Here is a 72089-nt window from a genome sequence, read left to right as displayed (position 1 = left end):
CATTGGTACTATGAACATTGGGATACAGATGGCCCTTCTTCTCACTACATCTGTATCTCTGGGGTAAATACCCAGTAGTGCAATTGCAGGGTCATAGGGAAGATCTATTTTTAACTTCTTAAGGAATCTCCACACTGTTTTCCAAAGTGGCTGCACCAACTTGCATTCCCACCAACAGTGTAAGAGGGTTCCCCTTTCTCCACATCCTCTCCAACACTTGTTGTTTACTGTCTTGTTGATTTTGGCTATTCTAACTGGTATAAGGTGGTATCTCAATGTGGTTTTGATTTGAATCTCCCTGATGGCTAATGATGATGAACACTTTTTCATGTGTCTGTTAGCCATTTGTATGTCTTCCTTGGAGAAGCAACTGTTCATGTCTTCTGCCCATTCTTTGACATGATATTTATTTTATAATTAAGAGGAACTTTATACCTCTTAATCCTCTTCTGCCCAAAAGTAGTAAAACACACATTCTTTCTAAGCACACATGGAACTTTATCCAGGATGGATCACATGTTAGGCCACAAAATGAGTCTCAATAAATTTAAGAAGACTGAAATCATATCTATCATCTTTTCTGTGTACAAAGATATGAAACCATAAATCAATCACAAAAAAAAATATGGAAAGAAGACAAATACATGAAGGCTAAGCAATGTGCTACTAGACAATGAATGGGTCAACCAAAGAGGAAATAAACCAATACACAGAGACAAATAAAAATGAAAACACAAGGTTCCAAAATCTTTGGGACACAGCAAAAACAGATCCAAAAGGAATGTTTATAACAATATAAGCCTACCTCAAGAAACAAGAAAAAACCCAGATGAACAACCTAATGTCACACCTAAACAAACCATATTTCCTTACCAAGAGCCCAGCTCTGCACTCCTACTTCCCTGGCTATCCCCAAGGTGCAGGTCAGCTACGTCATTGCCACCTCAGACTGAGAGCTTTACAGGCAGCCCTGGGCTTGCTGAAATTACCAGTAACATACTTTTGGACTCCAAGCCAAGAGATGGAATACATATATCCGACCGAAAGAAGAGTAGGACAGAGCATGCCACGGTGTGTCCAAGCTGCCTTTCCCCAGCAGGCTTCAACCTCATGTCCTGAGGTTTTAGAGGAGCTGACAAGTGTCATCTACACCATGTCAGGCACCATGTAAGACACTACATACACAATGTCTCTTTCCAAAATCCTCACCACAACTCCACCTGAGCCCATTGACTTTTCTGTGAAATGAAAATATTAGATCACATTCTACTCACAGTCACTCAGACAAAAGAGGGGATTCTAATATAGGCTAATCTGCTTTTATAATCCATGGGCTATACTCCACCATACCACCTATCTGTATTAGGAACCAAGAGACTAGGGTCTCTCTTCTAGTTTAGCACACCACTCATCTTGGGAATCTTCAGTGTCTCTAACAGACACATATGCAAAGCCATCTCCAGTTCCTTCCCGCCTCACATTACTTTTAGGCTGTGTGTGCCTTAATGTGCAAATGCATCAAACATTTCATGGGAACAAGACATGAGAGAAATTATTGCTAATTTTCTGCTCATATGTCTGGACATTTACATCTTATTTCCTCAACTACCCTAAGATTCTTGAGGTAGAGACCCTAATGTATACAAGTAATCATGGTGTTCTTTCTATCACCTACAAGTAAGTCCTTTGCAGCTTGAGGAATACAGGAGGTGCTCAATAAACACAGAAGATGTAGCATACTCAGAATCAGGTGGGATGGTAGAGATCTTTCAGAGCAACTTCCTCTTTTTGGAAATCAATGTTCAGTGGAGCCCAGAGCAGGCAGACATGGGTCAGGGTCCTTGTCTACTGTTTCTCAGTAAAGGGCTCTGGTTACAGTCATATTTGTCTGTAGAGTTTTCCAGATAGAGGAAGCCAAGATATGTAGGGATACAGCTAATTTCAGTTGTGGGCTGGTTTCTTGCTCTGAGCTAATAGAGCTTTCATGTTATAAATTTTTATAATACTTACTAATATTTTTGTAATATTTTATAAAGTAGTTCCAGTAAAGATATTCAAGGAATATTGGTAAGGAAGCCAAATAAAACCAGATACCTTGATCTTTTTTTATTAAAATTCCAATGTATCTTGGCCTGAGAAGTTAAAGTTAACTAGAATCTGATATGATGATGATCATACTTTGAACATTGGAATATTTTATAACATTATGAGAGGATTTGTAGAGTATTCATTTGCTTTTTCCCAAAACTCTGTGAGCTGCATAGGGCATGGATTATCTTCATTTTGCGGATAAATATCCCAAGGCTCAGACAGTGATATAGCCGCCTATACATGGCAGGCATCTATTCTTATTTCCAGCTCAGGTCATCAGGTAGGTGCTGGAGTAGGCCAGGTCAGGCTTGTCGTGGGGCAGGTCAGATAATGTGCGTAGGATGCACTGGAGAAAATATGGGGGTGCTCCAGTGTGAGTGCTACAGGCCAGGCTGGACTTGTGCTCTGTGTGCACCACATCACAGGATCTCTCTGTCCCAGCCTGCCCACTCACTTTGGGCCCAGCACAGAAGGATTCTGCTTGCTTCCAAGCTGGCCCTTTCTACTGGTGGGGATTAGGTGCCACAGTTTTCTGCTGCTGACTGCTCTTTCCCAATACTCTCCTGTAGTATCATATTTTCTCAGCTTGTTCTTAAATTCATCTTCTTGACCCTCCCAGTCGTCACTGACCCTTTCTCAGGTCACAGAAAGGGAGTTCACAGCAGGACTTCAATACCGCCTTGCTTATGCATCTCACTGAAAGAGAAGTTCTTGCCTGGTTCATGCCCACCCCCACCTCTGGAAAACAGACTCAATTCTGTCCATCCAGCACCTTTCACACACCCCTCACATGCACCTTCTGGATCTAATCTGAATGGCCTGGACTGTCTATTACCATACCTGGTGGTCCCAGTTCTGTAAACATATCAACTTTGTAGGTTCATTTTATCCATACCCCTGCATCTTACAACTGAAATATCAGAGACTTGGGGGATTTCTGCCCAACTTCTAAGTCAGTCAGTGGTTGAGCAAGTAGAGAACCACTCAGCTCTCACATTAGTTCTGTCACTGTGTCCCCCCCACCCCACCGCAATCACTATTCTCTCCACTGTCTTGGTTCAGTTCCTCATCATTTCTCAGTAGGATCTCAGTGAAATCCTCCTAATGTTGCCCTACTTCCGGGTTCATTGCTTTCAATTGATTCTGCTGGGAAGTGTGACCAGATCACATTTGAGATCAAGATAGATCATCCCATATCAAACTTCTTAAACATGTCCTGTGGACCACAGGATAGAGTTTATATCCCTTAGCCTAACTTACAAGACACCCCTTCCCCATGCCCTCTTGTCCCTGTGCACATACAGCTCCATCTCATGCCATTTCCCACCATGTGTCTTATGTCCCAACCATGCCAGCCTCTTTGTGAGAATGCCTGGTGTATCCTGGGTGTGATATTCCCAATGTCTTTGAACATTTCCTTTTTGGCCTGGAATGTCCTTTTCCATATCTTCTTCATAGAAAATTCCTGGTTAAAAATTAGTCTGGCACCACAGCTTCTCTGAAGTTTTCACCTACAGAGAGAATCATACAATGTCTCTAGCTTTTTAGTATGTATTTTTTGTTGCACATATAACATTTTATCATACTGCATTTTGTAGAGTGTTGGCTTATTTGTTTCATTACATTATAAGCACCTTATAAGGCAGAATTTGCATTTTCTTTTTTCTTCTTTATGTCCCCCACTGTTCCTAGGTCAAGGTTATACTAATATTAGGAGCTCCAGATATGCCGCTAATACAGGGCAAGGCACAGAGGATGCACAGTAGAGACTTCCAGACTTCCCATTAAAGGAAGTAAAGTCACTCATGACCAAAGCTTTTGTCCTTATCCTATTAAGAATATTCTATTTACTACTAACCTTAGTAGGTAACACACAACAACTGCAAAAAAAATATATAGGAAAATCATTCCAGTGTTGTTTCTTTTTTTTTTTTTTTAATTTCTTTTCAGTGTACCAGAATTCATTGTTTATGTACTACACCCAGTGTTCCATGCAATATGTGCCCTCCATAATACCCACCACCAGGCTCACCCAACCTCCCATCCCCCCTTCAAAATCCTCAGATTATTTTTGAGTCCAGTGTGGTTTCTATCAATTAACAAATTTAATTCAATAATCATTGTTTGGTATAGTGTAAGTAATTTTGTATAATAACAACTGTATTTATTATATTATGTAAAAATTTTATTTACTGGACTCTTTCTAAGAAATACATAGGTGTGATTTCATTGAATTATGGCAACTACCTTGCAAGATAAAAGCTATTATCCTTATTTTATAGATGAAGGAACTGGGGCTCGAGAAATACAAGCAACTTATCAAAGTGACACAGCTGAACTGCAAGGAAGGCCAACAATTTTACCTAAGACTCTGGGGCTCTGAGCGAACAGACCAGGTTGTTAGCTCCCTTACCATGTATTGCCCAAATAAGGCCCACTTCTTTTTTCTATGTAATGTTCTATGAGCAGCATATTTACAACATTTTATTTATGTATTATTCCCAAATGGAGATAAATCTTGTTGATTATAAAAGTAGCACATGTTCACTGTAAAATATCCCAACAATATGGGAAAGTATAAAGAAGATTGCTATATAATGATTTCAACACTTTGAGGAAACCACTGTTAATCTTAGGAGTGTCCATTCAGACTTTTTCCCGTTCATGTGTACTTATGCATATGACACACATTTTCCTCAAGTAGAGTGGTACTATACATGTTTTATGCCCTTTTCTTTTTTTTCTTAATATATGGTAGCTATATTTTCATTGTTAAGGCATATAGATCCATATAATCATATTGAATGAATGGTAGTATTCTAATACATGGGTATACCACAATAAGGCATATGTGTTTTTTTCGATGTTCCATGTTCTGCCATTATGACAATGTTATGATGAAAATACTATGAAAATTTATCTTTTCACTATTGGCCAAGCTTAGCAGTCACCATGAGAGCCTATGTTTTCATTTGTATTTCTTTAATCATTAACAAGGTTGAGTATCTGTTCATAAGTTCATTGACCTGATATAGTATTTCATTTACAAATTACTTCTTTTTATTCCCTTGTCTGTTTCCTCATTTGGGTGTTTCCCATTTTCTTCTTGGTTTCTGGGAGCAATTTAAATGAAATAGTCATCTCTTCTGTCACATATGTTACAAAACATGGATAGAAGTAACCCTAGACATATTTTAGTGTAACCCTCCCATTGTACAGATGAAATTGTCTAGAAAAAGAGGTGATTCATCACAGTCTCATGGTTCTATCCCCAATTTTTCCAGTGACTCAGTAAGATTTATTGACTCAGATTAGTTATATTTCTATTAAACCTCCCAGCTTTTCTTTATAAAGCAAAATATACTTCCAAATTGACCCTTATTTGATATCATAGAAAGCTTCCTGTGAAAAAAATAATAATAAAACCCAGCATTTTAGCCCATTTTTTAGTCTACTCTGCCTTTTGTCCTTTTCTACTCAAGGATTCTTTTTACTAGAGAACAGAAGGAGGCACTGGGCAGGAGATACCAGTGTCACAAATATTGCTGTTTGGGTAAAGAGAAATAGATGTGGTAACCTCCATTAGTCTTTGCAAGCCTGATGAGAATTTCTTAAATTTCACAACTTCTTTTTATTTAATAAAAAAAATTACTTTATTTGTGCATTTATGGAGATGGTTTCTTGGCTACCTTTTTTCAACAGTGGATGAGGGCACCTCCAAGAATCTGCTAATTGCATGGCGCCACTGGCTGGGAGGATATTTGAGGGCTGCTATCTTGATGTGATGCATACTTATGCTTGTTTTTTATGCCTTTCCAAATGGGATCCCATTTGTTCCCCCCATCATTATGGGGAGGGAAATGGAAGAACCCCAAATTAAGAATCATGATGAATAAAATGAACACTTGCCTATCAGATTTTTCAGATTGACTTCTTGTGCAACATGTATCCTGGGAAAAGAATATTATTAGTATAGAGCAAAAAAGCTGGGTTGAGGAAGTAGTTATAACAATCAGTTGGAAGAGGAGATAAAAAAAAAAAAAAAGAATAGAGCAAGGGGTAAGGAAGCCACTGAAGTACATCATTTGCTAATGATGGTTCCAGACTTCTTCTCTTAAGGAAGATTGAGACATGTGGAAAGTCTAGTTGTCCATTTGTGTACAGCAGAATGGGGGTAAGAGGGAACCCAGACTCCCTAAAGGGGAAAAATCAGGGAAGTGAAGCTGATGTTTCCTCCTATTTGTACTTCAGAGGAAAGCCCACAGTGCTTGGAGAGAGGTTTCCACAAAGGCCCAAATCACAGGAAGCCATACTTCTCCATCAGCCTTAATTCAGGGGTCAGACACATCAGTCAGCACCTCTCAGACTTCCTCTCCTTGTCTCTGTCAATCTCTGACAGAGTATCCCTAGTCTCAAACTAGTGAAAAGTTAATACAGGTGTATCATGTAAGTTATTGTATAGATGATTCTTTCTACCCTCCTTTCACAGCTTGTCTGCTCTTCTGATTATTCCTATCCATCTTTATTTTCTCTCTCTATTTGTCATTAATGGGAGTATTGGTATTAGTGCCTAACATGCCTCATTTTTTCTCCTAAATTAAAATTTAAAAAAATATTAAAATATACAAGTGAAATATTACCTTGAACTTGCACATTATGACACTAAAAGGTACTTTGTCATTTAGCTCTAAAAAGGGGTCATTTACTTCTCTACAAAGTTAGTTTGAAAACCAAGACATATGTGGGAAGCAAATAAAATATGCTAATATATCAGCCGTATCTTTTTAGATGGTTCTCTTTCTGTTCTCTCTCTCTTTTTGTTTTTGTAGCTCTCGCTCTTTCTCTTTGGCAGTGAAGTATCTGGGAGAAGAAGAATAAAGCTGATGTGTGTGTGTGTGTGTGTGTGCATGCATGTGGGTGTTTGTATGTGTGTACATGCCATGCACCCAAATACTGGAAAGCAATTAAAAGATTTAAAAACATATATTTGTGTAGTTTAGATTAAGGGAGAGTAAAATGGAAAGGAGAAGGAAAGGGAAGGAGAAGGATAAAAGGAGCGAAGAAGGGAGAAAACCAGAGAGGGAGAGAGGCAGGAGGGAGAAAGGAAGAACAAGATGGATGAGTTGCAACACTCACTACAAAGAGAAAATGCCATATATCATCCAGATGTTTTGTCTACGGAAGACCAAACATCAGGCTTTTGGGAAACATTTGGAAGATACAATGCTCCTTTCACTGGGCAGACAACTGTTGACAGTCCTATCGCCTCTTTCTCTGTGTGTATGTGTCTATCCCTTTCAAGCCTTTTTGTGGTCAAGTTATAAAGGCCTGTTTAGTGGGCGGGTGACGTCACACTGACCACAAAAGCTTATATTTCCTGCTACTAAATACACAGCCCCTGCTGATGAAGTAATCATTACAGAGCGAGCTTGTTCTGCCGAGGTCACCCCGAGTGGGATAAAGGCATTGGGGGTGGGGGCCTGGTTGAGAGAGCTGAGCCATTATTCCCAAGTGTGTCTGTCTGCCTACTGATGATCCTCATCTTATTAGAACCAAATGATGAAAATAGAAGTCCCTTTGTGCTTCCTCCAGACCTTTGTCCCTAGGGATGCTGGGGCATACTGGGACTCAACATGGTGGAGAGAAAGGAACAGAGGACATCCAAGTCTGATTCTAATCTTCTCGTTTATATGCTGAGTGATTTTTACCTCTCCTGGCCTAATCATTATAATCGCCATTTTACTAAAGAGGAAAGAGCTCCATGGGAAAATGAGATCATGCATTTTAAAATTATTTGTTTTATTTTTAGGGTGCTACTCAAATCTTAATATCATTTCTTTGGTGCTCCTATCCCTTTCCCTTGTGCTGAGTAAGAATTGCAATTCTCAATTTTGAGAGGAGATAGTACAGGGTAGGTTTTATTTTTGCAAATTCTTTTTATTTTATTTATTTATTTTTGCAGAGGTCACTAGGAAAGAATTTTTTTAAATGAGAAATAAATGAACTTAAATGATAAGAAGAAGGCTTGTCTAGCTAAGTAAAGGAAGCCACATCAACTAAGAGAGAACCACAGGTAATAGGAGAGGATCCAGGTGAGATCTCATGGAAGAAATACCATTTGGGTTGGATATAGTGCATGATGGGTCATGCTCATGAACTCCTAGGTACCACCCAACATTAAACGGGACTGATCTAAGGGCTTATGCCATAACTCTTTGACATCGTAAACCTCAGGTGACATGAAACCATATGAATGTGCTTTTGAGTATTTCATGCAGTCAGGTTAATTTCAACATTGAGAGAAGTAGAAAACCACTGTTTAGCCAAGATCATACAGAATTTTCCTACCCTCAGTTCTGAGTTTTTGACAAAGCAGGATTCAAATTCCCCACATTTTTCTTTCTTTATTTCCCCCCCTTCTGGTGAAAGACTATTACACATAGTGCTTCAAACCCAAAATGCACTTTGGAATGAGTCCACGTGACATTCAGCAAAAGGAAATGTTTGCTATTATCCATATAATTTAGGTGGTCTGGACAACCAATCTGAATATTTCAGCTGCTAACAAATTCCTGTGGACCAGGGCTGACTAGGTTGGTTCTCTATATAAAGCAAAAAATCGGAAAACTGCCATGTTCCTTTGGGCCATGTGTGCCCACCAGGCCCTTACTCGGGCATCCTTTCTGCCAGAGCTACTGGCTAAGTTTAAGGCCTCCGGTAGGCCCAAAGCCAGTCTGTTCACCTGATCTGAGGCTATGGTTGAGTTGGCTCATCTCAGTTATTCCCCACAAGCTGCCGCCCCCTGGCTCAGGCATAAAGTCTTAGCTCCATTAATCATCCTTTTCCTGGAGCACATTAGACGAACTCCTGGCTAGAAGTAGAACTATCATTTTCATTTCCTAATTTTAAAAAGTGTGTGTTTGTTAACAGAGAGAAGATAGGCCAGAAAGGCAGTTTCAAAGTCCCGCCATATGGGAAAAAATGCAGAGAGAAGATTCTGGGCCTCTTTCCTCTGAACTCACCTCTCCCATAGTGCGGGGAAGTATGCCAGAAGATAAGGTCTGTGCTGGGAGGGGAGCCTGAGGTTGCAAAGAGGATGGCCACCAACAGTTTGGGATGGGGTTAGCTGTTAAAAGTAGAGAGCTCTGAAAACAGAACTGAAGGAGTCAAGATAGAAGTTCAAGTGCAGTGTTAAGCTAATGAAAGAGTCAACACACACACACACACACACACACACACACACACACACACACACACACACAGAATATGCAGAAATTGGTGGCCAGAATTTAGCAAAATATAAAATCATGAGAAAAAATTCACTTAAAAGATAACAGCCAGGGGCGCCTGGGTGGCTCAGTGGGTTAAAGCCTCTACCTTCAGCTCAGGTCATGATCCCAGAGTCCTGGGATCGAGCCCCCGCATCGGACTCTCTGCTCAGCGGGGAGCCTGCTTGCCTTCCTCTCTCTCTGCCTGCCTCTCTGCCTACTTGTGATCTCTGTCTGACAAATAAATAAATAAAATCTTTAAAAAAAAAAAAAAAGATAACAGCCAAGCAAGCAAGTTGATCAAAGCTAGCTCACGTAGTCAAGATATCTTTAACAGGCTCACTATTATCTGACACTAAAAAGGACCTAAAAATGGAGGCAATGTCATGTTTAGATCAATTCTAGGAAAAGCAATATTTCTGAGGAGAAAGTTTAGGAGTCAGAAAGCAGAAGGTGAGAGCTCTGTTTTGTCCATGATGGGGGAAAGGAGCCACAGAGCAATGCTTGACCAAATGTTAGAAGCACAATGGAAGCAAGAAGATCAAAATCAGGAAAGTTCTGGTACAGTAGAAAAATGAAAGTCATGAATCCAGAACTAAGAATATAGGTAAATTAACAAGAGAGTAGGAGGAAGAGAACTTCCTCAGTGATTTTAGCTGGCTTTGCAAGTCTACTTCCATGACTAGACACTTCTTTCACAGGGACTAATTGCTATGGGGGTGTTCATTGCCAATAAGGAGCTGAATCCTGCCTCAGAAAAATGACCCTCTCCTCCAACAGAAAGAAATTCTGTTGTAGCAAGAACTTCTGTCTTAACCAAGCAAGTAACTCATTTCTATGAGACTCAACCAGAGTTATTCTATTTATCTATCTACCAACCTATCAATTATCTATTTATCTGCCTAGTTATGTTTACAGATAAATATATCCCATACATAGTTATGATACCAAAACAGTCCTTTCCTATACAATATTCAACACAATTGTTACAAATGAAAAACTCAGGCCTTTGGTCTACGGTTTAATTTCCATGATTCCAAGCAACCTGTTTGATTGATTATTTTTTCCTTTTTTTGATTCACATTTGGGTGGATTAACTCAATTGACTGTTTTGGCATTATATGTAGACACTTCTTCACTGACACAAACAATCTGTTGGTTGATGTTACTTAGACTAACCTACAACTTGATTGGCTGAATTTTTTTTTATCTCCTTCACATGGTGTGATGACATTATGTAGGCTCATTTTATATTTGTGAGAGGTTCTTCAGTGTATTTTATTTAGCCTGAGAGTAGTTTTCCTGGAACCTTAAGAACAGAGAACTTCAGGAGCAAAGACAATACCTTGGGTGGTGCCCAATGTAAATATCATGGTCTAGAGACAATCCTGGGGTCAAACATGAGCCTCATCAGATGTCAGTCTTTCCAAAAGTAGATGCAGAAGGCTCCCATCTGTCTATATTCCTGCTGTTTGTCCCTGACAATCATCATGTTGCCTGTGTTGTTTTCAGAACTCACAGCCTAAAGATACACCTTACTTTTTCTTAGAACTTGGGAAGCAGACCTTATTCCTTTTCATTTTTCAAATTGCATGAGAATTCTACTGTATTTAGCATAACCCAAGCTTAGCAACTGAATACATGTTTCATAGCCAATAGCTTTGTATATCATCCGTGATTACATACTGTATTTCAGACACAGGCTTAAGACATACAACCCATTTGGCATCTACTATTGTCAGTCAATGTAACCTCAATACTGACCCTTGCTTTGTGCTTTGGGTGAGGAGTAAAACTAGGTCCATGTAGTAGTCTAGTGCCCTCTTGTGGCTACCAAACCAAGAGTCTTAAGCTCCTTCATAGAATTGAGTTGTTTGTAGAATCACAGGTTTGAGAAAGTCACCTTGAAGTTAGCTGTTATCACCTGCCTACTTTATCTCAGTAATATGACCCTCCTCCTGCAAAGTATAGTTAAGTAATGGTAGACCCATTCTACTCTGATCTTAGAAGAGCCCTTTGGAATGTGGAGATTGTTCAGGGTGTTGGACTTTCAAAGGGACCTTTAGAACTCAGTACACTATGGACACACACTACATGACCAGTAAACATTAATTGAGATTTCTTCACCAACCTGCCAGTTTTTCCACCTACCCTTACACTTACTCACTTCAAATAATGTGGTATGCTTAATCTGAAATCCAAAGAAGAATTATGAAGGATATAACAAGTGACCAGAAAGTCTGAGGATTTGTCATGTGAACAAATCAAATATTCCTCATAGCTCCAGAGGGGCAAAAGTGAAAATTACAGATATTGATTTGATGTAAGGAAGAATCTCTTAATTATTGCAATTGTATAACACCAGAACATGTCTCAGGGTATGTTTATATCCCTTGAAATGGTCTTACAAGTATGGGTTAATTTGGTATGGAAATTTCACAGTGGAATTTCTCCACTGGACTAGTTGAGCTTAGATAAAAATCTTAGATATTTAGAATTTGAAAAGTCCACAAATATATCTAAGAAAGAATATAGCTTCCTTCAGCTACTCAATTGAATCATTCTCATTGGTTAAAGTCCTTTAATGTTCAATGTGGAACCTTCCAATACAGTGCACATTCATATCTACCATCACCATTTCTAGGAAATCAAAATATGTATGTATGTTTATATGCACACATGTGTGGGTTTATCCAATCTGATTTTCATAACCTACCTGGTTCTGATTATCTAGAATGTAGTAAGACCTTTGGTATTTTCTTTCAAACCTAGCAAGCTGTCACTTACCTGCTTTCTGTTTTAAGCAAACTTTTTATATTTGTGCCTGACTGCATATGATGATGGCAACTTACATATTAGAAAAAAACGGGCACATATGCTTGATTCTAGTTATGTGCCATATGACAGGCATATTAATACATAATAATTATGTACTAATTAATTAATACATATTGAAGCAGTTATTCATAGCACAATAAAAAGAGGAGTCAAAAATTTAATTTGAGAAAATTATTTATGAAATACCAGAGTTTAATTTTGTCATCACAAATTACAGGGATAATGAAGGTTACCAGCCCTCTCTAGTTCATACTGGCTTAAACTAGAGGACAGAAAAGATGAGTTATGTTTCTTTCCACCATAATTTCTTGCTGTTTTAAAGAAGTTAGCATTTTTTTAAGATTTTTATTTATTTGACAGACAGATCACAAGTAGTCAGAGAGGCAGGCAGAGAGAGAGGAGGAAGCAGGCTCCCTGCTGAGCAGAGAGCCCGATGCGGGGCTCAATCCCAGGACCCTAAGACCATGACCTGAGCCGAAGGCAGAGGCTTTAACCCACTGAGCCACCCGGGCGCCCCAAGAAGTTAGAATTATTTTAGAGGAATTGATTGATTTGGACTTCTGTTGCTGCTATTGTTTTGATTATATTTCATATTTAGTCAATGCAATTTTCTCTATACTTTTTTCTTCTGTACCCTAAACATCAGAGAGGGGAAACAGCTAATCCACCCCATCTTGCCAAAATGAGGTTAACACTAGGAGCCACTGAGTGGTAATCCCTTGGACCCACAGTTTAAAGCTAAAACACAGATCTGCCTCCTCCTTTTTCCTTCTCTCCCCCAAAGACCTCATCAAACTTACTAGATTGAAATTAGATGGGAAGAGGTTTGAGGGTTTTCTAGGGTAAGAAGCTGATCCACCCTTGTTAAGACAAAACTTCTAAAAATCTTGAGATTCAAGGGAAGTTCAGGTCCAGGACTCAAGTTGGTTTGAGATTTTTCTTCCCTTCTTCCTCACAGTAGTTTATCTACCCTTTGTTTTGATAGGAGATCCAATGGTCCATGTCACAGACTTTGCTGACAGTCCTGGGATATAGGGAAGAGTTCTTTCCTCTCTTCATCTCCATGGGAGAGACACACTGGATTGTCACTAGCCTGTGAAATAAACCACCCACCTGGCTCATGGAACCATTTCAGGGCCAGAAAAGCCCGTGTTACTCAGCTGTACCATATGGGAGAGAAGAAACAGTGTTTTTCTCCATATGGATTTGTCACACATTAATAAGAGGCATTTGCTCTTTGTCTCAGCCAAATGCCTTGATTCCTAAAACATATGAGAAGACGTGCTTGGCTTAACTTGCCAGGGAATTGGATACGTACTTCACAAAGTGAATCAAAACTAAAACCGTGTTGGGCCATTCTGTCCCTACCTCATTGGAGAGACATCCCTGCAAATGGACAGCTAATCCTTTTAATGAGCAAAATACCCGACGGCTTTTCTAGGGAGAAGCCAGTGTTTAACCGCTTCTTGCTGCACAGCTACAGAACACAGAATTTTTGAGCAGAGAAGAATTTTAGAGATCACCAAACCCCTCTCCCCAGCCTTATTTCCATATGAGAACTGAGGCCCAGAGAGGGGAGGTGACTGCTTAACAATGTTTTGGCATACTGGACTCATGTACAGGTCTCTAACTCTTAATTCTCTTCTCAAATGTCACAGTTCCTTTCATCCTTTTTTCTGACAACCACCTACACTGCACTTACCACTGTTTCCTTTCTAGACTCTGACCCATTATTAACAAATTCAGTGGATAAAGGATTATGATTTCCTTACTACTTTTCCCCCAGTGATAAAATTTGTATTATTGTCTCTGTTCTTTTCTTAGCTACCACCATTTTTATTCACCACCATGGAGCTAGAGTACAAGACAATAGGACAAATCTAAGCATTAGTATTAATGCTGTGTCCTGGCCCCAGATTCTTCACCAAATGATGTAAGAAGGCCACATCCTTTGACCAACAGAAAGAACAAATTTCCAGGTTGGTCGCTGCACCCTACACTCTTTTCTTTGTATCCTATATGCAGGGGAAAGTATTATATCCATCCAAAAGTCATTCTAAAAGTACAAAATGACTCAAGGACCTTCATAGTTATGATCCTTTCAAGGAAACAAGAGTTTTCCAAAGATCCCTATCAGGTGTGGCCCCTAAAAACCAGTCTGAGCATTCTCCTTTGGAATCAGAGGCTACCATATTTGGCCATGCTCCTGAGGCAGTGTCCATACAGAGGAGACAGCTCATGGATCCACCATATAAACCCTTGACTTGAATCTATAGTGCTGTATGAGCCCTTCTCTATTTGTAAAATAGGAATAGTAAAATCTACTTCTTAAGGTAATTGTGTTTAAAGCAATTGTATCATATTAAATGATCAGCACAGAATAACTGTTCAAATTATGTTCTCTATCATCTTTATCTTCTTTCTAGAGTAATTTAAGCTTAGTGACTATTCCATTTGGGCAGTTTTCTTTGCTAAGGAACCCCAAAGAAAATATCTCATAAGACTAGTGGAAAAGAGGGGCACCTGAATGGCTCAGTGGGTTAAGTGTCTGCCTTTGGCTCAGGTCATGATCTCCAAGTCCTGGGACTGAGCCGAACATCAGGCTTCCTGCTCAGCAGGGAGCTTACTTCTCTCTCTTTCTTCCCCTCTGCCCCTCCCACCATTCATTATCTCTCTCTCCCTCTCATAAATAAATAAATAAATAAGATCTTTAAAAAAATACTAATGGAAAAGAGTGTTGAATGTCAAGGAATTGCCCCAGAAAGTTCATTATCTCTAGAATTATTCTTACTAATCAGGAATTCCTACAGTAACTCCTATAAGCAGGTTAATGGAAGAGAGAAGTTGGTTTTGAAGTCAGAGAGAGAACAATAGCAGTAAGGTAACTATTCCCCACAAAAGTTAGAGCTGTCCACTGACAGGTTTGTGTGTGTGTGTGTGTGTGTTGCAAATACATGAGTTTAGGTAGCAGTGTATATGTGAGTGTTTCTCATCTGCTCCTCTTAAACTTACTCTCAGAGAGAATTTTTATTTTTATTTTTTTTATTTTTATTATTATTATTATTTTTTATAAACATATAATGTATTTTTATCCCCAGGGGTACAGGTCTGTGAATCGCCAGGTTTACACACTTCACAGCACTCACCATAGCAATACCCTCCCCAATGTCCATAACCCCACCCCCCGTCCCTCCCCCCCTCCCCCCAGCAACCCTCAGTTTGTTTTGTGATATTAAGAGTCACTTATGGTTTGTCTCCCTCCCAATCCCATCTTGTTTCATTTATTCTTCTCCTACCCCCCTAACCCTCCATGTTGCATCTCCACTTCCTCATATCAGGGAGATCATATGATAGTTGTCTTTCTCCCAATGACTTATTTCACTAAGCATGATACCCTCTAGTTCCATCCACGTCGTTGCAAATGGCAAGATTTCATGTCTTTTGATGGCTGCATAGTATTCCATTGTGTATATATACCACATCTTCTTTATCCATTCATCTGTTGATGGACATCTAGGTTCTTTCCATAGTTTGGCTATCATAGACAATGCTGCTATAAACATTCGGGTGCACGTGCCCCTTCGGATCACTACGTTTGTATCTTTAGGATAAATACCCAGTAGTGCAAGTGCTGGGTCATAGAGTAGTTCCATTTTCAACTTTTTGAGGAACCCCATGCTGTTTTCCAGAGTGGTTGCACCAGCTTGCATTCCCACCAATAGTGTAGGAGGGTTCCCCTTTCTCCGCATCCTCGCCAGCATCTGTCATTTCCTGACTTGTTAATTTTAGCCATTCTGACCGATGTGAGGTGGTATCTCATTGTGGTTTTGATTTGTATTTCCCTGATGCCGAGTGATGTGGAGCACTTTTTCATGTGTCTGTTGGCCATCTGGATGTTGTCTTTGCAGAAATGTCTGTTCATGTCCTCTGCCCATTTCTTGATTGGATTGTTTGTTCTTTGGGTGTTGAGTTTTCTAAGTCCTTTATAGATTTTGGATACTAGCCCTTTATCTGATATGTCGTTTGCAAATATCTTCTCCCATTCTGTCAGCTGTCTTTTGGTTTTGTTAACTGTTTCCTTTGCTGTGCAAAAGCTTTTGATCTTGATGAAATCCCAATAGTTCATTTTTACCCTTGCTTCCCTTGCCTTTGGCGATGTTCCTAGGAAGATGTTGCTGTGGCTGAGTTGAAGAGGTTGCTGTCTGTGTTCTCCTCAAGGATTTTGATGGATTCCTTTCTCACATTGAGGTCCTTCACCCATTTTGAGTCTATTTTCGTGTGTGGTGTAAGGAAATGGTCCAATTTCATTTTTATGCATGTGGCTGTCCAATTTTCCCAACACCATTTATTGAAGAGGCTGTCTTTTTTCCACCGGACATTCTTTCCTGCTTTGTCGAAGATTAGTTGACCATAGAGTTGAGGGTCTATTTCTGGACTCTCTATTCTGTTCCATTGATCTATGTGTCTGTTTTTGTGCCAGTACCATGCTGTCTTGATGATGACAGCTTTGTAATAGAGCTTGAAGTCCGGGAAAGAATTGTTTTTTTCCTTTTCATTGTAACATATTTGGCTTCCACTAAATCAGAGTTACTGTCCATATTCAGCCTCTAGAAAGAGTTAGTAAGGTTGAATAATTAAATAAATATGTAAAATCTTAGATGTCCAATTAGTTAAGAATGTAAAATTAAAAGGCAAAGGATGCAGAACAGAAAATGAATCTTAATCTTTGGAAGTATGATGCATTACCTCTCCACTTTATTCAGAAATGCTTTGGTCTATGATCTCAGAGAACCTCTGCTACCCAGATTCCTCCTCACCCATACTCCTACCAAGAGTGTGTTTGGTCAACAAGAGAGCAAAATGGATTCCTATATCAAACTTTGAGGGTACAGTACAGAATCTCTAGTTCTATAAATCAATCTATCCTGAAGGAGGCATCATTTTCTGCTATATGTCCCCCATGATAAGCAAGACTGGGTTAGTCTAGAATCTGATGTGAGTCATTTCCCCCAAAATTCAGGGAAAAGACTTCAGAAGAACATGGTCTAAAACAGTGTTTCTCAAATGTTAAGTTACATAGAAATCAGCTGTAAGTTCTGATTCAGTGGTTTTAGGATGAGGCCTGAACTTTTGCATTCACAACAAGCTCCCAAGTCATGCTGAAGTTACCAGTCTATGCTCTAGACTGTAGAGTGTTGAGTAGCAACAGTCTAAGAAACAGCTAAAGTGCACAGAAGAGAATGCCCAGAATCACTGGAGAATAAACCATTCCTGGAGTGCTGGCAATACTTCAAACCAATTCAGCTTGTTGTGTAGCTATCTAGGTTTGGGGGGAAGGTGGCTTGTTGTCCCTCTCACCTGTTACTCTCTTTATCTAAGCTCCAAGGCCTTGGTTCTGGAATCTAGAGAGAGAGAATTAGCCAGCAAAAGCTGAAGGAAGAGCATGTTTCTTCCTCAGGGAACTTGATCAGGACTTTTAAGGATGATAGTTTGGAGAATACCAGTGAAAATACACTTGGCTTTATTGTTTGTTTTATAAAGGAGAGCAATAACAGCAACCATGATGAGAAAAGACCTATTGGCCTCATGGATATCAAACATCAACAAAGTGCTGGAAGTGGAGAACATGGTGAGCTCTTTTTGTCCACAGTACCTGAAAGACAGGATTGTGAGCACACCTGAAACTTTGCACCACTGCCAGTTAACCCCTAAGTCAATGCATGGGAGTTGATGGGATCTGATGTATCTCAGGTGACATAGAAAGTATATGGAAAAAAAGGTTGGCAAAACATATTGAAATGCAAATAATGACTATCTTTGAGTGGGGCCATTATGCAAGGGGCTTTTGTTGTTGTTGTTGTTGTTCATGAACTTTTAGTTGTCATCATTTTTTACATATAATGAATACACTTTTTTTTTACTTAAAAAAAACTATTATGGTATTCCCATAAACAGTGTTCTATATGTTACATAATGTTCTATCAAATGAATATATTCCAAGATGTCTGGCAAACAGAAATTCATTAACTAATTTTCATTACTCTCAGGACTCCAAAACCCAAGGGACCTTCAACCATGGAGAGCTATTAATTTATAGTTTCCAAGAACAAGGGCACAGGCTCAAACAGGTTCAGATTGTAGCATCATCCAAACAAATTGGATTTGTTTCCAATTTTTTGTTCTTAAAATTAACATCGTAATGAATATCTTTGTGCAAGACACTTTAGAGACCCCAGAGATGGGACAGATGGGGTTTAGGAAGGACACAAGTATTTACCTCCATATTGCTTTCCTTTACTGATGGCAATGTAAGCTGATGTAAGCCATTTGGAAAAGATGTCCTGTCTTATCACACCCACTCCTTCAAATCTAAAGTTCTAAGAGGTTGTCTTATTTGAGGTATCAATTTACTCATCATGAAAGTAAGGCCCAGGAAGTTGGAGATACTCAGCTGGATGGTGCTACAACCTGAACCTGTTTGAGATCCACACCCTAGCACCCGCAAAACTGCGTGGTTTTTTAAACAGCTATGTTAAAGTCTAATTGATATACAAAAAAATTGCACATATTTGATGTATACAATTTGATGAGTTTGAAAATACTACATACATTTCTTAAAACATCACTAAATGAAAGTAAAATATCCATTACCTCCAAAGGTCTCTTCCTGTCTCTTCCTTTTTGGTGGTAAGAACATGTAACTTGAGGTCTACTTTCTTAAATTTTTTAATGTACAATGTTATATCATTAACTATAAACACTATATTGTATGGAAGATCTCTAGAACTTACTCATCTTGCTTAACTGAAACTTTATACCAGTGGAATGATCCCTTATTTTCCCTACTCACCCCCAGTCCCTAATAACCACTATTCTTCTCTCTGTTTCTATGAATTTGACTATTTGAAAAACCTCAAATAAGAGGGATTATAGAGTATTTATCCTTCTGTGACTGACTTCTTTCACTTAGCCTAATGTCCTCCAGGTTAATGCATGTTGTTGCATATGGAAGGATTTCTTTTTTAGTACTTTTTTCCTTCCACCTTTATTGAAAAATAATGCATACACATTGCTGTATAAATTTAAAGTATATACCTTGATTTGCATACTATGAAATGATTACCACCATGGGTTTAGTTAATATCCATCATCTCTTTAATTTCCCTTTCTACATTTTCATTGTTAGTGTATAAGAAAGCAACTGATTTCTGTACATTGAATTTGTATCTTACCACATTATTGAATTGCTATCAATTCCATCTACTATAGCACCAAGAACCATAAGATACCTGGGAATAAACCTAACCAAAGAGGTAAAGTATCTGTACTCAAGGAACTATAGAACACTCATGAAAGAAATCGAAGAAGACACAAAAAGATGGAAAAGCATTTCATGCCCATGGATTAGAAGAATAAACATTGTTAAAATGTCTATACTGCCTAGAGCAATCTATACTTTCAATACCATCCCAATCAAAATTTCACTGACATTTTTCAAAGAGCAGGAACAAACAATCCTAAAATTTGTATGGAACCAGAAGAGACTCTTAATTACTAAGGAAATATTGAAAAAGAAAAACAAAGCTGGAGGCACCATGTTGCCTGATTTCAAGCTTTAATAAAAAGCTGTGGGGGCACCTGGGTGGCTCAGCTGTTAGGCATCTACCTTTGGCTCTGGTCATGATATTAGGGCCCTGGGATCGAGCCCCACATCGGGCTCCCCACTCAGGGAGCCTGCTTTTCCCTCTCTCACTCCCCATGCTTGTGCTCCCTTTCTAACTCTACCTCTGTCAAATAAATAAAATCTTAAAAAAAAAAGAAAACTATAATCAAAAATGTTTAGTTAAAAAAAAAAAAAGCTGTGATCACCAGGATAGCATGGTACTGGCACAAAAACAGACACATAGACCAGTGGAACAGAGTAAAGAGCCCAGATACGGACCTGCAACTCGATGATCAAATAATCTTTGACAAAGCAGGAAAAAAAATCCATTGGAAAAAAGACAGTCTCTTCAATAAATGTTGCTGGGAAAATTGGACAGCTATGTATAGAAGAATGAAACTCGACCATTCTCTTACAACACACACAAAGTTAAACTCAAAATGGATAAAAGATCTCAACATGAGGCAGGTATCTATCAAAATCTAGAGGAGAACATAGGCAGTAACCTCTTTGACATCAGCCACAGCAACTTCTTTCAAGATACATCTCCAAAGGCAGAGGAAACAAAAGTGAAAATGAACTTCATCAAGTTAAAAAGCTTTGGGACTTCATCAAGATAAAAAGCTTCTTCACAGCAAAAGAAACAATCAACAAAACAAAGAGGCAACCCACGAATGGGAGAAGATATTCACAAATGACACTACAGACAAAGGGCTGATATCCAAGATCTATAAAGAACTCCTCAAACTCAACACACACAAAACAGATAATCACGTCAAAAAATGGGCAGAAAACATGAACACACACTTCTCCAAAGAAGACATACAAATGGCTAACAGACGCATGAAAAAATGTTCATCATCACTAGCCATCAGGGAGATTCAAATCAAAACCACATTGAGATACCACCTTACACCAGTTAGAATGGCCAAAATCAACAAGATAGTAAACAACAAGTGTTGGAGAGGATGTGGAGAAAAGGGAACCCTCTTACACTGTTGGTGGGAATGCAAGTTGGTGGAGCCACTTTGGAAAACAGTATGGAGATTCCTTAAGAAATTAAAAATAGAGCTACCCTATGACCCTGCAATTGCACAATTGGGTATTTACCCCAAAGATACAGATGTAGTGAAAAGAAGGGCCACCTGTACCCCAGTGTTCATAGAAGCAATGGCCACAGTTACCAAAGTGTGGAAAAAGCCAAGATGCCCTTCAACAGATGAATGGATAAAGAAGATATGGTCCATATATACAATGGAGTATTGTGCCTCCATCAGAAAGGATGAATACCCAACTTTTTATCAACATGGACGGGACTGAAGGAGATTATGCTGAGTGAAATAAGTCAAGCAGAGAGAGTCAATTATCATATGGTTTCACTTACTTGTGGAGCATAAGGAATAACACGGAGGACATTGGAAGAAGGAAAGGAGAAGTGAATTGGAGGAAATCGGAGGCAGAAACAAACCATGAGAGATTGTGGACCCTGAGAAAAAAACTGAGGGTTTTGGAGGGGAGGGGGGAGGGGAGTTGGGTGAGCTTGGGGATCGGTATTAAGGAGGGCACGTATTGCATGGAGCACTGGGTGTGGTCAGAAGCAATGAATCTTGGAACACTGAAAAAAAGGTAAATCAAAATTAATTAAATAAATAAATATCCATCATCTCATATAGATTATTGTATATATATACCAATCTTTAATTTTTTATTTATTATTATTATTATTTCTAAGGATTTTATTTATTTGGCGGGGAGATAGAAAGAGAGCACAAGTAGGCAGAGTGGCAGGCAGAGGGAGAGGGAGAAGCAGACTTCAGCTGAGCAGGGAGCCCGACATGAGGCTTGATCCCAGGACCCTGGGATCATGACCTGTGCTGAAAGCAGTTGCTTAACTGACTGAGCCACCCAGGTGCCCCCATTTTTTTTAATCAGTCAATGAACATTTAGGTTGTTTCCGTATCTTGGTTATTACAAACAATGCTGTAATGAACACGGGAGTATATCTCTTCACAATCCTGATTTCAGTTCTTTTTGATATATATCCAGAAGTGGGACTGCAGTATCATATGGTAATTCTATTTTTATATATTTTTTAAAGATTTTATTTTTATTTATTTGACAGAGAGAGAGACAGAGATGACAAGAAGGCAGAGAGGCAGGCAGAGGCAGAGAAAGAAGCAGGCTCCCCACTGAGCAAGGAGACCAATGCGGGGCTCGATCCCAGGACCCTGTGATCATGACCTGAGCTGAAGGCAGTGGCTTAACCCACTAAGCCACCCAGGTGCCCCTATTTTTAAATTTTTTAAAAAAGATTTTGTTTATTTATTTGACAGACAGAGATAACAAGTAGGCAGAGAGGCAGGCAGAGAGAGAGAGAGAGGAGGAAGCAGGCTCCCTGCTAAGCAGAAAGCCTAATACGGGGCTTGATCCCAGAACCCTGGGATCATGACCCGAGCCAAAGGCAGAGGCTTTAACCCACTGAGCCACCCAGACACCCCTATTTTTAAATTTTTTTGAGGAAACTTTGTAATAGACATTTCTCTAAAGAAGACATTCAAATGGCCAAAAAATATGTGAAAAGGTGCTCAACATCACTAATCATAATGGAAATGCAAATTAAATCCACAGTGAGATTATACTCACACTTCTTGGGATGGCAAATTTCAAAACAAAAGAGAACAAGTGTTGGAGAGGAAAAGGAAGAAATTGGAACCCTTGAACACTGTTGGTAGGAATGCACTATGTGTGTCTGTGTGTGTGTGTGTGTGTGTGTCTGCAAAGATTATAATTTTATGCAGGTATTTTTAGAGGAAAATTACCCTGATTTAGGCTCATTTGAATTGCCACAATATTAAAACCCAAGATGCAAGGATGTCTGCTTCTTTAAATTGATCATTGATGTATATTCCCAATTTACTTCTGTTCTCTTTGGGAGTGTACTCCCATCTTTGCTGTCAATTTTTTCACAAGAACTCTCTGTGATAACAGTGTCCATCAAAACTTTGGAAGTTTTCTGATTTCTCTGCTTCTTTTTCATTATCTGGTGTATTTTCTCTTGCTTAAAACTTACCCTTTAAACCATCTGTTTTTAATTATAGACTTATGTTCCAGTTGAAATATACTTAACTTTTTTATTTTTTAAAGACAGTTGAATTATGATATTAAAATGACTGAGTATTCCATACATTTGGGTAATCAAGGAAATCACCAGGTCAGGAAAAGCAGATATACACAGGCATATGTCTATAAGCAACACATTAAATCAAGCATGATGCTGGCAGGAAGTTGAAATGATTTGTGAAAGCCAATGGTATTATTTTGCAATCAAAAGTAAAGAAAAACAATTCCGGTTTGTACGGTGAAAAATGTAAAATGTGCAAAACATGCACATACAATGAGGTGAGCAGCTGTATCGGTTAGATTTTGGTACATAACAAAACATCCCCCAAACAGTGGTTTAAAACAACCACCATTTGTTTAGCTTGTGTTTCTGTGGGTTGGTAATTTGAATGGGGCTCAGCTAGACAGTACTGCTGATCTTGCTTGAGGTCTCTCATGAGGTTGCAGTCAAATGGAAGCTTAACTGACACACTGAAGTTTCTCTCCCTCTTCATGTATTCTTGAGTCCTCTCCTCTTCATCTGGCCTCTCCACATGGTTTTACATATGGTCTCCCCAGCAGCAGGTAGTTGGATCTCTGACATGCAGGCTTAGGGTTCAAAAAAATGTGAAAATGGAGCCTACCAGGGCTTCTTCATGGCTAGACTCAGAAGTCCTGGATGGTCACCTCTGCTGCATTCCATTGATTAATGCAAATCACAGGCCAGCCCAAGTTCAATGTCGGGGGAGGAGGGGCTACATAAGGGCACGAATACCAAGAGGCATGGCTCATCTCATCAGGGCCATTTTTGGAGACTAGCAGTCACATTCCCTATACTGAGTTAAAATTTATTTCTTTTTCCTTTGATTCTGTTCTACAGTCTATCCAACACAGAATAAGTTCATTTTATATGACAAGCATTAAGATGATTTGAAACAGCTATTATGCTTCCCTTCACTCCCAAATTTCCAGGGAAAATGTTCCCAGCTTCTTCCAACACTCCTCACATGATTCAATTTTGAATTTTCTTTTTTTTTTTTAAAGGTTTTATTTATTTCTTTGACAGACACGGCGAGAGAGGGAATGCAAGCTGGGGGACGGGGAAAGGAAGAAGCAGGCTTCCCACTGAGCAGGGAGCCTGATGCAGGGCTTGATCCCAAGACACAGGGGTTATGTCCTGAGCCAAAGGCAGATGCTTAATGACTGAGCCACCCAGGTGCCCCCAATTTTGAATTTTCTAACCACTGTGATCACTTTCCCATATATCTGCCCCAGATTATCTAGGGTGACACTCAGCACTGAGCAAAACAGTTCAGATAAGAGGATAGTATAATGGCCCCCTAAAGATGCTCATTCCCTGAGCCTCAATCCTCTGAATATGTTACCTTGTATGACGAAGTGTTGTTGGATGTATCTAAGGTTGCATACCTTGAGATGTGTTGATTACCTTAGATTATCCAGGAGGACCGAACCTAACAGCATGAGTCCTTAAAAGTGGAGAATCTTTGCTGGTGGTACGAAAAAAAAAAAAAAAGAAAAGAAAAGAAAAAAGAAATGCAATGTTGGAAGAAGTGTCAGAGAGGTGTGATATAAGACGGACTCAACTTGCTGTTGAAAGTTTTCATGGCTGGCTGTGAAAATGGAGGAAGAAGGTCATGAGCCAAAGAATGTGGTGGCCTCCAGCATCTGGGGATGGCCCTCAGCTTACAGCCCACAAAACAAAAACAAAAACAAAAACAAAAACAAAACAACAACAACAACAAAAACAAAACAACAACAACAAAAAAGCCAGAAGCATTGGTCCTTCAAACCCAAGAAACAGAATTCCACCAACAGTCTGAATAAGAAGTGAGTTCTCCCATAGAACCCCAGCAAACAACAGAGTCTGTCAATGCCTGGATTTCGTTTGGTGAGAACTATTACTAAAGTTCTGACCTCCAGAACTATAAAAAAAAATCTTGTAAAAAATAATAAATTTATGTTGTTTTAAGCCTCTAAGTTTGTGACAATTTATTATGGTGGCAATAGAAAACTAATACAGTCTGCTATGATCACTTTAGAATAAAAAGGTAAAGTCATCCTATATGTTTGGAGAGAAATATGACCTACATGTACCTCAGCTTTTTTGACAATGCTATGTTGATTCATATGGAGCTTACATTCAACAAAAACAAGAGGCCTTTTTCCTATAAGCAACTGTGACTGTGAACATTTTCCCCTTTAATAATAAAATGCAAAATGGTACATTTAGTCCAGTTCCTTTCCATCATGTTAGATTCAGTCTATCATTCCAGCCTGTCAAGATATATGCATTTTGGTTTCTGTCACTGAAATATTTCAGCCATGCCCTCCCAGCTCTAAGTCATTTCGATGACTGATCAGCCCTATCGATGAACAGTTCTTACAGATTGCTTCTGCCAACCTAGGTTAGTGCTGTTCTGTCCATTACAGTACTCATGCTTAGACTCCCTTGTTTATTGAAAGTCTATGTGTTTTTCAAGGTATTCATTTCAACTCAAATGCCATGTCTTCCATGAAGCCTTGCCTGATAGTACCACCCAGAAGTGGTTTGTCATGCTTTGCCGCTCTATGAGTATCTCATTCCTGCTGTTGGTAGAATATAAATTGACTTATATGGTAACTATCTGTTTACATGTCTTTTCTCTTCTCTCCTGAAGACAAAGATTGCCTTTAAAAATTTTACATCCCCAAAGCCACTGGCATTATGTCTAGTCCATAACAGGTGCTTAATGGAAAACAATAATTTGTTTAGCAAGTTCTATTCGAGCCAAGACGCTGTGCTCCAAAACATCCCTTTTTACCTTAAAAGGATTGAGAAAAACATATATGCAATGAGTGCATCATTATAAAAAAAGCGATTTGAGACACATAGAAGCAGAGGTTCTTTTGTCAGAGAAATTATGACTCAGGGCCATATGTGTAATGTGTATACCTCATGGTTTATAAGAATACAACACCATGTACTTAAATTATGGGAGCACTAGATCCTGGGATCCTGAAAAACAGAAAGTGAGTCTTTAACTCAAGAACAGGGCATGATGCCCAAGACAGAGAATGTATTCAATCCATTTGACAAGTCATTCAACTGTGATTTATTCATGTTTATCTACATGGCACCCCTTCTGCCCACTTATCTCCCAACATTCAGTGTCATTTTTATACCACCAAACAGCATCAACTTTTAAACATAGGTGGAGAATGAATCAATTAGGATAATATTGGCTGCCAACTTGTAGGAACACCCAATTCAACTGACTTACCTTACTGGGCTATTTCTAGCTCATACAAGAAGAAATCCAGAGGGAGGGCACCAGGGCTGGCTATTCAGTCACCCGGTAATGTCACAAGAACCTCTTCACTTTATCATCGAAGTCTCTTTACTCTTCTGATCTATCATCCTTAGGCTACCTCCTCTCAGATCAGGACAAGGCTGTCTCATTTCAGCTATGACATCTTCCAGCAGGACAAAAGGCTACATCATGAAATAAACGAAGGTATCATTTTCACAGACTTCCCAAAAGACTTCCTTTAATATATCAGTGCCTAACCAAATGTGGGGGCACATGCCCACTCAAAACCAATCACTAGCAAGGCAATGGCATCTCCATGCTTGTGATGTGAAATGTATGGTTTTGTGGAGAAGTGTATAATTCCTGTTCCACAGCAGGGTTACATCAAAAATGGGGGAAGGGTGAAATGGTGGAAAGATGACCAATAAAATCCACAGTCACTGAAGTCAATAACTAAACCCAAACTATATATATTCTCTCTTTTTTTTCCTTTTAATTTTTATTGGTGTCCCTTTCTTTGAAGCCAGCCATGCTTTTCTAGAACTCTGTTGGGAAAATAAAAATTATTTATTGCTTTCACATCACTATTATTTACTTTTATCCTAAAATGGAAAAATATACATGCCGGCACACACATGCACACACACATATATACATGCACACACACACAGAACGTTGTTGTTTGCCAATACAATTCTCACTATAGTTTTTTGAAAATAAAGAATCTTTGTGAGTTGCCAACCTCTTGAATTTCAGTCCTTGTCAGAATTTATTCCTCTGCCTTCCAAGTAGAAAAAGATGGCTTGTGGCTCAGATGAGGCCTTTAAAATTGGGATCCCTTAATGGAAACAGACATTTACCCTTCCAGATAGAGTCAAAATGTTTATCCCACAACTGAAATTTAAGTTTTTGTATTTTCAAAGCATCTGCAAAATGGAATGTGCGATGAAGTAAATGCTCTGGGAACATGTTTATTTGGGGTTTTTAAAAATGTATTCCTGGTAAAGAGATTTGTAGGAGGCTTATTTACTATTTTTAAAAATTTCTACAGAAGTGGATCTTTTAATTTAATGATTAAATCAGTCATGGACCAGTCTTTGTCATTCTTAAGACATAAACCTAGTTCACATTTAGAAACACATTTTATACTTTTCAAATCATTTTTATATTATTTATATTGAGTTCTCTAGATAAGTTGGTGGGACCAATCTTGCCATCTTTATAATAGGGGAGACTGAGTTTCAGAGATGTTAACTGACTTCCCGTAAGTCACAACATACTAGTGACAAAAGCACAGTCTGATTTTTGAAATAGCATATTTTTGAACTGTATCCTCTGAATTTTAAGTAGCCATAGGACAAGGTGTTCTCCTTTTATTTTTTTCATCTAGTTGAGTGAAATATGATGGAATAAATTTAGAGCAAATCACGTATCAGAGAAAACTTTCAACTAGTGAGGATTAGGAAATCTCAAAGTGGATTATCAAAGTTATAGTAAACACCTTCCTTACTGGTAGGTATGGATATCGAAAACAGTTATCTGACAAAAAGGAGAATTTCACTCCTGTGTAGAGAAAAAAGATAACCCTTACAAGGTAATGAATATTATAGGGGATAATGTGTGATGGACATTTGCTGACACTTGCTGTGAGACCACATGCACTGTGTGCTTTGGGGTGGGTGTTTCCTCTTTTTCCTTCTTTCCCTCTAACCACTTCCTAGTTGTGTGCTCAATTCTGGAACCTCTTTCAATCTGCAGGGGCTCAACCTACAGCTCTTTAGACAGAAACCTGGTTCTCTGTTTTACCAGCCTGTGCACCTTAACTTCAAGAGTCCTTGTTTTTTCACCTTACTCATAGTTTCCATGTGAAGTCACCCAATTTGCAGTTTGTGTCTTTTCTGCAGTAATTAGTTCCCCACTTGGTGAGAGCACAGCTGCACATGAAGTCCAACTGACCCTTTGGCAACATGTTGCTCACTGCTGTGCTGGCAGGCAGATGCTTCCTACTGCACCTACAAGCAAACACATAGATCCATTTTATTTCCCAGAAACAAGTCTGGATACTGCCTCCTGTTTGTCAAGACCTGGAATGGGCTGGAAGCACCAAATCGGATGTTATTCTTGATTTCTGCTCTATTCCCCCTCCCTTTTTTCCCCTCCACATTTGCTTAGAAAACATACCACATTGTGAACAGGGTCTGCTCTTTGCTGACATTCCACTGGGGATTTTAATCATTATTATTATTATTAATATTTTTAATCTCTGGTAGCAGTTGGCTCTGGTGATGTTCAGTCATTTGGAGAGGCATATGGAGATCCAGGCAGACGGGCTCCACCTGTGGAAGCATCAGAGGACGAGGAACTCAGATGGGCAGGGCAGTCTCAGTTTTACCTGCAACGCTCTGGCCCAGAGGTGAACAAGGACCATGTGTCCCAGGCATGCTACTGGCTTTTGTGCCGAATAGCTCACTGACAAAGAGACTAAACACTGTAGTCCATAAACCAGTCTAGGAAGCTCATGGAACTGAGCTCAGATCAAAAATGATGAGAGAATGTGTTGAAGCAAATAGAAGCACGTTTGCATGTGGCCAAGAGGAATCAGAGCTATATAAAAAGCACTGTGTGGAAGACTAATAGTGGAAGCTGGTGAGCTATATATTCCAGAATGGTACTATGCTAGTTATAATCCCCATCTTTCATCAAAATATGTCATTTGATTGTCCTTCAACCTAACAGTTCCTTGGCTTCATTCAAATGGTAAAAACATGGTCTGCTACCAAAACTCCTCTTGAACAGGCTGAAGTCATCAGGCAGATAGATGTGCAGGGCATTTTCTCTATTTTGCTGATTATTGTGTACAGGCACGTACACAGCTGTATTTCCCTAACTTGAAGATTTCTCCAGTTAGACCTTGCTGGTTAGCCATACATGCCCAAATCACATGGTATAAAACACCATGTTGGATTCTTTAAGAACCTGCCCTTTGTCATACCTTTCCTTGTTGGCCATACATATGTTACCCCCAGAGCACTCCGCGATGTTCTAGGCTTTGCTTAAGAGAGCTAAGTGACTTTCTTAGAAAGAAATGTGAAGAAAAATAAAAGTTGGACACTGACAATAGATCCAGGGTAGGGTGGTTTCTATATCACTTCTTTCGGATCTCAGAAGTGTTCCTCCCAGTACAAATGAGTGGAAAGTATGTCTTTGGCTTAAGAAAAGGGGGATAGAAAGAGGGAAATATGAGGGACAATTGAGCACTTTGGGAGAAGTGTGTCTATAATAAATGCCACTGTTTCAGATGAACCCTCTAGTAACAATTTTAAAAAATGAATCACGTTGAATCCTAAGTCATAAGTATGATGGCCATAAAACTCATCACCCAAATGGAACACTTATTAGAGGAAAGTGGACACACTGGTTATAATTACTCTAGATAACAGGCATAAACTGGGCCTGTCCCGTGGGAGTGACTGGATGGATGATCTTTAACTGAGAACCCACTTTGGGTTAGAGGCTGTGTCATGGTCTGTCATCTCTGCCATCATGTATAACCCTCACCAAAGGAGGCCAGTTTCATAAAGTCCAGTGTAAGGAACTGATGCAGTTGGAACCTCAACCTCTAGGACCAAAAACTCAAAGCTTGGATTTGGGCTTCCAACATTTCACAACTGGAGGGAAATGCAGGATCCTTCATGATTCTGGAACATATGTGCAGAGACAAGTACATATGAGAAGAAAGCCAACGTATTTATTGGGAGGAGAAGAAGTTACCTTCAGTGACCAGGTCTTTCTTATATTTGTCACCTAAACCATTTTCTATGAGTAAGTCAGGTGGGGGAAGAAGAAAGAAAGCTGATTCATGGACTACATTTAAGTTGGTGCCTCCACTTAGCAGTCCTGAGTCCTACCCAGTTATGTTACAGGTTATGTCCTGATTGCTTCCTCAGGGGAATGCAAGCAGCAGAGAGAAGCTCAGTTATGACATATCTTGTGACTTTCCCTAATCTGCTTCATCCCAATCTGTTCTCAGGATATTAAAAAATAATAATAATCAGGGAGCATTCAGAGGCCAAGAATATCAAATCCGGCTTCCTCCAAGCTCTGCTTTTCTGCTAGAACTGGCTCAGAAACTGCAGGACTCAATATCCCCCCTGAATCCAGGGCCAGAGATGAGCTGGACAGGCTGGGACAGGCTTTTGGAAGCAGGAAAGAGGCTGATCTTCGAAAACAGAATGTACTCAAAGCAGTTCTTGGAAAGTCAAAGGAGGTTAAAACTGCAGTCAGCATCAATTTCCCTCTGGTGGAGTTAATGACCTCTCTCACTGAAGATTCATGGGTTGGATGTGAACATCTGTCCCATAGTGGGAAAAAGATAAATAAATATCTGAATTTAAAAATTAGGACCAGAAGCAAATGATCATCATCAGTCTTGCATTGTTTTTTTTGTTGGTTTATGTCACATTTGTTCATCAATTAATTCATCCAGGTGTCAATTTTTAAATTTGTACCATGTGTGCTCAAGGCCTGAGAGAGAGCAAAGGAACATGGCTCACTTGAGAAAGTATAAGGTGCTCAAGAATACTATATCCTGAAGGACAATGGGGCGGGAAAATGGGAAAAGATGGCAATGTGTAAGCTTCCACTTCCTCTTTCCTTTTCTTATGGTCACAGACTGGGGCTGACAAGGACAATAGCACTCATCAACCCCTCTCTTAGAAATGGGCAAATACAAATCCAAAGGAAGAAGTCAATTTGCTCAAAGACATAATTTTTCAGATTGGAAGAATACACAAACCTGACTTCAGTTCCCTGCTCTAAGTCTGCTGTTCTTGTCATGGTCTGGTTGTTTTCACTTTTTTTTTTTTTTTTTAGAATAGTTGAAACCGTGAAAACATTTGACTTGACATTCTTGGACTAGAGATCTACTAAGAATTGGGTGCTTGAAGCTTATTGGAAATCAAGCTACCTCTTATATCCACAACCTTTGATTGTTTTCACCGAGTTTTGACTTAGTGAGTAATTTGGAGGTGTTTATATTCTAAGTAAATATATCTTTTGCTCTTTTCACAATTGTTTAGACCCTGGTCATATGCTAACACCTCTGGCCAAGATACTCCATGCACAAAACAGAGGAGTGTGTGTGTGTTTTTGGGGGGGGGGTGGGTAGAGAGAGGTGGGAAGTAGGAGTTGGGAAGGAGCAAATATTATTACCAGAAGCAAAGGGGAAGTTGTAGGCAGTCAAAAATTTTTAAATTGTCCATTGCATGCGCCTTGAGGGATAGTGAGAGATTGAAGAGAGAGGGTGAGGCCAGTTGACCCAAGATGAAGGGGAAAGTAGAGGTTAGTCATGGGCAAAGGACAGCTGTCCAGTTCATCTGGAACAAAAGGAGCATAAAAGAAAGTAATAGGAAATCAGTCTAGAAGCTTAGTTCAAGTGTAGACTGCTGAATTCTGAATGCTGGCCTGTTTGGTGGCGGTATGGGGACAAGTTTTACATAAGGGAAATGTGGACTCACACTGGAGGTCCAGCTGGCAGTGAGGGTGCATTGAAGCCTGTGTTGTGTTGCCCAGACACTTTCAGGACCAGCACTAATTCCCCAGCTGCTGAGAGCGCTTGCCTGGAGAGCATACAGCCAGGCCCTGGGATCAGCTTCACTGGTGGCCATCTCCCTCCCCAGGGCTTGGTACCCTCACCTCCTTGTGGGGCACACGTGCAGAGCCTCCCCAGGTCCCAAGCTCCAATGGGGTTAGCTGAGGCCTCTGTCCTGACTGCATCACAGGTCAATTTTCCTTCTGCCCCACCCTGCATCCTTCACCACCCCACATGTTGATCTCAGTGTGCCCTATAGTGACCTGGCTCCTCAGCACCTCAGCCTGTCTCCTGAGGAAGCAGATCTGCTCTGGAGGGATAAACAGTGTAGAGAGACTGTTAGCCAGGATTCTGATTAGTAAGCATGAAGTGATGAAGGCTTTGCCCTGGAGGTGATGTGGAGCATCTAGAAAGAGAAAAAGGAGAGGGGTAACGGGGGAACTTTATCTCATCCCTCTTATCTATAAACCACTGAGGAGCCTCTATAACCACTCCAACTTCTTGCCAACAACTTCTTGTTACTTTTTTTTTTTTTCTTTCTAGAGACTTTTGGAGGTATAGGTTTCAAAACTGGCAACATATCAAAATAACCCTGGAAGCTTTCAAAAAACATTGTTCTGTGACCCCACTCCCAGAGATTCTGATTCAGTATTTCTCTGGGGAGAGCTCCAGAAAAATGAAATAGGTACCCCTGCTTTAGTCTCCAAAACACACTTTCAAGTGCATTCTCTTATTTGATTCACACTCTCTCTCTCTCTGACTCTCTCTCTCTCTCTCCAAAGTAGGTTAATTATTATTATCTTCATTTAACGAATGAGGACAGGAGGGCCGAGAGAAGTTTAGCAACTTGCCTTAGGGCACCCAGCTAAGTAAAGAGATGGAATTAAGATTAAAGACAAGATCTGACAGCCTCCTGATTTCTTTCCATTATGCCGCCCAGGTTTTTCAGCTCTGGGGAGGCCAGAATTCTTAAGGCCTGTCTTTGCGTGTGCTTGTTCCATTTTTCCTATCTTTGCTAAAGATCTACCCCCAACCTACCCCACTCCTCTCCATAATGCAGACCCAAGAAATCCTCAAGAGCATCCTGAGGAGTTTATAAAGTCATTCCATGCAAACTGGAGCAGCCACTCTGGAGAACAGTATGGAGGTTCCCCAAAAAGTTAAAAATAGAACTACCTTATGATCAAGCAATTGCACTACTAGGTATTTACCAAAGAACACAAAAATAGGATTCTAAGGGGTACATGGTCTGCAGTGTTTATAGCAACATTATCAACAACAGTCCAACTATGCAGAGAGCCCAGATGTCCCTTGACAGATATGAATGGATAAAGAAGATATGGTATATAGCTATACCATGGAATATTACTTAGTCATCAATAAAATGAAATCTTGCCATTTGAATGACATGGATGGTGCTAGAGTGTATTATGCTGAATGAAACAAGTCAATCAGAGAAAGACAAATACCATATGATCTCACTCACTCTCAATTTCACTCATATGTAGAATTTAAGAAAGAAAACTGATGAACCTGATGAACATATGGGAAAGGGGAAAAGAAAAAAAGAAGAGAGGGAAACAGTCCATTAAAACCCTTAATGATAGAGAACAAACAAGGTTGATGGAGGGAGAGGGGTGGGGCATGGGCTAGATGGGTGATGAGAATTAGGAAGGGCACTTGTGATGAGCACTGGATATTGTAGGTAAGTGATGAATCACTGAGGAGCACCTGGGTGTCTCAGATGGTTAAGCATCTTCATTTGGCTCAGGTCATGATCTCTGGGTCCTCTGGTCCAGCCCAACATTGGTCTTCTGGCTCAGTGGGAGGTCTTCTTCTCCTGCTGCCTCTCCCTCTGCCTCTTTGCCTCCCCCACCGCTCGTGTTCTCTCTCTCTTTTTCTCTCAAATGAATAAATAAATTTTTTTAAGAAAACAATGAATCACTGAATTCTATTCCAGAAACCAATATTGTGCTGTATGTTCACTAGCTAAAATTTAAATTTAAAAAAATGATGGAGTAGAAGATGGGAGGAAGCTCATAGAGGTTCCAATAAGCTATTAATTGGCTACACAGGGCACTTCCAAAGTTGGGAACATCCACAGGGCTATTCCAATGTAATGTTCACAAAGTGTCCTTAGGTAACTTCGAACCCCAAAGAATGCTCTTGATTCATAACCTCTGTCACATCACTCAAACTTTGATCATGCTCAGTTCCTTAGTCGGATTTTAAAAAATATTTTTAGAATGTCTTTTTGTCTTATTTATATGCAACTAGACTGTAAGCTCTGAGAGGAGAGATGCAAGCTTCCAACTCAATTTAAGAAAGTTAACAAACTTTTCTGGCTTCTTTTATGTGCCAGATACTGGACTAGTAAACTAGTAGAATGTGGGTGAATATAATACAACCCCTGCCCTAAAAGTGTTTATAATCTGTCCATTTCATCAACGGCTACTCATGCATCTCATAAACATAATTTTATTTGTATGAACAGTGTTACATGGATATGGAGAAGGGAGTGGGTAAAGTTAAGTTATGAGGGTTTCTTAGAAGAAGAGCTATTTGAGCAGAGCCTTGACAGTAAATTGGAAAAGTAATCTGTGAGCCTTAAATTCATGCCTTAAAAGGAAGATCTGTAAGGACGTCCAAGTGTTCTGACTAAGGGGCAGGGACTCATTAAATGATTCAACAATATTTATTGGATACCAATAATCCTAGGAGCTTCTATTTACACCTCCCTCTTTCTCATTGCCCACATTCAATCCAAACTCTTCTACCCTTCCAGTATCTTTCCAACCATCCAGTTTCTCTTCATCTCTGTTACTACCACCCCTAATCAAGACTTTGTCAATAGCCTATTGACTGGTTTCTTCAGCTAGTATCCACTCCTATTAACCCTGAGCTACTTCTACTTTGCAAGTGGAGATCTTTCTTGAATACGTAAATCTGAATGGTATCTTCCCACTCTCTTTCCCAAGACTATTAGGTTAAAAGACAACATTTTAACTTGGCCCTACAAGGCCCTACACATTTTGGTCCTTATTTTTCCAGTAAAGGACCTTTACTTCCTGTCATCTCTGTGCTTTAGTCACATTAGCTTTCTTTCATGTTCCCTTCTGCCACATGACCTTTGTGTGTGCTGTTCTTTCTGCTGAAGATGCTCAGCCCCACACTTACTCCTACCATATATATAGCCCAGGTACTTACAAGTATGATGGATCCCTCTCCTGCTACTTTGCAGCATTTATCAGTTATAATTTTACATTTATTTAACTTCTAAAAATTAAAGTGCATCCTTTCTCTCACCCTTATATTAAATTCTATAAGAACAAGGACTGTGCCTGTCTTTGTATGCCATTGGATCCCTAGAACTCAGCTGGAGAAGGGTCTCAAATACCTGTTAGGTGAATGAATGAATGAGTGGATTAATGGCTGAATGAATGAACTGACAGATGTTTGACTTGTTAGGTCCTGGGCATTAAAAAGGTAAGCAAAAGAGACCTAGCTTCTGCCAGTGTGGAGTTTCTAGTTTAGTGCTGGTTAATCATAGAGATTGAAAAGTCAGGGTGTGGTCGTTTGGCATTTAGACAAGCTCTCTCCATGACTCTTCCCTGACCCCATTTCATAATTCTTGTGCTGGAGATTTCAGGATCTAGGTTAGCAGTTGAAATTGTAGCTGAGTTTAGAATGTTTTTATTTGTTTTTGAACATTCTCTATAAGGCACTGATGTCAGGATTCAAAGAAAAAAAAAAAGTCTCTTTATGTTCAGAAAGATTCTGTAAAGGATGGAGATGCATTTTTTTTTTTTTTTCCTGATGGCCCCATGTCCATTTTTCCTTCTTGCTAGAACTCCTCAGCTTTTGTGTTGGGACTCATTTCTCTTCCCTTCTGTTCACTCATGATGGGACTGTCTATTCAGTGGTGGGCTTATGGCCCAAATTAAGCCAATGAGACTCCCTGTTAAAACTTCTTGATTTACCCTAACCAGGATACCCTAGAGAAGGGGTATATGCATCCCTGGAGCTTCCCAAGGGCCTTTCCTTTCTGAGTCATTCTATGAGACCTTGAATAATTCTCTTTCTTCTTCAGTATATTCTGTTGCCTGCACCCAACCCTCTTCAACTGCAGTTCCACTAAAGAAGAAGTGGGCAGACTACAGCCTGCCAACCAAATCTAGCTACTGCCTGTTTTAGTGTATAAAGTTTGACTGAAGCACAGCCATGTCTGTTCATTTATGTACTATCTATTGCTGCTTTCATGCTATGAAGGCAAGGTTGAGAGGTGTGGCAGAAACTATAGGGTCTACAAACTTGAAAATATTTAGAGAAAGTTTGTTAGCCCCTACACTAGAATACAAATACCTAATACCCTAACACATGTATTGTATGTGATTGACTTCTCTTCTAGAATGGTACCAGATATGTGCCAACTCTGGGAGAATTGAGAAAAGAGTTAAATCAAATCACCTCAGGTAGGACTTAAGTTTGCATAGATTGCTATGAACCTGAGGAATAATAAATGTTCTACTAACTGTTTTCCGATCTAACTTTCTGCGGTCCTCTGATTCTCTATGCTGGCTCTTTTTTATACATAAGTAGAGGATATTGTTGGGAATTTACCAAAGAACTGGCACTAGACCCAAATATTCTAAATCTCTTTTATCCATTTCGAGTTTATCTTTGTGTATGGTGTAAGAGAATGGTCGAGTTTCATTCTTCTACATATAGCTGTCCAGTTTTCCCAGCACCATTTATTGAAGAGACTGTCTTTTTTCCACTGGATATTTTTTCCTGTTTTGTCGAAGATTATTTGACCATAGAGTTGAGGGTCCATATCTGGGCTCTCTACTCTGTTCCACTGGTCCATGTGTCTGTTTTTATGCCAGTACCATGCTGTCTTGGTGATCACAGCTTTGTAGTAAAGCTTGAAATCAGGTAATGTGATGCTGCCAGTTTTATTTTTGTTTTTCAACATTTCCTTAGCAATTTGGGGTCTCTTCTGATTCCATACAAATTTTAGGATTATTTGCTCCAGCTCTTTGAAAAATACTGGTGGAATTTTGATTGGAATGGCATTAAAAGTATAGATTGCTCTGGGCAGTATAGACATATCAATGTGAGACAGGAATCCATCAGAATCCTCGAGGAGAACATAGGCAGTAACCTCTTTGATATCAGCCACAGCAACTTCTTTCAAGATACGTCTCCAAAGGCGAAGGAAACAAAAGTGTAAATGAACTTTTGGGACTTCATCAAGATCAAAAGCTTCTGCACAGCAAAGGAAACAGTCAACAAAACAAAGAGGCAACCCACGGAATGGGAGAAGATATTTGCAAATGACAGTACAGACAAAAGGTTGATATCCAGGATCTATAAAGAACTCCTCAAACTCAACACACACAAAACAGACAATCATATTAAAAAATGGGCAGAAGATATGAACAGACATTTCTCCAATGGAGACATACAAATGGCTACCAGACACATGAAAAAATGTTCATCATCACTAGCCATCAGGGAGATTCAGATCAAAACCACATTGAGATACCACCTTACACCAGTTAGAATGGCCAAAATTAGCAAGACAGGAAACAACGTGTGTTGGAGAGGATGTGGAGAAAGGGGAACCCTCTTACACTGTTGGTGGGAATGCAAACTGGTGCAGCCACTTTGGAGAACAGTGTGGAGATTCCTCAGGAAATTAAAAATAGAGCTTCCCTATGACCCTGCAATTGCACTACTGGGTATTTACCCCAAAGATACAGATGTAGTGAAAAGAAGGGCCATCTCTACCCCAATGTTTATAGCAGCAATGGCCACGGTCGCCAAACTGTGGAAAGAACCAAGATGCCCTTCAATGGATGAATGGATAAGGAAGATGTGGTCCATATACACTATGGAGTATTATGCCTCCATCAGAAAGGACGAATACCCAACTTTCGTATCAACATGGACAGGACTGGAAGAGATTATGCTGAGTGAAATAAGTCAAACAGAGAGAGTCAAGTATCATATGGTTTCACTTATTTGTGGAGCATAACAAATAATATAGAGGACAAGGGGAGATGGAGAGGAGAAGGGAGTTGAGGGAAATTGGAAGGGGAGGTGAACCATGAGAGACTACGGACTCTGAAAAACAGCCTGAGGGTTTTGAAGGGGCAGGGGGTGGGAGGTTGGGGGAACCAGGTGGTGGGTATTAGGGAGGGCACAGATTGCATGGAGCACTGGGTGTGGTGAAAAAACAATGAATACTGTTATGCTGAAAATAAATAAAAAATTTAATAAAAAAAATACTCTAAATCTCTCTGAGTTTTGGAAAAGTTCTTCATCATCCCTATGGCTCAGTTTCCTCTTCTATATAGCAAGGAGCTTGAAAATTCTCTTCTTAAATTCTGTAATTCCTCTAAAGGAAGGTAAAGACAACCCAATATATAAGCAACAATCAAGGAAACAGCCATGAAATGGACCTGGGAAGAAAAGGGGCAGTATGAATCATGGGGAACAGCAAGAACTAGTGTGTGGTTGTGTGCAAAAGTAGGTGTGTGTGTCTGTGTGTGTTTTAAGGAGCAGCCAACATATGCCTTCATTTGAATACTGTCCTGTCTGGAGACAGTGGGAAAAACCAGATGACCTGCAATTCTCATTTAAGTTCCAAACTTAAATCCGTGGTAAATAGCTTATTAGTGGGAAATTTTGGGACAGTCCCTAAGCAAAGTTTGTTGTGCTTTTTACTCTCAGACTTGTTCCAAAAGCTCAGTTGAAATTGCACCCTTAGAAAGTGCCTACTTAAATTCCTTTAACAAGCAATCCCCTCTCAGTAGACGCAAGTTTGAGCCTGTCCACTCCCCTCAAACAGACCATCCATCTGAATTGTTTGCAAAGGCCCCAGGCTACAGGTAGCTGAAAGTGCCACTATCAGATTGCTTCTCAATCTTCTCCTCTAGACTAAATAGTCCTGATTTTTGTCAGCAGCTTTTCATATTCTAGGGTTCCCTTATTAACTATGTTTGCAGTCAGCTGGATTTTCATCCTACCCCATGCTGTGCTGGCTTTTGCCCCCATTAGGAGCTCAGGGGCCAGACCTGGGACTTGCTGGCTCCGGGCCCCCTTTCTTCCCTTTAAAAATGTTTTGATGATCATGTGTTAAGAGCTAATGACAATTGTCTGCCCAGAATGCTCAAGCATAAACTTGCTTCGAGTTAGGGGGATTGATGAAATCAGCCTCAAAATCCAGAACATCTATCCTATAATTAAGATCCACTAATATATGGACAAACAGGTCAGCAAGACCTACTTATGGTCTCTACAAATTAAAGGGCTTCAAAGAAAATATCCCTTTCTTCCAGAGAGCGATTTTTTTTTAAAGATTTTATTTATTCATTTGAGAGACAGAGATCACAAGTAGGCAGAGAGGCAGGCAGAGAGAGAGAGGGAGAAGCAGGCTCCCCGCTGAGCAGAGAGCCCAATGTGGGGCTCCATCCCAGGACCCTGGGATCATGACCTGAGCCGAAGGCAGAGGCTTTAACCCACTGAGTCACCCAGGTGCCCTCAGAGAGCGATTTTTAAAGGAGCACATTAAATAAACATTTATTGAGCACCTGTGTTATGACAGGCACCATTCTGGCTTCAGGGTTACAGCAGTGAGGCCTCTGCCTTCATTGAGCTGACCGGCCATGGGAGGGCATTGGAAAGGAAACATGTCACAGAAAAATATACAGGCAGTTATCACAAAGTGATTAAGCACTGTGGTAGGAGACCCATCAAGTCCCCTAATTCAGAGTTGGATGGAGGAGAGGTGAAGGAGCCCTGGTCAAGGACCTGGAATAATTTTCATGTGGCTGGCTCACAGAGCAGAGAGACAGTGTTGAGAGAAATCCAACAGAAAAAGGTGGGATCTCGGCAAACAGGACCTTGTAAGCCAGGTAAGAAGATGAAAGTGCGGCGCGCCCAAGTGACTCAGTGGGTTAAGCCTCTGCCTTTGGCTCAGGTCATGATTTCAGGGTCCTGGGATCAAGCCCCGCATCAGGCTCTCTGCTCAGCAGGGAGCCTGCTTCCTCCCCTCTCTCTGCCTGCCTCTCTGCCTACTTGTGATCTCTGTCTGTCAAATAAATAAATAAAATCTTAAAAAAAAAAAAAAAGATGATGATGAAAGTGCCCTGGAACAGTGGCTTTTAACCAGGGGACATTTGACAATGTCTCTTCAGGCAGTTTCAGTTGTCACACTCAAGTGTTGTTACAAGCATCTCATGGGTAGAGGCCAGGGATGCTGCCAAACAGTGCACAAGACAGTGTCAGGGCACAGAGTTATGTGGCCCGAAATGTCAATAACGGCGAGGTGGAGCACTGGGTGTGGAGCATAAACAATGAATCTTGGAACACTGGAAAAATAAAATTAAATTTAAAAAAAATAATGGTGAGGTGGAGAAGTCCTGCTCCCAAAGCAGCGGGGATCATCGAGAGCACCGAGACTGGTCTTACATTCTAGAACTTTCCCTTCAGACACAGAGAGGTGGTCAGAGTTTGTTGGTAAGAGCCTAGGTGAGGAAAAATAATTTATGCAGTTTGACTGAGAAAAGATGAGCTATGAGAAAAAACCCTCTTCCACATCTCATTTTGTGATGTGGAATAAAAACTCCACCATAGGAGTTTTTAGGCACGACCCTTCCTTGACTATTGAGGGATGGAACACTGAAAAGCAAATGTAGTAAAATAACTATTTTCATCTGTGCATTCATGTATCTCACTATTTTGTTGTCCTTGAGCTACTGGCATGTAAATTAAAAGGTTCTGAATTAAAGTGTGAGCTGACTTTGACATAAAGTAGTAGAGTTGGGACATTTTCAACATACCCACATACACATACACACACAGAGGGCATGATCCTAGGTATTTGGGGAGCATGTTTTGCATTTTTTTGACAGGTGGGGTCCTATAAATGAAGACAGTGACAGCTGCTTAGCATGATAATGTGTTCCATATTGTCAGACCAATTTGGGAAAACGTGGAGTATCTATTATGGAGACCAGGATAATATATATAGAAAGTTATGGAAAGTCTCTTTGCACAGGGTAAAGCACAGCAATTCCTACCTGCCTCCTCCCTGATCACTCCCAGTGCCCTAATTAAGCATCTAATATATATTGAGCACTTGCCATATACCAGGCCTTGTGCCAAGCACTCTATATGTTTTCTCACATGATCATCTCAGTCCTGTAAAGTAGGTGTTTTTCTTCCAATTTGACGTGTAAGAACACTGAGGCTTGGAGAAGTTAATAGCAATTTGTCCAAAGTTGAAAAGCTAGGAGAATGCAGAACCTAGATTTCAACCCAGGAATGAAGTTTGGCCCCAAGAATGTGCTTTTCACTTATTGGTGGAGCATAACAAATAATATAGAGGACAAGGGTAGATGGAGAGGAGAAGGGAGTTGAGGGAAATTGGAAGGGGAGGTGAACCATGAGAGACTATGGACTCTGAAAAACAACCTGAGGGTTTCGAAGGGGCCGGGGGGTGGGAGGTTGGGGGAACCAGGTGGTGGGTACTAGGGAGGGCATGGATTGCATGGAGCACTGGGTGTGGTGAAAAAACAATGAATACTGTTACGCTGAAAATAAATAAAAAATTAAAAAAAAAATAAAAGTGGACATCTAAGAATAAAAAAAAAAAAAAAAAAGAATGTGCTTTTCTGGTCAACAGCAATGAGAGATTTCAAGAGGGCATCTGGGGCATCTGCCCTTTGGAGGTAAGGCTGACTGATCATTGAACTCTGGCCATCTTCATGTCGTTCGAGGAATATTCAGGCCCAGCAGGATCCAGCTGTCTGAGCTGCAGCCACGTCAGGGCTGCACACCCCTTCCCCCCACACAAACACCAACAATCTCTCCATAGCATTCTAGTAAAGTGAGTGACCTGGCATCTCTTTCCATAAATTACTACAACAAAGAGATGACTGCTGATCTCCCAATGCCAAATTGGCAAAGCCCATGGTTCTTCCGTGGGTTGTTTTAAAAACACTCAGTTTCCAGGTTCAATTAAGACAGGCAGGAGAAGGAGAAGGGATTTCATCCAGAGGTCCAGACCCAGGACAGACCACAGAGTCTCTGCTTGTTTGTTCCCCTGTAATAACCACAGGATATTTTCTTGTTACTCAACAGATAAGAACTTCTTATCACTCTTGGCACTTACACATGTTTTCCTATTTTTCATTTGGAAGCATGCATTTTCCTGATGTTGGCCAGCCATCCCCAGAGCACAGCCAAATGTCCAAAGGCTTTCAAAGAAATGTGTAGCCATCCCTTGGGAGTCAATCTCTTCACAAGATATTTCCAAAGGACCCCAAATGACTGACCTTCCAGAAGACACACACACATGCATGCCACAAAAAATATGATATTTCCTCCTCTGAACCAAAAGCTTATTTTCCCCAATTCTATGACATAAGCTCTAGATGGGACCACATGGCATGAAGTCTTCTGTCCCCGAAGAGCCAACTCATCAGACACAGCTGAGTTGACTCTTGATGGCTAGGAGGCAGGCATAACTAGGCCTCCATTTAGGCAACTTTTTTCCCAAGTTCTAGGCTTTACAGTGCCTACACATACACACATGCTCCCTATTAAAATTGTAGGGAGATCTGAGGATTGTCTATTTTTCCACTACAGATCATTACGGAGCTCAAAATCCATCACCAGAAATATCCTGCATTGTCACACAAAGATGAATATCAGCAAAGGCCACATTGTCTCTGGTTCCTTGTCTTGGATCTAGTAGGTTATGTTTGTTCTAATGCTGGTACACACCCTCCTGGAAGGAATGGACTCTGGCTTTGATCCTCAGGGGAACACTGTATTAATTTCCTAGGGCTGCTGTAACAAATTATCACAGACTTGGTGGCTGAAACAGCAGAAGTGCATTCTCTCACAGTTGTAGAGGCCAGAAATCCAAAATGAGCTTCACTGAGCTGAAATGAAGGTGTGGGAAGGCTGCATTCCCTGAGGAGGCTTCATGGTCAATGGGTTCCTGGCCTTTCCCAGATTGTGGTGGTGGCTGGCTGTGGCTGAATCATTCTAACATAGAGGCCAACATCCTCATTGCTCGCTCTGCTTCCACCACATTGCCTTCTCCTCGAGGATGCCAAATCTCTCTCTCACAGAGGACATCTGTGATGTCATTTGGGGCCCAATGGATAATTCAAAATAATCTCCTTAATGTAATTCCATCTATGAATACCCCTTTTCCTAAGGAGGTAACATTGATTAGGGGTTAGGCCCTGATATCTTTAGGGACCTTTACTCAGCTGACCACAAACACCTCTGCAGAAAATGAGGGAGCACAGGCTGATGATGCCCTTTCTCAAAGGGTTCAAGTTAGAGGTGAAGCAAATCATATGCATAAATGAATATTAACCACTCTTTAAAGCCTGTGTATTCATTTGACATGTGTCATGTTTGGTATTATCCGTTCTGAATTCGAAATCATCTGTTCTCTAGCATCGGAATCATGCTTCTGCTACCATCTACCAACAGATTTCTCAGCCTCAGCACTACAGATGTTTGGGCTGAATCAATCTTCATGGGGGAGGGAGGGCACTATTCTGTGCATTTAGGATGTCTAGCAGCATCTGGCAAATAAACATACAGGAAGGCCTCTTAAAACTGAATTTCAGATAAGCAATGAATATATATTTTTCAGAGTAAGTATGATGTGTACAATATTTGGGACATTGTAATACTAAACAACAACAACAACAACCCCAAACCTATAGAGTTCTTTGTTTATCTCAACTTTAAATGTAACTGGGTGTCCTGTATTTTATCTGTCAACTCCACACTAGGTGCCAGCAGCCCACACCCACCCACACCCCCAGTTGCAACAAACAAAAATGTCTCTAAACATTGCCAAATGTTTCTTGGGAGCAAAATCACCCTTGGTTGAGAACCACTGATGTACTAAAAAAAACCAAAACAAAATAAAAAAAAAAACCCACACAAAACGCAAAACAACCTTGTAAAATAGGAAAGACTGAGAAAAATATGTGGAACTGTTTTAAATATGTGCAAGCTGGCAGTTGTTGCTACTTACCCACAAAGCTACCAGATCTGAGAGCCATAGGCTAAACGGACAGCAACATTGCTCTGGGAGGGCAAGTCTGTATCACTGTAATGAGGACATGGTTTGGGGAAGACCGTCTCCTGGGAGTAATCTTACCTGGCCCTGCCACTTTCAGCCTTGGAGCCTCAGGCTGAGCAGCAGGACCAGGCATGATCTCCCATCCCCCATTTACCCTCTAATTTATTTTAATTATTCTCCTTTTGCTTAGGAGCAAGTGGCTCTCTCACTCATGCAGCTGGGTTTGAAGGCGCCATTAGAAATTGTCTGGCAGAACTGGGCTATGAGGTCCCTTCACTAAGACTTTTGATTTTGAGCATGTCCCTATGGGTAGAAAACGCAAAACAAAAGAGGGGCTGAATGATCGATTCTGTGCCTGTCCATCCCTCCCCCTTTTCTTTTCTGTATCCTCGGTCTCCCTGTCCCCAATGAATACTTGGCATTTGGCATTCAGAGCATCCATGCCTCACCCAGTCTTTCTATACTGATAACCAGTGACTCTCCTTCTAGAGCGGCCCCTCTAACCCACCAGCTGCCTCTGCACTGTATCAAATTTGACTCTGAAAAGGATTCTCCAAATATAAGCTTAGTGCATAGATAGCAATTGGGTGTGCATATTGTATGTTTTTATAAACAAAACAATGTGTATTTATAGACCCATATCAATGACAGATCTGTGTAAAGAGATAATGGGAGTTTGACCGGCAAAAAAAAAAAAAAAAAAGGTGAGGCTTTAAAGACTTTGACCTAAAATAGAATTAAATACCAAATAATACTCAACAACAAATCCCTTAATAAGGGAGGGCTGTTATCTATCTCAGGACTGGTGGAGTGTAAATGGGAGATTTGTTTGTGAGGGGTCAGACCCTCACAGGAGGGAAACCAGGTTTAGGTTCTTTTCCAGAGTCATCTGCTGAAGGACGAGTATTTCATTATTTGCTGCTGTGCTTCTGGTTGCTTGGAGTTATTAACACCAACTTCAAAGGGTTTGTATTAACCAGCTACACATGGCCTCATTGAGCAGTCCAAAAACAAAGCTGCCATTTAGGAAGAGTTTTAAGAATGAATGAATGAATGAAATCAGCAAAACATCATTTGTTGCTCCTGGAAGTCAGAGACTAGGACAAAAATACCTACAGAGGAAAATTCCAGAGAATGTGAAGTAAGAATAATGCTGGAAGGAGGAATGGGTCCCAGGATGATGGCCCCAGTTATTGGCCTGACTGGAGGAGGGCCAACTCCAAAGAGGACTCTCCATCCAGTCTGGGAGATGGGAACAATTTAGTTTCTAGGATGGGCTGAGATATGTACATAATCAGATCAACCATAGGAAGAGTGATAGAGACTTACAAATAGGACAGATGCTAAGTGGAAGGCGTCACCTCTGCTGCGGCATGGCGGCCATACCCCATGTACTCTGACTTTAGCATCTCCCTGGGTCACCTCTTATGCCCGCCATTTACAAGGAGATGGACATTCCATTGGTTTGAAGGTGTGTCTGTCTTCTAAATGCTCATATCCTGGGGATAACCTCTTGAGTCTCATATAAAGAAATATATATAAGTATATACATAATACAGTTTTGTGAAGTAGTCATGATGTTTTACATTAGACACTCAGGCTTTATTCTTTTTCACTTAGATGAAATTTACATGCAGTGAACTAGGCAGATCTTAATTATACAGTGCCATGAGTTTTAGCAAGCGTATACACCAATAAAATTGCCACCTCTGACAAGATATGGAACATTTCCATCAACCTGGGAAAGTCCACTGGGGCAAGTGGTGTGCTGGAGCCAGCTTCTACCTGGAGAGTTCAGTACATCGCATCCCCAAATCATGTTGTTAGTCTAAAGACGGCCATGGTGGGAAATCAGCAAACAGTGTAAACAAGGGATGTTTCTCCCCCTAGTGAACCAGGTTACCAGCACACCACTGCTCATGCCCCTTTTCAGCCAATCCTCTGTGCCCACCGAGTGCAAATCCCCACAGATTTCCTTTCACTTGTTATTGAACTTCATGAAAATAAAATCACATTTTGTGCCTTGCTTCTTTCCATCAACATGATACCTATGTGTTTCACCAATGATCTATCAGCAGCTTGTTCCTTTTTTATTGCTGAGAACTATCCCACTGTACAAATAAACTGTATTTTATCTCATTTCTTATTGAAGGACATTGGTTCGCTTCTTGTTTTGGACTATTACTTTTTATTTCTTTCTTCCTTACTTAATTGAGGAATGATTGACAAATAAAATTGCACATATTTCAAGTATACAACATGATGATTTAATATACATATACACTGTGAAATAAGAACCAAAATCAAATTAATTAACATCTGTCTATCACCTCACATAGTTAATTTGCATGTATGTGGTAAGAACACATAAGATCGACTCTCAGCAAATTTCAAGCATATACCACCATATTCTCAACTGGAGTTATGATGTTAGATCCTCAGAACTTTTAATCTTATGACTAGAAGTTTGTCCCAACTTTTTTTTTTAAGATTTTATTTTTTATTTGAGAGAGAGAGAGAGAGAGCGAGCACAAGTGGGGTAAGGGGCAGAGGGAAAAGCAGACTCCCCACCGAGCAGGGGGCCTGATGTGGGACTAGATCCTAAGACTCTGGGATCATGACCAGAGCTGAAGGTGGATACTTAACAGACTGAGCCACCCAGGCGCCCTTGTCCCCAATTTTTAAAATGCTCCTACAGACGTTCTTATGTTAGTATTTTCACAATCGTGTTTTTCATGTCTCTGGAGTAAATCTCTAGGAGCAGAATTGATGAGTCATGGAGTAAGTTTATGTTTAACTTTATAAAAATGTCATAAAGCTTTCCAAAGAGATAGTGCACAAGCAAGGAAAGTTCCAGTGGCTCCAAATTCCTGCCAGCAGTTGGTGTTTTCATGTCCATTCTAACGTGAATGAAACAGAATCTCTTGGGTGGATTTAGATCTGCATGTCCCTGAAGACTAATTATGTTAAGCATCTTTTCATGGACTTATTACCTATCTATCTACATATGTTTATATTTTAATTCCCCTTTGTGATTTTTTTATTCACGGATTATTTAGAAATGATTTGTTTTATTTCTATAATATTTGGGGGTTTTTAGCATCATATGATTTATAATTTAATTATACTGTCCCCAGAGAACATGCACTTCAAGACTTTAATCCTTCTAAAATTATTGAGACTTATGTTATTGCCCAATGTTTGCCCTATTTGGTAAATGTTCCTTGTGTACTTGAAAAGAGTATGTGTTCTACTTTTGTTGGGTGAAGTGTTTTATAAACTTCAGTTAAGGTCATGTTTGTTGATGTGATTTAGATCTGCTATATCCATGCTGACTTTATGTCAAGTTGATCTATCAATTAACGAGAGAAGAGTGAGTGTTAAAATCTCAAACTCAAGTTATTGATTTATCTACTTCTCCCTTTAATTCTGTCACTTTTTGCTTCTTGTATTTTAAAGCTCTGTTATTAGGTACATATGCATTTAGGATTGTTATGTCTTCCTGGATAATGGACTCTTTTATCTTACTGAAACACCTCCTTTTATCTTTGTCAATCTTGTGTTAAAGTATACTTTTCTCTAGCACAAATACAGCTGCACCATCTCTTTGTGCTTATGCTTACTCTTTACATGATAACTTTTCCCCATTGTTTTACTTTCTTTTTTTTAAAACTTTTTATTTATTTTCAGCATAACAGTATTCATTGTTTTTTCACCACACCCAGTGCTCCATGCAATCCGTGCCCTCCCTAGTACCCATCACCTGGTTCCCCCAACCTCCCACCCCCCGCCCCTTCAAAACCCTCAGGTTGTTTTTCAGAGTCCATAGTCTCTCATGGTTCATCTCCCCTTCCAATTTCCCTCAACTCCCTTCTCCTCTCCATCTCCCCTTGTCCTCTATATTATTTGTTATGCTCCACAAATAAGTGAAACCATATGATACTTGACTCTCTCTGTTTGACTTATTTCACTCAGCATAAACTCTTCCAGTCCTGTCCATGTTGCTACAAAAGTTGGGTATTCGTCCTTTCTGATGGAGGCATAATACTCCATAGTGTATATGGGCTACATCTTCCTTATCCATTCATCCATTGAAGGGCATCTTAGTTCTTTCCACAGTTTGGCGACCATGGCCATTGCTGCTATAAACATTGGGGTAGAGATGGCCCTTCTTTTCACTACATCTGTATCTTTGGGGTTTTACTTTCAGTTTATCTGTGCCTTTATATTTAATGTGCATCTCTTGCTTTTATATCCAGTCTGACAATCTTGCCTTTTAATTGGAATATTTAGTTCACTCACAATTTAATATAATTTTATTTGAGTGTGATTCTATCATCTTTTTTAGTTTACTATTTCTCCCATTTTTTTTCTCTTCCTTCATTCCTCTTTTCCTTCCTTCTTTTGAGTTACTTGAATTTTTATAGTGTTCTTCTTATGTCCCCTATTGGATTTTTAGCTATACTTCTTTTTACTTTTATTCAGTGGTTCCTCCAAGAATTATAGCATAAAATGTTAACTTATCACAGAGTACCTAGAGTTGAAATTGTATCACTCCACTTCACTGTGAAATTCCATGTACCCTACCCCCACTTCTGTGACTTTTGACATCTTTTCTACATCTATTTATGTAACAAGCCCTATAACTTCATGTTATCACTTTTATTTAAATAATCTTTTTTTTATATTATGTTAGTCACATACAGTACATCATTAGTTTTTGATGTAGTCTGTTGATTTTACAGAAGTTAGGAGAACAAGGAAAAAAGTATTCTTTAAATGTTCCCATGTATTTTTATTTCTGGCACTTTTTATCCTTCCCAAAGACTGTTTTCATTTGATGTCACTTCCCTTAAGCCAGAAAACCTTTTTCAACATTTCTTGTATTGCAGATCTGCTGGTGATGAATTCTTTACAGTTTTATTTATCTCATGTGTTTGTCTTCTCTCAAGGATCACAAGCCTGCACTGCCTGTTGTCCAAATGTCTACAAATAGTTCTGTCATAAATTCTGTCCAGTTTTATAGTTGTTTTCAGTAGGAGCGTTCTAGAACTGCCAAAGCACCACAAACTAGGTGGCTTAAGAAACAAATTTATTGCTTCATAGTTTTGGAGGCTGGAAGTCCAAAATTAAATTGTTAGCAAGGTTGGTTCTTTCTGGAGGCTCTGAGGGAAATTATATTCCATGCCTCTCTCCTAGCTGCTGGTAGTCTTAGGCATTCCTTGCCTTGTAGATGAAGTACTTCCTGTGTCTGCACATGCTCTTCCCTCTGTGAATGCCTCTGTTTCCAATTCCCTTCTCTCTCTCTTTTTTTTTTATTAGTTTCAGAGGTAAATTTTAGTGATTAATCAGTTGCATATAACACCCAGACTCATTACATCAAGTGCCATCCTTATAAGAACACAGCCATATTGGGTTAAGGTCCACCCCCACTGATCTCCCCTTAAGTTGATGAACTGTAAGGACACTCTTTCCAAATAAGGTCACATTCTCAAGTACTAGGGGTTAGGAATACCACATCTTTCTAGGGGACAAAATTAAATCCATAAAAGAAAGTAAGTCTAGTGTGACTTATTCTGTCATGGCTGGAAGCAGAAGGTAGTCTTGAGTCCCTTTTGCCTATGTCATTTTGCTATGAATTTCTTCATCTCTACATACATTTTTAGAAAAAAAAATTTACTTATTCTTTTCAGTGTTCCAGAATTTATTGTTTATGCACCACACCCAGTGCTCCATGCAATACGTGCCCTTCTTAATACCCACCACCAGGCCCACCCGAATCCCCACCCCCCCCTCCAAAACCCTCAGTTTGTTTCTCAGCGTCCACAGTCTCTCTTGGTTCATCTCCACCTCTGACTTCTTCCAACTCACTTCTCCTCCTTCTTCCAATGTCCTCCATGTTATTCCTTATGCTCCACAAATAAGTGAAACCATATGATAATTGACTTTCTCTGCTTGTCTTATTTCACTCAGCATAATCTCTTTTAGTCCCGTCCATGTTGATACAAAAATTGGGTATTCATCCTTTCTGATGGGGGCATAAGACTCCGTTCTATATATGGGCCATATCTTCTTTATCCATTCATCTCTTGAGGGGCATCTTGGCTCTTTCCACAGTTTGGTGACTGTGGCCATTGGTGCTATTAACATTGGGGTACAGATGGCCCTTCTTCTCACTACATCTGTATCTTTGGGGTAAATACCCAGTAGTGCAATTGCAGGGTCATAGGGAAGCTCTATTTTTAACTTCTAAAGGAATCTACACACTGTTTTCCAAAGTGGGTGCACCAACTTGCATTCCCACCAACAGTGGAAGAGGGTTCCCTTTTTTCTACTCCAACACTTGTTGTTTACTGTCTTGTCGATTTTGGCCATTCTAAGTGTAAGGTGTAAGGTGATATCTCAATGTGGTTTTGATTTGAATCTCCCTGATGGCTAGTGATGATGAAATTTTTTCATGTGTCTGTTAGCCATTCACATATTTTCTTTGGAGAAGTGTGTGTTCATGTCTTCTGCCCATTTTTTGATGTGATCATCAGAATCCTAGAGGAGAATATAGGCAGTAACCTCTTTGACATCAGCCACAGCAACCTCTTTCAAGATATGTCTCCAAAAGCAAAGGAAACAAAAATGAAAATGAACTTTTGGGACTTCATCAAGATCAAAAGCTTCTGCTCAGCAAAGAAAACAGTCAATGAAACAAAGAGGCAACCCACGGAATGGGAGAAGATATTTGCAAATGACAGTACAGATGAAGGGCTGATATCCAAGATCTATAAAGAACTCCTCAAACTCATCTTTACATACTTTTTATTTAGATACTTTCAAGTTCAGTGGGGAAGAGGAGATGGATTATGAAAGGGTAGAGGATAGAGATAGGAGCTGATAAAGTCTGGGCCAAAGAAAGAACTTAAGGATAAAAGATTGAGATCCTCCAGAGTAAAGTATGTCCACTGACCCAATTTTCCCTTAAGTCTGTGCTGGGGACAATACCTATGGTGGTGGACTTAAGAGGGAGACAGAAACAGTTATGTCTATTTGCTCATTCATTTATGGAAAGACAAAACACAACATATACTGAGCTCTTGGAATGGCAGACATGCATTTAGTAGCAGGAGACAAAGTAGTCCAGGAAACACACATGGACTCTGCCCAGGGAACATTCATTCTAGTAGAAATTTAGAGTCTATCTGATTAAACTTTAATTGAATTGCAGTTTTAAAAAATCAACAAAAGAAGAAGTTTTAATTTGGTTTTTGGTCAAGATACAGTGTAGGAAATGATTGAGAGGGAGTAATTTTCTTTTTTTTTTTTTTTTTTTATTTTAATAAACATATAATGTATTTTTATCCCCAGGGGTACAGGTCTGTGAATCATCTGGTTTACACATTTCACAGCGAGAGGGAGTAATTTTCTATTCATTCTTTTGTTCAGCAAGTATTGAACACATGTTGAAACTGAGGATAGAGATTTCAAAAAAATTTGTTTGCATATGAAGATAAGACCTTTATCAGATAATAATTTTGGCTAATACTTGTATAACAATTTCTATGTGTCAGGCACTGTTCTAAACCCTTTACCTTTAACTCCTTTTGTCCTCCTGAAAACTAAGAGCTGCTATCATCCACATGATGAGGTCAAATTATTTGCCCAAAGTTAGCAACTAGTAAGTGATAGAGGCATTTCATGAACTCTAGTACCATGGCTTTAAAGTCTGTGCATTTAAACTTTATTCTATTCTAACCACAAAATGCAGAATGCCTGTATATCCTGGATTCTTTTAGACCCAGAAGTTTCAGTTTTTAAATTATTTTCAATCAATTCTTTCCTCTAAAGACACTTATATTAATCTGATCTAAAATTTTAGAAAAATAGCTGCAGTATATATAAGAAAATATATTTCTCCATATTTCCTAAATATTCCATCTGGCAGTAATGCAGACTATTAGGAGTGTTCCTTGAATATACCAGACAATATTGGTTGTCTTGAAAGTATCCATTCTTTTCTTTCTAATTTCCAAGTTCCTAGAGACTTGTTACTTTTTAAATCTACCTTCCACCACAAGGTCATATGTTTCAGGAGGTTCATAATTAGTCTAATTCTGTCATGGTGGTTTCATGATCCTGGCCATGTAATAAAAATATGATGAAACTCTGTCTTATAAATCATGGAGGAAGTATGTGGAGACTTCTGGAAAAGGTTTTCTTGCTTTCCACAATAGTTGCACAGGAAGAGAAAGCTGTTTCTGCTTGAAGTTGTAACATCTGCATGTAATGTCTGGAAATTCAGCAGCCATCTTGTGATCATGAGGAGGAGGAGCTTGAGGACAGAACTGATATGCTGAGTATGACAAAGCAGAAAGAGAAAAAACAAAAACAAAAAACCAAAACCTGGATCCATAACAATATCTTTGAGCCACTGAACGAGCCAGTTTTTCAACCACCCTGGAGAACTTCTTGTTTTAGGAGAAGGAAACCTGACAAATTTACATTTTTAAGCCATTTAGAGTTAGATTTCCTACTTACGATCTTAACTGAGTCAAAAAGTAAGAAACAAGGTCTTAAGAATTTTATTTTTTTTTACTCCATTCCCTCCATTTCTCTCTACATGAGAAGAACTTCCTGCAGCCAGAATATGTTCATTCTCCACTAGATATATGTGATGTCTCATATTTAGGGATAGAAAAGCAGATATGTACATCTTTAAAATGTCCAAAGGCAGCTGAAAGTTTAGCAGCTATCTAAAGCCTATGATAAATGTCTCAATTCCTCAGCAGCATATTTCTGTGTTTGCAGATTCAGAGACAAGAGACTTTAATCACAGCTGCTAAATCTCTCTTTTAAAATTGAATTTAAAGTAACATTTAAGGCTGTGTATATTGGCTGCAGATTCCTTCCCATATTCTTCCTGGGAATTTCCCACCCTATAATAAGGTAGATTTTCTCTTTTTTTTTTTCTTTTTTAAATAGCTGCTTATTAAGGCAGAGATTCTAATATTAGTCTGCTATTCCACTGAATGGAGGAACTGGATATCTTCTGCATAAACTTGGGAGTCTGGATGTATTTCTGCACTTTTCCTCAGTGCTTTACAAAAACTGAAAATAGCACTTCCCCCCCTTTCCCTCAATTCTGTGCAACCACAACCAAATGTGAGGGACTGGTTTGGGTCTGGAGCTGGCATATGGTGTGTGCAGTTTTATTTTCCATGCTTAAATGAAGTTAGTTCCTTCCTCTTTCACTTTGGATGTAAGCAGGGAAATGAATATTATTTTTATAAATATGACTTGATGTTGTCTGGCCCAAACCTGTCTGTGGGCATCAGGAATAGGGGGCTGCTGGGAGGGGGTAAATATGGAAAAGGAGTACCCTGGGAAAGCATTTTGGAGATCTCTTTTTTAAAACCCATCAGTAACCTTAAACAGCTTTGATCTTTACCAAAGGGCAAGGGCAGTGAGCAAAGGATGAGGGGTTTGGAATGACAACCTATAGGAAAAGTTCTGATTTTGTGGTGGTCTGTGGAATGCTAATGAAAGTGGAATCTTGCTTGCATTCCTGAGAATTGAAAAGTGGGTTTTATTTCATTTCCCTTTGCATTGGAGAACTGAGAGAACTATGAAGAGAAACTATGTCACTTACCCCTTCATGCAATAGACAAGGAAGGTGAGACACAGAGCCAGGAAGCAGGTGGTCTAGGGTCACACTGAGAAGACCACAGAGGAGGCATTGTGGTACAATGGTTAGAGCATGGCCCATCTCCTGCAAATGACACAACCCTGCCGTGAACCAACTGTGTGTCCAGGGGTTCAGTCCAGAGCCTTGTCAAGCCCCACAGTCTTCATCTTTACTGTGGGAGCCACCACAACACCTTTCTCAAGGGATTACTACAAACACTGGATGAATTATCACCTCTAAGCTGCCAAACACCTGAGAGATAGCACACACTCAGGAGAGATAATTTGTGTGCAGCCCAGACTCAAAAGAAAGTCCCGGAACACAGGTTGCTGACTGTGGGTTACTCTTCCTGCCATTTATCTCATCCAGCAAATACCCCATTTGTGGGTTGTTGAGATGGTGGAGGGTCCTCCTAGGAGAAAGAGTAGAAAGAGACTTCAGCCTGGGAACTTCAGATGTGAGGGGGAAAGTAAGGATTCAGTTGGTTTACTCAGCATTTACTAAGCACGTCCGTGTATCTCCCCCCAACACACACCTTGTATTTTGTTAGATTTGAACTTTCCCAAGGGCTTTCTTCCTTGTCCCTAGTTTCTTTTTCTCTCACTTTAGTTCATTTCTTCACAAGAAGAGTATAGCCCGCCAGACACTGGCTTAAGTGATGTGTGACTGGAGAATGCCTCTGCTCAGGCGGCTAGATTTTAAGATCAATCTGTTAATGGAGTTGGTGAAAGAGCTAGGTAAGATATCACTCATTTGGGGGACAGGAGACAAAGATCAGACTGCGGGGAGGTGATGAGAGATCCCTCTATAAGCAGAGTTAGAGAATCCCATGTATCAAATGTCTTGTGACTGGCAGTCTCCACAAATCCATAAGTATGTGCATTTTTCTCTCCATTATGGCCTCTAATAGGTTAGCTAACAAAAGCACAAGTCATGTCTCAGAAAGCCATCACCACAAGAAAGCACAGCTGTCACCCGACTCTCCTATTAAGCCATGCCTCAGGTTAAGCTTGAGGCATGAGCAAAGAGATGTGAAAGAATGATCAGCCAGAAAGCCTTGCTAGAAATGAAATACTAGGAAGAGGTGATATGGAGCATCAACAGTGTGCCATACAGTGATTCATTACCTCTCCACTCTCCCCTGTGAGCAGTAATTCTTAGGCTCATTTTACAAGTGGACAAGAGGCCTTGGCATGTCCAGAATTCTCTGATGACTCACCCTCATGGTCCCTGATGCTCCCTACCCCCACTGCCTTCAGAGGAAATCCAGAAAAATATGCAAATCTGCATATCTTGTGGGCTGTCAGCCTATAGGGCCTTGGTCCTACACCCCCCTTTTCTCAGCCAGTTTCAGTAAGAGTGGAAGAAGAATGATCTCTGGATTGCTGGGCAGGAAGAAGATGGCAAATGAAGTGCCCAGGGTTGTCCAGGAGAGGGCCAGAGGGCCTGTGAAGGGAGGTAGGACTGGAACCAAAAGCAAACACAACCCCTTCATCATGATGCCTGGCCCCATCCTGACTCAGCAGCATTTGGGTGTGGTGGAGGAAATTGGGGCTTTGGACAGCTGGGAAGCTCTTTAAGATCCCAAGCAGAAGAAAGAGCTCAGCCTCATCCTCAAACCACCACATGGGTCTGTTCTGCACTAAGCCAGGAGCTGGTGGGCAGAATCTGAGGCCCTGCTTTTCCTTCCCTTCAGGGGCTTTCAGCTTGAAAGGAAACTCTCCTCTGTTATCTGTGGTTTTTCGGTTCTTTCTCCCTTTGGAAGTGGAGGGGAAATAATAATAATAATAATCTTCTGTGGGTTTGGGAGTATCCTTGTTCTGGTGGGGCCAGAGTAAGCAGATGAAGTTAAGTTGTAGTGATGCCTTGTCTTGGTGAAATTGGTGGCCTGGAGAGAAGAACTCAGAGGTGAGTCTAGAGTGGAAGGTAAGATGGGCAAGTAGGGAATGGATTTGTTCAATAAATCATCAGGGTTTCTGCCGGGCGGGAGCAACAGCACAATAATTAGAATTTTCCTCTCCTCCTTATTCTTTTCTCTTTTCTTTGCATTTTCTTGACCTTTCTTTCCTTTTCCTACACTGACTTTCTTAATAACAAAAGTGAAACTTTGTATTCTTGAGACAACAACAAATTCCATCCTCTGAGGAAACCAGTGCTAACAGGATGACTGGTATACTTTCATATATTTCTATTATCTAGAACTTTAGGATTTATCCTGTTTTTCAGGGAACTTACTCTTCTTAGAGGAAAGAACTCATCTATAGAGAAAAAATTATAGTGTGTGTAAGAGCTTAAAGAGTGGCTGCCATGATAGGACCACGGTGGGGCATGCTGTGGATGTGCTGGAGATTTGGAGACTGGCCAGGAACACTAAATAAGACACAGACGTTTTGAGGAGAGGGAAATAGGTTAGGGGTATTCCAAGATACTGTTACTTAAATTCCCTTCATCCTCAAGGAATCTGAGAATTGGAAATGTCCCTTGAGATTGGTGGCCTATCTTTTCACACATGTTGTCCACATTAATGGTCATCCAAAGGGATTTGGTCCAGAGACCTTGATGAGAATGTGCTTATGAACAGCCCCCTTCTACCCCAATTGTTGGTTAACAGGCCACATGGACTCCTTATAATACTTTTTATGTTTGATAGTTATGTATATGTATTTCAATTTTTATGCAATTCTCTTCCTTTTTGGTTTAGTGTAAGCAACCTGAGGACAGGGTGTATTAGGTTTATTTTTGCTGCCCAAGAAACATGTGAATTACTATGTTAAATCAAGAAAATAAAACCCAACACATTCTGGACCCTCCTATTTGAGGACATCAGACCAAGCATGGAAAAGGATTCAAACTGGAACTTTTTCATGGGGCTTCAGTTTCCTCTGTATGGGACTGATTCCTACATTCCTCCTGTGATCCTTCTTCCAGCTGCAGGAAAAGATTCCACCTTCTCCCCTAAAGCTGTGTCTATGTGGTCTCTCTAGCAACTCTGAATATCTCCATATAAACCCAGGTGAAATGCAGTGAGTTGTGAAAAGAATAATTTTAACTGAGATTCCATATAAAAACCAGCTTTTGCTGGGATGATAGAAAAACAAACACAGCAACAACCCTAGTCCTTCTAGTGGGTTCTCACCCCTCACTTCCATCTCAGTGTGACAAGGAGAGGTCATGGAGGCATCTCACCCACACTCACAAACAAACAAAACGAAACACAGGGCCAGACCTTATGTCTGCTGCAGAATTATCTTTAGTACTGCAAAGCCAGATCCAAGTAGGGCAAAGTCCTTGGTTTTGGACAAATGGTTGTGGTGTAAGGATGTCATACTTGGTCACTTGTCTTTGGTATAAAAGCATTTCTAGATATATCAGGGCTTAAAAAAAAATATATGTCCTTTATATTTTCATCATAAAGATTTTTCTTGATGACATACTCCAGGAAACTGAAAAATAAATGAAAAAGATAAAGTTAAAAATTTGGACATAATGGTATATTAGGCCTGCTGGTTGGTATTAAATCTGCTACACACAAAGTTGTCTCTAAATAATTAAAAGTATGATTATAAAACAAAGCAAATGTTATGTTTAATGAAGAAAATATATACTATACAAATACCAACTTACTATAAAAGAAATATTAATGGAAAACACAGGTTATATTAAAAAGGATTGGGGAGGCAAAGGAGGGTGGCAAGACATTGTAAACTCCATGTATTACATAAGGAGAAGTGATTTTTTTGGGGTTATGATAATCACAGAAAAAAGATTAAAATAATGCCTTCAGAAAATAAAAAGATAACCACTAGTCAATTAAAAAGAAATGTTTGCCTTTCAAATTATTAGTGAATATACAAACAAATGAACATAGTCCACCTAACAAAAGATAGAAAATAAAGAATAAAAGGAGTGACAAACACAAAACTTAAAATAATGGGACCTATGTATAGCATGGCATAATATTTATATTTATCATGATACACAAAAGTCTGGTCAACATTTGTTGTGTGCCTATGATGTGTCAGGCACTATTAGGTGTTTTGCTACTAATTATTTTCTATTTATTGTCTAGTTATTTTCTATTGACTCTTTTTATAAACTTGAGTAATATTATTGTTTCAATAATATTACAATGTTACAAATAAATCAACAGGGACTAGCAGAGGACAAATCACTTCCTGAGGGCTCCCAGATGTAAGAGGCAGATTCAAGATCTCAACCCAGGTTTATCTGACCCACAGACTTATTTCTAGTCACCGCACTGTCCCACATCCATACAGCAGGGTAGGATGAGGGAGACCAGATGTAGCTGCTGTGAATTCCTCAATATAAAATCAAGGACTTAGATTGGATTATAATACAAAATACGATATGCTGCTTTTAAGAGAAATGCCTTAAAGAAGGCATGAGAAATGCACAAACAGTGTATTTATCAAACAAAGAACATAAGTCAAAAGCAGAGGTACCAATATAAATCTCAAAAAAATGTAAAATTAAAGGCAAAATTCATTAATATGATTTGAAAAATATGTTGATCAATGATATAATCCATGTTGATGGTATCTTTATACACTGAAAATTTCATAGCAAAATATAAAAGCCAAAATAAAAACCAAAAATAGCTAGAAATATAATTTCAGGGGGAAGGGAAGGAAAATGAACCAGTTACTTTGAAAGATTCCAACACAGTCAGTCTGCCACTGATGAAGTAGATCAAAAATAAAGTAAGTGAACTGGGTATTTACCCCAAAGATACAGATGTAGTGAAAAGAAGGGCCATCTGTACCCCAGTGTTTATAGCAGCAATGGCCACGGTCACCAAACTGCGGAAAGAACCAAGATGCCCTTCAATGGATGAATGGATAAGGAAGATGTGGTCCATATACACTATGGAGTATTATGCCTCCATCAGAAAGGATGAATACCCAACTTTCGTATCAACATGGACAGGACTGGAAGAGATTATGCTGAGTGAAATAAGTCAAGCAGAGAGAGTCAATTATCATATGGTTTCACTTATTTGTGGAGCATAACAAATAACATGGAGGACATGGGGAGATGGAGAGGAGAAGGGAGTTGGGGGAAATTGGAAGGGGAGATGAACCATGAGAGACTATGGACTCTGAAAAACAACCTGAGGGTTTTGAAGGGGTGAGGGGTGGGAGGTTAGGGGGAGCCAGGTGGTGGGTATTATTGAGGGCACGGATTGCATGGAGCACTCGGTGTGGTGCATAAACAATGAATTCTGTTACACTGAAAAGAAATAAATTTTTTAAAAAAAGAAAAATAAAAGGAAGTTAAGAATATGAATTTGTTCTCTCAGTGAGGCTTTGGCTATATCCCATACATTTAGTAATATAATGTTCTGTCATAGTTTAGTAGCTCATTAATGCTCTTACTTTCTAACGAATACAATTGACATTTAATCTCTTACATCCAATATGCATACAGGAGAGAGTTTCTTTTTTATTTTAGTAGGTGTTTGCTTTATACATTTTTAAATTTTATCTTTTAAAGAATTTTTATTTATTTATTTGAGAGAGAGAGCACAAGCAGGAGAGGGGGTCAGAAGGAGAGAGAGAAGCAGACTCCCAGCTGAGCAAGGATCCCAATATAGGACTCGATCCCAGGACCAAAGGACCATGGCCTAAGCCAAAGTCAGATACTTAACTGACTGAGCCACCCAGGCACCTCTACATTTTTAAGATTTTTTAAAAATATTTTATTTATTTGACAGACAGAGAGAGAGATCACAAGTACACAGAGAGGCAGGCAGAGAGAGAGAGGGAAGCAGGCTCCCTGCTGAGCAGAGAGCCCAACGTGGGGCTAGATCCCAGGACCCTGAGATCATGACCTGAGCCGAAGGCAGAGGCTTTAACCCATTGAGCCACCCAGGTGCCCCCATTTTTAAGATTTTAATGTCATTATTAATTGATGGATCAATGTTGCTATTATTAAGATTTTCTTTCTGGTAGAGTATAGTATGGACAAATGAGAAAGAGGTGTGAGATCTGTTTATCAAAATTTAAATATATATATATATATACACACACACACACACACAAAAAGATATTCACATATATCACATATATATCATATATCCATATATACAGATATATACCAGATACACACATATATGTACACAGGGTCATGTACATATGTATTAATGTATCATTAATTTTGTTGTTTACATGCTCACTTACTTTATTATTATTTTTTTTATTTCTTTTCAGCGTAACAGAATTCATTGTTTTTGCACCACACCGAGTGCTCCATGCAATACATTCCCTCTGTAACACCCACCACCTGGTTCCCCCAACCTCCCACCCCCTTCCCCTTCAAAACCCTCAGGTTGTTTTTCAGAGTCCATAGTCTCTCATGGTTCACCTCCCCTTCCAATTTCCCCCAACTCCCTTCTCCTCTCCATCTCCCCATGTCCTCCATGCTATTTGTTATGCTCCACAAATAAGTGAAACCATATGATAATTGACTCTCTCTGCTTGACTTATTTCACTCAGCATAATCTCTTCCAGTCCTGTCCATGTTGATACGAAAGTTGGGTATTCATCCTTTCTGATGGAGGCATAATACTTCATAGTGTATATGGACCACATCTTCCTTATCCATTCATCCATTGAAGGGCATCTTGGTTCTTTCTGCAGTTTGGTGACCGTGGCCATTGCTGCTATAAACACTGGGGTACAAATGGCCCTTCTTTTCACTACATCTGTATCTTTGGGGTAAATACCCAGTAGTGCAATTGCAGGGTCATAGGGAAGCTCTATTTTTAATTTCCTGAGGAATCTCCACACTGTTCTCCAAAGTGGCTGCACCAGTTTACATTCCCACCAACAGTGTAAGAGGGTTCCCCTTTCTCCACATCCTCTCCAACACACGTTGTTTCCTGTCTTGCTAATTTTGGCCATTCTAACTGGTGTAAGGTGGTATCTCAATGTGGTTTTAATTTGAATCTCCCTGATGGCTAGTGATGGTGAACATTTTTTCATGTGTCTGATAGCCATTTGTATGTCTTCATTGGAGAAGTGTCTGTTCATGTCTTCTGACCATTTTTTGACATGATTATCTGTTTTGTGCGTGTTGAGTTTAAGAAGTTCTTTGTAGATCATGGATATCAACCTTTTGTCTATACTGTCATTTGTGAATATCTTCTCCCATTCTGTGGGTTGCCTCTTTGTTTTGTTGACTGTTTCCTTTGCTGTGCAGAAGCTTTTGATCTTGATGAAGTCCCAAAAGTTCATTTTCACTTTTGTTTCCTTTGCCTTTGGAAAATTATCTTGAAAGAAGTTGCTGTGGTTGATATCAAAGAGGTTACTAACTATGTTCTCCTCCAGGATTCTGATGGATTCTTGTCTCACGTTGAGGTCTTTTATCCATTTCGAGTTTATCTTTGTGTATGGTGTAAGAGAATGGTCGAGTTTCATTCTTGTACATTAACTTCCTTTATAACAAGACAGAATAAAAATAACTAGATCAAATATTCACCTTAATTGTTTGAAAAAATAAACAGAGCAAGAACAGGAAGCATGATATCTATATAGTAAGTACAGGTATCAATGACCTGGAAAACCAACATGCAAAGCCAATAAAAGTGAATACGAGAACTAATTCTTTGAACAAAACCAATCTAGCATACACAATTTGTAAATCTACTGAAATGTTGGATTTCAACTATCCTAGTTATTATTATTATCCTAGTTATCCTATTATTATCTCATAGTCACAACTCACTAAAGTTCTCACTGTCTCTCCTTCAGATAAGCTCAGGGAACTCTGGTCTTCCTCTTCAACTCAGTTCCACTATTTCAAACCAGCCCCATGGTGTGACTACCAGAGGGTCACTGAAGGAAGTAGCTTTCAAAGGAAATGAGTTTCACTGACTCTTTTTGGTCTAGCTCTGACTTATCAGTGGGGATGGTCTCACCTAAGAGTTATAAACCAGCAAGTCTTTCCTTTGACTTGAGTGTCTTCCTCAGATGTATAGACTAATGTGGGCCCATCACAGGTCAAGGGGCATTGACTAGGCACATAAGATTATATGACTCACCCAATTTCTTCTATACAAAATGGGCACTGAAGTTTTATAAAATTGAGTCTATGGCAGACAGTTGCTCATCTTTGCCCTCATCATCCCATTTCAATAGATTTGGCTTTTTATTCTTGTGCCATCACTGGAGCTTAGAAGCATGGGTATGAGGAAGGAAATTCAATCATGGAAGCAAAATTAAGAAAAGAAGTCTCTGTTCAATGGGCCCAAATAACTAACACCAGAGAATCCATATATACTTAGACTTTCTTGGTGCCCAGGCATTGTGGCAAACACTTTAATTTTTATTTCCTTAAGCCTTCACAACAACAATATAAAAAAAAACCACTCATTATCCTCATTTTACTTTTGAAGAAACTGAAGCTTAAAGAGGATGAAAGAAGCTTTCCAAAGCCACCTAACCAATGGCAGAAGGAGGGCTTGCAAAGGCAGCCAGGGTCTAAAATTGATGCTATCCCTGATCCCCACTGCCCTTTCACCTATCCTGCTATTTGCAGTCAGGAGGACATAGAGACAAAGTGTTTTTCTCATCGCACACTCTGCTGGCTGAAAGAAGAGTAACTTTAGCCCTGACAAAATCACTGCTGAGAACTCCGCTCCACCTCCTTTTAGACCCAGCCGGCTTTTCCCCATGGGGAGGAGGAGATTTATATGATTGGTAAAAGAGAGGAAGACCACAATCCATTGATCCATGTTCCTGCCAATTTGCAGTTAGCAACTGAATGTCAGAAACACATCCAAGCTTATCATCCATACATGCCCATCTCCCCAAGACTTCCTGTTTCATGGAGAAGTTTCCATTTTCCTTGTGGCTGACTGAATAAGCATCAGGATTTATTTGGCCTGGGGTCCCAAAATTTCATCATGAGGGCAAGTAGAAGGCAGCCTGTTTGACTGTGTTCTCTGGTTCAATTCTGCAAACATTTAAGTCCAAAATATCTAGTCAATTCTTGGGTCTAGATCTTGATTAGTTCAGAATTCTCAAAGAGAAGGTGTGAATATTATGTGCTTGAAACTCCTACACAGGATATTTTGATATGCAAGGCACCCCAGTGGTCTTCGGCACACACTCTTGGCTATAAGAATGAAATTTTGAGCCTCGTACCGGACACTCGAAGATGCTGAGAACATATACCTCAATAAATGCTGAAGTTGACTAAGTAAGATACTGTTCTGACAATGCACAGGACAACTACATTTGAGAGGGCTTCTCTCTGAAGTTTTGCATAGGACCGGGGCAGTACCTAACTCCAGAGTAAAACGATGCTCTAACGGATCTTCACCCAACTACCCTCTGTGTACATACAACAGTGTTCCTTGTCAGCTGATTTGCACAGTGCCCTGTACCTTTCCCCACCCTTTGGAGCAGATGAGCTGCCCTAGGCAAAAAAACTTTCTATCCAGGCAGAGTTCCTGGATCCATGGGCAAAATATCCATGGTGCCTATGAGATAAATTTCCAAATGGAAGAATGAGACTTTAAAATTTGTATTAAGATCCCTAGTTATAAACACATGGAGTATCATAAAATTATGATTTCAGTCCATTTTACTCAAAGACATGGATGAGTCCATATATAAAATTAGATTTTGGCATTTGCTTAACAAGAAACAGACCACCAAAATTACAAAGGCTTGTAGTATAATTATTTTACATGGATACTTCTACTTTCACAGAAAGATAGGGTGACTGTGGCACATGACACAATCAGCTGATTTGGGATGGAACCTTTAGGAACACAAAAATATTTATATAAAAAGTGGATACTCTATGCTTTATATACAGTGGCTGAATTGCCTGATCAGTTGCTCCTAACACTGGGTTGCAAATAGATCTTGACAGCTTTATGTTCTGTTTCAAGTTTATAACCCCATTAAAAAATATTTAGAATTTTAAATCTTAAGATACATGATTGTACCACAGGCTATTATTCCGAAAAAGCACATTGGAATTCACTTACTCAATGTGATTTTTATTTTCCAAAGATTCTTCTTCTTCTCCCCCCGCAACCCACCCACCCTTCCTTCTTTCCTTCCATCTTTCCTTTCTTCCTTCCTTCCTTCCTTCCCTCTTTTCCCCTCCCTCCTTCTTTCCCCCCTCCCTCCCTTCCTTTCCTCTCTTTTCTTTTCTCTTCTTTCTTTCTTAAACAAAGAACTTTACCCTTTATCACAAAGTGATAACAAAGTCAACAATGACCTTGAATTTCTGTTCACCTCCAAGTTGTATTGCTAAGTAGAACTCAACTCAATCTAAGAGAAATCCCCACATAATGAGAAAACTCATACCAGGCCCTGTTTTCAGGCTGAGAGTCCCCTTCCAGCCTCTCCGGAGCTTCAGAGAGCCTCCTTAATGGGACACTGAGCCTCCTATTGCCATGGAGAGCTTGTTTTTGCATATTTCTGGCAGCCTGACTTTTGACCTGAAGGTCAAGACTTTGGCCTATGAAACAGAGTTAAAATTAAGTCAACAGTTGTCTAACCCATTGTTAAGCTTTCCCTGGGTCCTTCTGCAAACAGAAAACTCCCTTCTCTAGTAATCCTCAACAGATTAAACCTCTCTTTGGATCAATTGACCCTCTTCTCTGATTTCTGAATTGGTGAGAATGAGCTGTGTTGATGGGGGATGTGGGGAAGGATTGGAGTGATAAGGAGGTGCTACGAAATATGTTGTGAATAACATGGTGGAATGAAAGAACCCTGGACAGAGAACCACTGTTGTTCACAAAGACTTCAGGCCCTGAGAATGGATGAACAGGAAGCTAACATCTGTCAGAGGTGTCTGCACTTGGACAGCCTAAAGAGAATGCTTGCACCCTATCTTTGGAAAGGATCTCAGAAATCATTTAGCCTGGGGGTTTCTGCACATGTTTATCAGCTTGACCTTTTCTTCAAATATAACTCAGATTACCAATTTATAAAACAGATAAAATCAAAATTGCTCTGATGAGGGCCCAAAAGAGGCCAAGGAACTACCAGTTCTGCCTGCTGCCCTTGGCCGAATGGCCCTGAACATCTCCTTAAAACTCTAGTCTACTCAGGCTGGAAGAGAGCTCAAAGGCTGTAGGCCCACCACAAGTCCAGGCAGGAGTTCCCCTGAAGGATGCTGATGAGGGGTGACACAGCCCCATCCTGGGGAATTTACCATGACACCCTTCCCCAGCCCTCAAGAGAATCCTCTGGAGCCCCTCAAACAAGCCTGCCATTCTCCGTCAAAGACAGCACCACGACCAGTATGTCTCCTTGTGATCTAAAGCTCTCATTACTTGTTGACTTCGGATTGCTTGCTCCTCGAGGTCAGGGATCTTCTCTTTTATCTTTACAGTCTTGAAGGCTTGTACAACAGCCTGGCAGATAGTATGTAATAACTACTTGTCCTCAAGAAAGTAGCAATAAATAGGAGGCAATGGATGATTAATAATATGTAATAATATGATTAATAATAAAATAATAGTAAGCACTCCAATTATTGAACTAGACATTGAGCTCAAGACTTTCCATACATATCTCAATTTTTCTGAACACCTAACGGGCATTACTAACCCTGATAAAAGAGATGAGTCTGAGCTAACAAAGCAGAGCTGCACAGCTCATGAGTGAAGGAACTGGGATTGGAATACAAATGTATCTCAGCTTTTAATCATGGTGATGGAAGTCTAGAGGTTGAACCCAGGGCTGGCGGATGCTCAGTAGAGACAGCAGCCAGGGAGGGAAGAAAGGAAGGCTCACTGTACTTCAACTGTGCTTCAGTTGTGAAGGAGTCTGACTTGCTGTTCAGGAATTTTTCCTAATAAAGTTAGATATGCGTCTACCATCAGCATCACCCCAAGTTCCTCTCTGCCTTTCTCTCTACCAATTATCTTCCTGACCCAGACTTAATTCCAGCAGTCAGTGGGTGGGTACTGTCTAGATTCCTAAAGAGTTTGAGCTACTAGAATATTCCCACCCGGAGATGTCTGCTATCCTGTGATGTCACACATTAGGAGCAAGCAAGGCAGGAGGCGGGCTGGAGGACATGAGATGATAGATGTATGTGGAAGTGGGTGGCATAGCAGACTTTTAGCACATTCGGTGTTCTCCCTCCTTTACAAATTTCTCCTTGCCAGTTTCCCACAGTCTCCCTCTCTAATTTCCTCCTCTAGTGGCTCTTATTCTGTTCCAGATCATCCATGAAAACAATGCCTCCCAGAAGGCATCATTCTGTCAGCTCCTGCTACCATCAAGGCAATGTACTCCCTCCTGCATTCACCTTCTCTTTGTACTGACACCCTCTCTCACCATACCCTAATGCTTTCTCCTTCTCTATCAACCTCAAGGTGAGGATGTGAGGATCTTGAGCTTGTTTCATTATTGCTGGAACCTGAGATTTGCTTTCTAGATTCAGAAGCTACACAGCAAATGAAGGCAGTGTCAGGACAAGAGGTTGGGTATTCCAGCTGGTACCAAAGATTTGGTTAGGTCTCTGAGGTGAGTTTTCAAGTGACTTGGGATTAGAGTAAGAATACACATTTGAGATTCATGGGGGGAAATGCCCATCTCAGGTAGACGATTTCCAAGAGCAGTTTCTTAACTAATGATAATCCCATCCATGTGTTCCAGAATTTTACAGCTCACCAAAGCTTCCTCGTATGTTATCTTATTTGATTTTTACATTAGCTCTTGGGGCTTGCCAGAAAAATACTATTATCCCCATTCTACACACATGGTGCACTTCTTAGTAAGGAGACCAAAGTTGCATGACTTGTCTACAATCACTCAACCTTTTAGTGTAAAAACCAGGTCGGAAGCCCAAGTTTTCTGAATTGTGAAGATCCTATGAATGAGACAGGTAGATTCAGGTTCAATTCTCGGTTCTGAAAGCCTTAGCCTATATCCTCATTTCCTTTCTGGATCCTAGACCTCTGTTCTGTTTCCAGTCACCATGATGGAAAATAGATGAAACAGAGTGATGTGTAGAGCAAGAAAGGAGGAAGAGAGTGGCTCTTGCTGTCTAGGGGCTCCTTCTAAGATAGGTTTCGGAGGGCAAAACTGATGATGTTGTGAAATCTGTGTCTAGCATGACATTGGTAGGTGTAACCAGCAGAGAGAGCAGGGAATGGTGCCCATCTCCACCTCGGCTTAGCTGTCTCCCTCCCTTCCCACCCTGATTTTGTGGTTTGTTAATTACTTGAGGCAAAGGAATGGGAGGTGTCCAGGCTACGTCTTCTGGTTCAATCTAAACCCTCCCTGGCCCTTAAACATTTCTCAGAAGCCCTGTCAGTTAGAGAATAAGAAGCGGACTGGGCACCTCATCCTTCCCAGGCTTGCACATAGGCGCCAGAACTGTCCCCAACAACAAACCTTCCCCAGGGTCCCACCCTCCCAGTCACCCTCACCCGCCCAACTTCCTGGAAATCTCTGTTCCTCTAAAGCAGGCTTTGGCTTTGTTCCCAGAACAAGGCAGAATGGAAATGCTTTCTAAGAAAAACATGAACAAGGGAATTACATTCTCATCTGATGTTCCTTCACCAAGATATTTATGTTTGCTCTTCATTAACATTGCTTTATCCCCTTTTCTGTGAAGACTGTTCTGCTAGGTCAAAAAAGCAACTGGAATTTGTTTTTTCGCTGGTAATTTAAAAACACAATCCAACCCATATGAATTGCTATCTTATTCTGGTAAAACGTCATTAATCATACCATTAGCATTATGGTATAATAAACTGGAATGATGGTCCTGGAAAGTCTGTAGGGTATCCCTTCTTTGAGGACATTTAAAGAATTGAGAAACCCTCTAGAGACCCTGGATTATGGCTCTCTTTCTCCGTCTACCCATAGCTTAAATTCTGTTCTTTCATAGTCTGATAATTGAATTTCATTTACTGACACCATCTTTGGATAATGTTATCAAGGAGCATGTCTGTTGCCCAAAGTTTAGGGCTCCAAAATACTTGTTCTTTTCCCTTGCTAACTGCCTGCAGTCCAGTACATGCTGTGTTATTTTGATGTTGACCTCATTTGACCGTCAAATCATCACTGAAACTGGCTTTCCCATAGGAAAAGAATTGCAGGGCACACGCTACAACCATTGTGTTTATCTCACACCATATTGTTCTGAAGGCTACTGTCAACTTAATTCAAGTGTGAAGCACTAAGCTGGCACTCAACAGAAGTTGGGGAGCAGTTTAACTAGAGGATATACTATTTATTACTTAAAATTGGAGCTGCTTCCTTTAGTAGCAATGTGGGGCTATCTGCCAACCCCTGTGTTGGATGCTACAAATACCAAGATGGTTATGAACAGTCCCAGCCTTAGACTCTAAAGAAATTCTTACTGGGTTTTCATTTCCCAGTTTAGAGATCTTTCATCTAGACTATGCCTTTAAGATTATTCAAATGCCTATTATGATTCATTTTTATTTCAGCCCTTACCTGTGTCCTAGACCTCTTAAAAAAGTAGCAAAAACAAGGGTGAGGACTTAAGTTCTGCTCTTAATTCACTCTGTGACTATGGATTTTTCTCTTGACTTCTCCGATTTCAGTGAATCTTTATGTAATATAAGGGGAATAGAGGTGCAAGGGACCCTAAGAATAAAGTCATGGCTGGTTGAAAGACACAAATATTTATTAAGAGATGACTATTGCCAAGATGTCGGAGATGGAAAGGTAAATGAAATTTGATCTCCGACCTTGACAGGCTTACAGCCTAACAGTGCAACAATCTCTGAGCCTGTGGCTTCAGTCTTGTGCCTAGCACATGCCTTGAACTTGGTAAGTACCAGAAGAATAGATATTAATTTGGGCAGGGATTTAAGGCTAGTTCTTTCACCACACTTGCTATTTCCAAGTGGAACTGACTGCCTTTCTACCTTCTATTTCTAGAAGAGAAAGATATATTCTGAGATAGGTCCTGAATATTCCCATAAGATCTATAACTGGCTTCGCGATGTAGCAGAAAAAGCATTGAATTAAAGCTGGGACATCCAGTTCCACAACTTTGGGTAAGTCATGGCCCCCTTTTGTACTCTCCTGGTAATGAATGGTTTAAATTAGAGGAGTCCTGGGGTCCCTCCCACTCTAGCATTCTTTGAGCTGAAGATCATGGCCACATCACTTGGCCATTCTGCCAGTGTCCTGGCTTTATCCTCAGGAACATGTGTCTAAACTGAGATTTTTAGTCATCTCTTTTCCTGCCCTTTTCTCCCTTTGACTCCATCCCCAGTCTTTGCACTCCAGATCCACTTCCCTGGGCCTACCTTATGTATGTCTGATTCTCAGCTTCTCAGTTCCTCCTTCTCTTCCTATTCAGCTCTCTTCTTAAAATAAGAATCTCTGTCCTTGGGTTTTACCAATCCCAATCTGGCTGAGGAGTACCACCTCCTCCCCTTAGCTTGAACCATATTTCGCTCCTGTGAATATATCTCCTTTAAAGCTGAATGACACCCATTTTACAAGCAATGTAAAAATGAGGATGTTAATCTTTATTTTTTACACTCAACTCCTTACAAATTATCCCTTTGTATTTCAGTCACTTCTATGCTACTCAAGGTTATATAATCTCATTCCATGTACTTGGCCTCATGCCCTCTACTGGTGGTTAAAATGTTTCTGTAATTGGTGACTAGTATAACACATGGCCATATATTAGGGAAAAAGAGACTTTACAAAGACATTATAGGAATCTACAGCAGCTTTGTCTGAGTAGCTGGCTATTCACTTGGCAACTTGCAAATTTGTTTGTCATTGATGACTGGGAACTGGTCTAAAATTTACCTAGATACTTGCTAGTTTGGAACATTGTTTCACTCTTGAAAATTCTTCTCAGAGGTATTTAAATTTATTTGGGTCACTTAATAATCAAGTTGCTATATTTTGCTTACTTCAGCCATAACAAAATAAAACTATTAAAATCAACTTACTTACTTTCTTCCTCCCTCCCTCCCTCCCTCCCTCCCTCCCTCTCTTCCTTCCTTCCTTCCTTCCTTCCTTCCTTCCTTTCTTTCTCCTTCTCTTCCTCCTTCCTCCCTCTCCCTCCCTCCCTCCTTCCCTCTCCCTCCCTTCCTTCCTTCCTTCGTTCCTTTGTTCCTTCGTTCCTTCCTCTCTCTCTTTCTCTTTCTTTCTTTTTTTTCTTTCTTTCTTCTTTTTTACATTTCTTCAGGGAAAAAATTTACCCTTCTTACTATACACCTTCTTTGTCAATAACTTGCATTTTCCTGGAGTAATGGTGGTTTTGATAACATGATTTTTGGTAATATTGGATTTCTTAAGAAGGCAATTAACACATTATAGCAGAAGAGACTATCATTAAACCTTTCATTATTGTTTTGTTTTACATTTTTCTCTTGCCATAATTTGGAAAGTGTAAGAAGAAGAACTCTCTGAGGGTAAGAGACAGTCAAGATGGCACTAGAAGAGCTGGGAGTGGCACCTCAAGGAAAACAAGGATGTTCATGGGTAGGAGGAAATTCCCCTCCAGTCTAATCAAGTACAGGATGTCATTGGCTGACATCAATAGCTGCAAAACTGTAAGTAGATAATCTCAAGGACTTAGCAATGAGATAGCATTTCTTTTCAGTTGATGGCTTAGTCACTGGATGAGATAGAACTTTAAGGAGAAAAAGTAACAGTGATCAAAGTTCAGAAGTTTCCAAAGATGAATCCTGGGGTCAAATCTACTAAGATGTAGTACAATGGAGAGTAAATTTAACATTCTAAGACAAACAGGGAAAATTCCATCTCCTGGAGGAATTAAAACCCTACCATGGACCTTACTGCCAGAAGAGCCCCCATCTTGCCCCAACTGAGACACTTTCTGACCTGGAGTCTTTGTCTCATTTTATCTTTTGTTTCCATTCCCTCCTGCTACCCTCAGTCCCACAGACAAAAAAATTGTCCTCATATTCCCCTCTTAGTTGTGAGTTGTGTTATCATTCCTCTCAGAGTCTCTAGTCCCTCATCCTATACCTCCACTACTAGCAGTACCTTCCACTCAGTCCAGCAAACCAAGAGTCAGCATTTAGACAGTATTAGTCAGTGGCAAGACCTGAGAGGGATGAGGTGAGCATGTGGCCCAGGGAAGGCTCTGGGAAGGAAGTGAGGATAACATTTTGTAGGATGTCTGAGATTTAAAGGAGAAAGAAAGAGAGGGGAGGGCATTTCTCCCAAATGTAGTGGAGACAGCATTTGTGAACACAAGAAACATGACTGGGATGCCATGAAACTGCAAAGCGAGCCTTGGGATTTCTAGTAAATTGGTTTTTGACTGGAAAGAAAAGTGAGAGGAGTAGAGTCTGGAGGCAGATGAAATTCAAGAGGCAGTCATGTGCCACAGAAAGCAGTTCAGAGTGTATCAACGTATAAGTGAAACAGATATTTGAGCAGAGAATTCTATGGTCAGACTCAGTCAGAACTCTGGGTTGATCTTGTGTCACACTCCATCCTCTGCAATCAACTCTATCCACCTATCCCTGCACATCTCCCTATGATGTCCACCATCACCCCACACTTAACACCTCCTCCCTACCCCACCACCTCTGCCATCTCCTTCACCACCACCCCTATCATAAACTCCTCTATCATTACCTCCCCCAACACATTTCCCTTACACATTTTTCACCACTCTTCCCCCTACCCTCTTCCTTGACCACCCAACTCCACTACCCCCTCTTCCAGCCTTCTACCACTTTCCTTACCAGTGGAGATTTACACTTCTAGTGGTTACCAATGGACCATACTATCATTTATTCATGGACCATATGCTACTGCCCCCTCCATCACCAGCACCACCATAAGGAGTATGCTGAGTTATTGTATTAGGTCCCTGATGAATAATTTTATCAGGAGTAAAAGGGAGGATCAAGGAGGCAACTTGTGTTTCTTCTCTGCACATCTCATCCACTTTTCCACTGCTTTGCAGCAGAGTTGACTACGAAAACATAACATTATTGTTCTTCTGTTTGCCATTCAATTGAACTCACTGGGTGTTAAGCAGCACATGTGCCCAAAGTGTTCTATGAATGGGACCTAACCCTCCAACTCCTTTGAGGCAGGTGTTCTGGTCTGTTGGTTCCCACATGAGGCCTCTAGCACCAGTGCCTGCCAGCTGGCTTTTGTGAGAGAAAATTCTCCCATGGTGAGTTATATGGCTGAGAAGTTAAAGGGCTGAGGATAGGACTAGGAGTCAAGAATCTTCAACTTAAGACAATCTTGCCAGTTCCTGAATGGGTGACCAGGGCCCTTATTTCTTCTCCCTGAGCTTCAGTTTTCCATCTGTAAAATTGAGATATTGGAGCCATTGATCCTAGGAACTCTTTGACTTTATTACTTGGGGGGCAGGTGGGCTTGACTCTTCTTTAAGAGTCTTGACTCTTTCTTAAGCTCAGCGGGAGACCAA

The sequence above is a fragment of the Martes martes genome (assembly GCF_963455335.1).
Source record: "Martes martes genome assembly, chromosome: 3".
Taxonomy (NCBI): Eukaryota; Metazoa; Chordata; class Mammalia; order Carnivora; family Mustelidae; genus Martes; species Martes martes.
The sequence above is the reverse complement of the archived record's forward strand: the minus strand, read 5'-3'. Positions refer to the sequence as shown.